At 34.7% G+C, this 72,089-nt stretch overlaps 2 protein-coding genes across 2 annotated transcripts; both read left to right on the forward strand.

Annotated features, from left to right (window-relative positions):
* The first annotated feature begins 8,874 nt into the window (after positions 1–8,874).
* LOC141714964 (uncharacterized) lies at positions 8,875–9,759 on the forward strand. The gene has a single exon (XM_074518456.1). It carries the CDS (start codon positions 8,875–8,877, stop codon positions 9,757–9,759), a length of 885 nt encoding a protein of 294 aa, XP_074374557.1.
* Positions 9,760–14,662: 4,903 nt separating this feature from the next.
* On the forward strand, positions 14,663–32,290 carry LOC141713259 (structural maintenance of chromosomes protein 6A-like). The gene is given in 30 exon segments (XM_074516587.1): positions 14,663–15,035; positions 15,701–15,806; positions 16,640–16,773; positions 18,017–18,072; positions 18,402–18,488; positions 18,581–18,901; positions 19,554–19,673; positions 20,202–20,336; positions 21,672–21,748; positions 21,925–22,000; positions 22,092–22,166; positions 23,361–23,465; positions 24,132–24,301; positions 24,387–24,489; positions 25,002–25,114; positions 26,195–26,399; positions 27,062–27,193; positions 27,291–27,405; positions 27,499–27,584; positions 27,663–27,758; positions 28,127–28,263; positions 28,340–28,442; positions 28,720–28,788; positions 28,790–28,800; positions 28,925–29,003; positions 29,106–29,163; positions 29,298–29,395; positions 29,529–29,623; positions 30,696–30,779; positions 31,933–32,290. Coding segments are annotated over 29 exon segments (3,159 nt in total). The 5' UTR covers positions 14,663–14,896; the 3' UTR covers positions 30,754–30,779; positions 31,933–32,290.
* Positions 32,291–72,089: the final 39,799 nt, after the last annotated feature.

The raw sequence follows: 72,089 nt of genomic DNA on the forward strand, positions 1-72,089 counted from the left end.
GGTGGATATTGTTCATCAGTCGGCCAGTGATTATATCCCGACAGATGTGCCTAACAGCAGTCATCCGTCGGTTATCCTAACTACTACCCCGATGGATGTTCCTTATCCGTCGGTACTCTCTACACAAGCTGATTTTTCAACAATTGTTACAAGTGTAGATGAGTTAGTAGTTGTACAATCACTCTTAGGATTGAGGGAAGGGAGTGAACAGAGTGAGAGGCTGAGTTGCTCTCAGGCAAAAGGAGAGGAAAAGAGAGAAATTATGCAGGCTATTTCCTCCAGCCTGGCAAAAGTGAGTGAGGGGAGTTCCACCTTCGTAGGTGAAGGTGAGGGTGTGAGGGTGGTGAGCCAAGGGGAGCCCTTGATGCAAGAAAATAGAGAAAATGAGAGAATACAAGTACATGAGATATAAGGATGGAAGCCATTGCTAGTGAGTCAATGGATGTCAGTGATGCAGAAAAGGAGAGACTATTTCAGCAAGAATATCAAGTTGTCGTAGATTCTATCTCCTTGGATGCTGAGACATTTGCTCATCCTGTCTCAGCTTATCAAACTCTAGCTAGACAGGGCAATGAGAATGCTGAAAGGATGCTCAATTTGGTGCACACTACTGCCTCTATGCAAAGGGCCAAGGATGCAATCTCAGTCATGCCTCCCACAGTTGGTGATGATGTTGATTATAAAACTGGTGGTTCTGAAGACATATTTGGGGATGAAGATGATGATGAGGAAAATTCCATGCACATAGAGGGAGAAGCAGGCTCTAGCTCAATATCAAACATTTCGTCTTGGGTGTTCTCAAAAGAATGTGATGAGCAATACTTTAAGACTACCCTTTTTCATATCATTCAACAAACTCAGACAGCTCTTCAAGCTACAACCAATGCCAACACCAAGAAGCTACTTTAAGCACATCTCAATTCTCTTCAACTGCACCAAATTTAATCTCTTCAACACAATCTGGATGTCACTGCAATTAAAACAGAGATTGATCAAGTCAAGAAGGATGTCTCTAAAAGATTGGATGTTAAATTTCCTAACACAACCCTACTTGACATCAACAGACAACTAAGGAAAAACTCCAATCTTGTCAGCAAAGTGGACTCCTTGGACACAAGACTCAAGTCATTGGAAGCTTCTATCACTGCAATTCATTTACATTAAACCCAACAAACTCAGTTGCTTCAAAAGTTTTTGATGCTAACAAAAGGGGGGAAATGATTCACTTGTCCCAGTTAGTCAAGGAGAGCCAATCAGTGAGGGGGAGAATGTGCTAAACATACAAGTTAGTTAGGTAATTGTTCCAGAAATTACTTATCCTAAGCCACCAGTTTTGGACAGCATTGATCTGATCCAGATAGCAGCTGCTAAGTTGGATTCAAAGACAAATTTCAAGAAGCTTGATGTTGCAGCAGTTGAGAAGGAATTGGATGACAAATGGAGAAAGAATGATGAAGAAATTCATAAAGAAATTTGGTCCAATTGAGAAACCAAACAAGACCTTTCATCACTTCTATTAAGTCAAACAAATTTATGTGAATGACATGAGTCTAGGTAATCTGGAAAAGGGTCAACCTTCATGCATAAAGTCTCCAAAAGCCAACTTGGTTTTCAAGCCCAAAAGGAATTATCCAAAGTCATCTGACAAAAATCCCTTGGATCTTATGTTTGAGACTCCAAGGCTAGATGAAAAAAAGCTGTTGGCAAGGTCCATTGCATTCTTCAAAGATCCAACTGGCCCGGTGCTAAAAAGAAGAATTGCTAAGATCTACAGGAATGGGAAAGAAATCTATGTGGTGGCTGGACACCCTCAGTTTGCAGAAGCTAAGAAGGAAGAAAAAGAGAGAATCGAGCAAGAAAAGAAACAGGCTGCTTTAGATGCTAAAAAGCTCAAACAGAAGAATAAGCAAGCTGTTATAGTAGCCAAACTTCAAGTTGTGAAAACTACAACTGAGATTTCTAAAAAACCACATGTGGTAGATGAAGATCAAGATCAGAAAATGCACAAGGAACCTCAACTAGAAAAGGAAGTTCAGATACAAGATTCTTCCCAAAAGATTTTTGAATTTTGATGCTGACAAGATGGAAGACTACATTCTCAAACAGTCTACAACTTCAACTCAAACATCCAAACCCTCAGAAGTGCAGGGATGAATTTAAGGTAGATCCTACAAATAACTTTCATGGTGAGCCAATAGTTCCCAAGCATGAGCCTATAGACTGGGATAATTTACCTCTTCCTGAACTTAACTTACCAATCTTTAACAAGCTAAAGAAGACGAAGACAAGAGCAATGAAGAAGGTCAAACCTGTGAAACTCAGAACCAAAACCTTAACCAAAGCTCAACCAACTGTCAACAAGGGAGATCTTCTATACATCTGTGATATCAAGGAATTTTTAGATATCAATCTCTAAATGGATGAATTGGAAGAAGTGAGGGGAATTGATGCTCACAGAAATCTCCCTGAAAGACTGGTGTTCAAATACAAGGGCTGGAAAGAGATCATATGGCCCCTTCACAGAATTCTTCACGAAAGTTGTTCTGTTTTGGTAAAAATCTTCTCATCCTTCAAGAAAATTTTTGGATTCAATGTGACAGCCAAGAAATTGGTTCTAAAGAAGATAGAAGAACTCAGGAGCAGAAAAGCCTCAAATGCACTTCCAAGAACTGTATCCATTCCCTTCACAAGAAATACAGTGCACCTGAGGCCTTTCAGGCTGATGGAATTCATGGATGATAAAGGTGTTAGAAGATTCTTCAGATTGGATGACCAATTGAGCATCTCAAACAATGAGACTCTATTGGAAATGCAAGCAAAGTTGGATCTATCAAATGCTGAAGAATTTGAATTTCACAGACAACTCTAAAATCAAATAGAAGAAAACAACTGGAAGCTTGGGAAGAAATCAAGACAATCAAGTAAATAGAAAACATCTGCTCAGACTAGAGGAGCACCTTGATAATGATTATGAGAACTCTTTGTACACTTTACTTTATTCAATTTTCAAATAAACTGTAGCACTTACTAGTTTTATCTACCATTATTAATCTGTTCATTTAGGGTGTTTTGTTATCATTAAGTCTCTCTTAATTTATGGCTACAATTATAGTAGACATAAATTTGGGGAGATTGTTAGGAATATGTTGTAAACTTGATGATAAGTTGAACAAAACACCTTAGTAGATTTAACTTAGTATTTTTGTAGCTCTCGACAAATATTCTAATATAGTCCCGACGGATGAACTTTATAGTCCCGACGGATGTCAACTGAACATCCATCAAAAGTGTAGCTTATGTAACAATAAGTCTTGTAGCACATTTCTGCAAATAACAATGTACTAGATAATGCTGTAGGATTCTTTACGTCATGTTGACTACTATATTGATATGCGGAATAGGTTGGGTAATTGTAAATATAAGATGTCTTGTAATTCTGTATAAGTGAAATAGAGTCAAGTGATAGAAAGACTACCGATGGATGATCTACAAAGACTCCCGCCAGATTATTAACAAGGCTCCCGATAGGATGACCAACATAGTCCCGACGGATGATGATATTCAAAATAGCAGTTGACAGTGACAACACAGTCACATGCGTCGGGTGTTTTCAAATGGAATGGGGCAGCCTAATTGCAGGATTTAGAGAACAAAAAATCATTACCATTTCCATGCAATTATGAAGATATTTAAAGATGCTGGATAGAGTAATGTAGCAGCATGAAGTTAGACTAGATTTAGTTTATCTTATTGTCTTGTCTTACTATCATGTAACTTGGTAATATATAAACCAAGTAGTAGCAAGTAGAACAATCTAAGTAAGCATAATTTTCAGAGAGATAGAAAAAGCTGTATCTGTTAAGAATCTCTTTGTAATTCTGTAAGTTCTCTTTTAAGCAGCTGTGTGCTATTCAAGCATCACGGAGTTCTCAACTTTATATATATCTCTGATGGATAAGTTCAAATCCACCAGAAAGTTTTAAAGCTTTGTGTTTTATTACTTTGTGTTTTGATTTCTATTCTACTTTCATTGCGCACTTCTTGCAAAATCAAACACTACTATATATTAAGTAAGAACATTCATAAAATCAGAAAAAGAGCCAGAATTACATTCAACCCCCTTTTTGTAATTCTTGTTGTATTGTTTGGGAATAACATAAAAACCAAAGGCAAGTATTACTCATATATTCTACTTTCAAAATAGTTAATATTTTACATATCAAATGATTACTTTTGATTATGTAAGTTTTCCTGCACTATTCTAATTTCTGAAAGTTCAATATTTTATATATCAAACTGCTTAATTATGGTTATGCAAGTATTCCTAACATATTCTACTTCCAGAATAGTAAATGTTTTACATGTCAAAATGTTTAAATATGATTATGCATGTACCCTTTGTTATTCTAAATTGAAAATAGACAGATGTTTAGATATTTGGATATTAAACTGGTTTATAAAGATTTTGGGGAAACATTGTATGCATATAATCATTAAATTATTGAAATCATGATATTCTAGCAATTATTCTGCTAAAATATAGTTCATTTTCATATAGATAATGAATAACTATTCTATCCAGATATACTCTATATAGTGGATCTAGATTAATATATTTAGCAAATAACTAATCATTCTAGTTATCTCGCCATCCATTGTTGTAGTTACTCCGGACCATGTGAAATGGGGAGTTAATTATTTAAGGATATCGATTGGTTCGATTTCTTTATGAAAATATTTTTGATTCGATGAATGTGTAAGAAAATATTTACTCCGGACCAACGAGGGCCGTGTATTATATGAAATATTTATAATATAACTTATGCCACATTCATAAATTGAAATAGATTTTGAAGGCGTGATAACAAGCATCGTAAGAAGTCTAGTAAAATAGATTTTGTTACTTATACCTGTTTTACTACCTAGCTTAACATCTATTTCAGTTACCATCTTATCAACAAAATTGAAATACCTATATGTAACTAGCATAGAGATCATATCAAGCACATCAGTAGTAACAACATCAAAATTACTAATTTTTCCAGAAAACACTTTAATAAAGGCATCACAGAAAAAACTCCATTTTTTTCTCATACCCTTTCTAACAATCCTACCCATGTTAGAAGTTTCACCAACATACTTCATAACCAATAAGCATATTAACAATATCTGCACTAGTAGGGCCATTATCAACCTTATTATCAGGAATTTGAAAACATGCATTCATCACATCATCATTAACAACATAATCATCTCCTTTAGAGTAAAAGGAAGGATTTTATTACCACTGTGTAATATCCCGTAAGAATTCGATTATTGATAGAATAATAGAAAATGGTATTAAAATTAGACAAGGACTAGGATTTAAAATTGAATTAGACGAATGGGCCTAAAATTTGAATCAGATTCTAATATGGATAACTTGTAGGTTAAGATATAGGGTTTTGTTTCGTTATAAATACACCTTATTCGCCTTCTTCGTTTTTGTATAAAATTTGTAGGGCTCTTCTCAGCATAAATCAGCGGTTTTGTAAAATTTGTAGAAAATTCATCGTAAGTCAGAATTCAGTGATCCTAGACTTTTCAGAAAGGTCTTTTCGTTCTGTACAACTTTTGTGTTTCGTATTTTTCAAGATAACGACGTTTAGAGGGTCAAAAAGGCTCTATTCAGATCTGGTCAGGTTTTGAAGTAAGTACTTTTTGACTTACTTTTATTTTCGAAAAGTTTTGATACTCTTATTTTCGAATTTCGTATAAGATATAAGAATTCTGTTTCGAACTGTATAAGAAATAAGATACGAGAATCTTTTCAAACCCAGTCTCTACGTTTTCGAACCCGTTCGTAATTTACGCTATAGTTCTGGAACTAACTTTAGATACCCTTAGTAGGCGCACGAGTGTGCAACTTTAGATCATATTAAAGGCGCGTAATTATTGAATTTTAGATGCTGACCATTGGCAAAGTGTGGTATAAAGAATAAGAATAAGAATTAGATATCGGCTACTGGCAAGTGTGGTCCGTATATCAAGACTGTGGTATTTATAAGAATTATCGTTTCGTTTTACTCTGTTCTGATCTATTATAAAATCTGTTCTGTTTTGTTTTGAATTCTGAATTTTCAAATATAAAACTTTGGGTTGGATTTATTTTAGAAAATATTTTACAAAATTATTATCGTTTTGAGAAAAATCATTTTATTAAAACACCCATTGTTTTCCGGTTAATAGTTAGTCAATTTGTATTTGATGGGCTTTGTAGCTCATCCTTCTAATTTTTGAGGTTTCGTTTAAGTTTTGAGTTGGATAGCATCGAAGTTAGAAGACTTAGAATTGGAGTATATTAACTTTTGGACTTCCGTTAGCTGCGCTTTTGTAATAGACACCTTTATAATAGAATTTCGGTTTAATAATTTGTTTTGTATTAGTTTTGGTTTAGATATAAAAGTCCGGAAGTGCGGGCTGTTACACACTATCATATACAGCGAGGTCCATATTTCTTCAACCACTTCACAATAATTAGTTAGAGATAAAAACATAACTTGAGATATTTTGCACTTTTTGATGACACTCATAATTTCATGGTACTCATCATACTTGGTATCGTGTCCACATAGGCGACAAAATTGTTTTACTCATAGATGAATCATGTGCTTGACATAATATTGACATTGGGAGCCATTGTTAAGTAGTTGAGATTGAAAAAGAAAATTTTCAATTGTAGAGAGATAAATAGTGAACTGAAGTGGTAAGATGGGTTTTATACTTGCTTGCAAATTTAATATAAATGTCAAATAGTAATTGAGATAATTTACCCGATTGATGTAAAAATGTAAATGTTGGACTAAACGTGTATAAAGTGCTTTAAAACATTATCACATGTCAATTCGAAAAAGTTAACAATTTAGTATACATTAGTAATTAATTGACGTGTATCTATAAAGACCCAAACACTGTTATTCTTATTAACGTGAGATGTTATAACGAAGTGCTACCAATCTAACATTTAATATTTTGTATATTATTATAATATATATCTATACTATACTATAATAACTGGAATGACCTATAATTTGTAGTTTGGTTGACCCTCGTTTTGGTTATCCCTTTCCATCTAGACCGTTGGATCTTCTTCACCAAATAATCAGAGCCGTTAGATTCAAATACTAAAAAATACACTCCACAAGTTCTCAGGCTCGAATCCCGTCAACAACAAACATTTATATTATAATTTAGAAAGATACATATAAGTTCTGGGGTTCAAATCTTACCGACTACAAATATTTACATTATTATTTATGAATAAGATCTCATCAGACATATATTATTTATACTTTTTGAACTTAATTTGAAATTATACACAATAAAATTATAATTATATAATCATTATTTAGTATTTAATTATTTATATAAAATATTTATAAAAATGAAAATGAAAATATATAAATATTAACCAAGACTCGTGCATCGCACGGGCCGTAAGCTAGTATTATATAAGTTAGATATATAGTATAGATTATAGATTTTATTTTGTTTGTATATTTTTTATTTTATATTGAATTTTTATTTTATTCTGGTCTTTAAAATGCCCAAGTTTTAATTCGGGATGAAAAAGACTTTTATCAAAATGTTTTTATATCTAGGCTTTTATTCAGAATTCTTGTTAGAATATGGATGTCTCTAGAATACTCTAGAACAACCTCTTGACTTTCCAAAGTCATAACTCTTGACTTTTGGCTTTTCAAGTTCATGTATTTGGCTTTTGGATTTCTCTACCTATGTTCATGTATTTGGCCTTTGGATTTCTCTACCTATGTTCTAGTGAGCCTATAAATAGGACTCAAGTCTCATCTTGTAAGATACACACTTGAATGAATACAATATTCTCTTCTTAATCTCTCTCTTTTTCACATATCTATTATAGTTATCATAATATATTTCTAACACGTTATCAGCACGATCAAGTTTCTCTGCCAGTTGCGTCTTCCGGTTCTTGAAGTGTGCAAGTTCTTTTGAATATTACAGCTTCATATTTTATCGCAGTGCTCTCTCGTTTTTCATCTTGACTTCTGCTTATACCAGCGGTATGTTTGCATTATAGCACATGCATCTATCAATCATTGTTTATGTATATTAGTATATGCATACAGTTAATTAATTCCGCTTGCACATTTTGTACTTGAAGTCTCATTATTTATTTCTGAATTAAAGTATATAGCAGTTCTTTTTACAAAGATATTGTGATTTTGTAATGTTACTTTGCGATTCTTGTCATCTGGTTTAATTGATTAGTCAAACAAGTATTCAATATTTAGAGCTTTGGTGCTTATAATTGAACAAATACGCTTCTTAACAAGGATGTATCTTAGTTTAAGTTTGAGATAATATTATTTGGTTGTGTAGTCATATCAAGTTTGTATTAGTTACAAATTTCTTAAATTTGTTTTTCAGCTTTCTCGTAATTTGGGATGAGATTATTTATTTTTCTTTCCTTTTCATTTTAGACAATGATTTTTTTTGTGTGTGTGTGAGTTTCCTGGACATGCATTGCTCTAGATTGCCTAAATTTTATATTATATTCTTATGTGAATAATATGTGAATTGTGTTATATTTGCTTTATATTAATTGAATTTGCTTTGCATAAGATGAGATCTTATTATTACTTTATTATTATTTTTTTACTCATATAATGTTAACATGATTTTATAGTTTTCAAATATGTCAAATTTCAGCAAACTTGAATTTGAGGCTCTTGATATCACCGGAAAGAATTATTTATCATGGATTTTAGATATCGAAATCCATTTAGCTGCACAAGGCCTTGGGGACACCATCAAAGATGGAAATCAAGAACCTGAATCAACCGCGCAAAGGCTATGATTTTTCTTCGCCGCCATCTCCATGAAGGGCTTAAAACTGAATACCTTACAGTGAAAAATCCACTTGAATTGTGGAAAAATTTAAAAGATAGGTATGATCATCAAAAGACTGTGATTCTTCCAAAAGCTCGTTATGATTGGATGCATTTGAGGCTACAAGATTTCAAAACCGTCAGTGAATATAACTCTGCACTTTTTAAAATAAGTTCTCAATTAAAACTGTGCGGAGAGAATATTACTAATGCGGATATGTTGGAAAAAACTTACTCAACCTTTCATGCCTCAAATGTACTCCTCCATCAACAATATCGTGAAAAAGGTTTTACAAAATATTCAGATTTGATTTCTTGTCTTCTTGTTGCTGAACAAAATAATAAGCTTTTGATGAAGAATCATGAGTCTTGCCCCACAGGATCTTGCCCATTCCCTGAAGCGAATGCGGCAATATACAATTATGGGCGTGGACAAGGTGGCGGGCGTGGACGAGGTGGTAATCGTGGACGTGGACGTAGTTTTGCTCATGGACAAGGAACTCGTGGTCATGGATCTCAAATCCAAAATTACCCTATTTTCAAGCATGATAAATCTAATCCCAACCAGAAGTTGGAGAAAAACATTGATAAAAGAAAGGGGATTGTTGAAAATGAATGTTACAGATGTGGAATGAAAGGTCATTGGTCACGTACCTGCCGTACGCCAAAACACCTAGCTAATCTTTATCAAGCGTCCTTGAAGGACAAAGACAAGAATGTTGAAGCAAATTTAGTTTTCAAAGATAATGAACATGCAGACAATCTCCTAACAATGACTTATTTGGATACCGCTGATTTTTATGAGACTCCTGATGGCATCACTACCCTAGATGATAAACAAAATGCTTGATGTATTTATTTGCTTTATTTTACATTCGCATGTATATGATTGTATCTCTTTATGATTATCCTTACTAATTATATATTTATCTGTTATTGAAGCAATATGGAAATTTTACATTCTCGCATTGGGCATATAACAAAAGAGGAAGATATTTGTCGTGTAGATAGCGCAATGACCCACACTATACTTAAAAATGAAAAATATTTCACCTCTTTAAATAAATATGAAGGCAATGTATGCACAATTTCCGGGAGTATAAAATTGATCGAAGGCTCCGGAAGAGCTACTATATTACTACCCGAAGGAACAAAATTTATTATAATGATGCGTTGTTCTCCCTCAAAGATATTCGCAGAAATGGATATCACGTTGAAACGGTGAATAAAGGGGATAAAGAATTTCTTTATATTACAAAGTATCACTTCGGGTAGCAAATGTGTTATAGAAGAATTGCCAGCCTTTTCTTCTGGATTATACTATACCAATATTCGAAATATTGAGGTAAATGCCACAGTAAACCAGAAGTTTACTGACAAGAATAATTTTGTTATATGGCATGATCGGCTAGGGCATCCTGGATCAATTATGATGCAAAAAATTATTGAGAATTCACACGGGCATCCATTGAAAAACCAGAAGATTTTTCAATCTAATGAATTCTCTTGTGCTGCTTGTTCTCAAGGAATATTGATTATCAGACCCTCCTTAGCAAAAATTGGAACGAAATCTCCTAAATTTTTAGAAAGAATACAGGGTGATATATGTGGGCCCATTCACCCATCATGTGAACCATTTAAATATTTCATGGTATTAATCAATGCATCAACAAGGTGGTCACATGTGTGCTTATTGTCATCTCGTAACCTGGCGTTTGCGAGACTACTTGTGCAAATAATCCGATTAAGGGCACAATTTCCGGATTATAATATTGGAACAATTCGATTGGATAATGCCGGAAAATTCACATCAAAAGCTTTTAATGAGTTTTGTGCATCAATTGGGATACGTGTTGAACATCCTGTAGCTCATGTTCATACACAAAATGGTCTTGCAGAATCATTTATTAAAAGACTCCAATTGATTGCTAGACCATTAATTATGAAAACAAACCTCCCAGTTACAGTCTGGGGACATGCCATTTTACATGCAGCAGCACTTATACGTATCAGACCTACAAGCTATCACAAATTCTCTCCCTTGCAATTGGCCTCCGGAAGAGAGCCTAATATTTCTCATCTTAGAACATTTGGGGGTGCTGTATATGTCCCAATTGCCCCACCACAACGCACAAAGATGGGTCCTCAAAGAAAATTGGGAATATATGTTGGTTATGAATCTCCCTCAATAATCAAATATCTTGAACCAATGACAGGTGATTTATTTACTGCAAGATTTGCAAACTGTCATTTTGATGAAAATGTTTTTCCAAAATTAGTAGGAGAGATTAAAATTTTCCCTAAATCAGGGGGAGAAAATAAGCAGCTGGAGAAAGAAATTACATGGAATGCACCAACATTGAACATTTTTTATCCTCGTACAAACCAATGTGAACTAGAAGTTCAAAGACTAATCCATTTACAAGGCATAGCAAATCAATTATTTGATGCATTTAATGATATCAATAGAGTGATTAAGTCACACATACCAGCTGCAAATGCTCCTGCAAAAATTGAAGTCCCTGAAGGACAAATTATCAAGGCAAATGAGTTAAGACCTCGCATGAAGCGAGGTAGACCAATCGGTTCCAAAGATAAAAATCCTCGGAAAAGAAAAGGAGCAAAATATGATGATGCCCAAATAAATGAAATAAAATCTCAAGGAGAGACCCTAGAAGAGACCCGTGACATGAATAACCAAACCCCAGAAGAGGACCAGGTACCTGAAATGTTGAAATAGAAGAGATCTCTATAAATTATGTTGTCACGTGAAAGAAATGGAACTGAAATAACATCATCATCGAAGAAAATTTTGCATATACTGTAGCGCTTGATATAATGATGGAAGACGAGAATCTTGAACCAAAATCTGTCGAAGAATGTTGACGTAGGGAATATTGGCCAAAATGGATAGAAGCAATTGAAAAAGAATTGAGCTCACTTAACAAGCATGAAGTTTTTGGACCTGTAGTCCGAACCCCTGAAGGGACTAAACCCGTTGGTTATAAATGGGTATTTGTGCGAAAAAGAAACGATAAAAATGAAATTGTGAGATATAAAGCACGTTTAGTTGCTCAAGGATTTTTACAAAGACCAGGCATAGATTATGAGGAAACATATTCCCCTATAATGGATGCTACAACTTTTCGTTATCTTATTAGCCTGACAGTTATTGAAAAATTAGAAATGCGATTAATGGATGTTGTGACAACATACTTGTATGGTTCCCTTGAGAAAGATATTTATATGAGGATTCCTGAAGGATTTCGAATGCCTGAAGCATCTAAATTATACTCTCGTGATCTTTATTCTATTAAGTTACAAAGATCCATATATGGATTAAAGCAATCTGGTCGAATGTGGTATAAGAGGTTAAGCGAATATTTACTAAGGGAAAATTACAAGAATGACCCTATTTGTCCATGTATTTTTATAAAGAAAACGGAATCTTCATTTTCTATAGTGGCTGTGTATGTTGATGATTTGAATATCATCGGAACTCCTGAAGAGCTCCAGAAAACAGTTGATTACTTAAAAGCAGAATTTGAAATGAAAGATCTTGGGAGAACAAATCTTTGCCTTGGATTACAAATTGAACAACTTCCAAATGGAATTTTTGTGCATCAATCATCATACACAGAAAAGATCTTGAAACGGTTTTACATGGACAAATCACATCCATTTAACTCTCCAATGGTTGTTCAATCACTTGATAAGAAAAAGGACGTGTTCCTACCAAAGGAGGAAAATGAAGAGATACTCGGTCCTGAAGTACCCTATCTCAGTGCTATAGGCGCGCTTATGTATCTTGCTAATAATACACGACCCGATATAGCATTTTTTGTGAATCTATTAGCAAGACACAGTAACGCCCCAACTCGGAGGCATTGGTATGGTGTTAAACATATTTTTCGGTACCTTCGAGACACAACTGATATGGGTTTATTTTATTCTAATAAATCTAAAGCAGTGCTAACGGGTTATGCAGATGCAGGATATTTATCTGATCCAGATAAAGCTCGATCACAGACAGGTTATTTGTTCACTTATGGGGATACAGCCATCTCATGGCGATCTGTAAAACAATCTCTAGTTGCTACATCTTCTAATCATGCAGAGATTCTTGCAATCCATGAAGCTAGTCGAGAATGTGTCTGGTTGAGATCAATATGTCAGCACATTCGGGAGTCATGTGGCATGCATCATGACATGACACCAACAGTAATGTTCGAAGATAATGCAACATGCATCAAGCAGCTAAAGAAAGGTTATATCAAAGGCGATAATACTAAACATATCTCGCCCAAGTTTTTTTTCACACATGACCTTCAAGAAAATGGAGAAATTGAAGTCCAACAGATTCGCTCAAGAGACAACCTTGCAGATCTATTCACGAAGTCGCTACCCCCATCAGTTTTTGAAAGCTTGGTACGTAAGATTGGCATGCGTCGACTTAAGAACTTGAAATAAACTTTTCAAAATCGATGTACTCTTTTTCCTTTACTAGGATTTTTTTCTCAATGGGTTTTTTCCTAGAAAGGTTTTAACGAGGAACGATTATTGAAAATTGGACATCCAAGGGGGAGTGTTAGAATATGAATGTCTCTAGAATACTCTAGAACAACCTCTTGACTTTCCAAAGTTATAACTCTTGACTTTTGACTTTTCAAGTTCATATATCTGGCCTTTGGATTTCTCTACCTATGTTCATGTATTTGGCCTTTGGATTTCTCTACCTATGTTCTAGTGAGCCGTTAAATAGGACTCAAGTCTCATCTTGTAAGATACACACTTGAATGAATACAATATTCTCTTCTTAATATCTCTTTTTCTCACATATCTATTATATAGTTATCATAATATATTTCTAATAATTCTTTGATTTTGGGGCCGATTTTTGAAAAACACAGAGCTTGTGACGGACTGGGCCAAACTGTTTTTTTTTCAAATTTGGATTTTTCAAGTTCTTTTCGGTGATGGGATCGGGTTTCAAATTTTTTCAACCTGCAGTCCGTAAAGTGTACAAACTCTTGTGGTGCAGAAATCAGAGTCAAGTATATTTATAGCTCTCCTTGAATCTTCCCTCTCTCTAGAGATGCACAAAAAAGCCTGTACCCGAAAAATCTGGCCCGGCCCGATCCGGTCAAAACCCGGTCAAGTCCAGCCCGGTCCCGACCTGGGTTTTGGGCTTCGATGGACCCTATATTTTTAGGCAAATCTCAGCCCGACCCGGTTAAAAGCCTGAGCTTCGGTCAGGCCCGGTCTTTGACCCGACCCGATTAAGAAGCCCGAAAAAACCCCGGTTAAAATCTGATTATTCTAATATATTTTTTATATATTTATGAATTTACATTTACTATATATATAAATAATACTTTAAACACATATATATATTTACATAATCGTGAATTATTTATATACTTTATTGCAAGATTAATGAAAGAAGATACAGTAAGTACACAATATATATTTGGATAATATTGTATAAACATGTTTACTTTTTGCCAAATTTAAATATATGTTTTCATAGAATATTTCATGCAAAGTAATATATTTTTACGATAATCCAGTTGCTAACATATGTAGTATTCACAATCGTTAATAAAACTCGATCCGATTGAAATTGGAATAAAGACCAACCTGATCAGATCCGGAAAACCCGGTGAGCTTCCTTGAAAGTCCAAACGGACTCGACATTTTCTAAAAGTGCAACCCGGCCCGCCCTGATAAAAGTGAAAGCCCAAAAAACCCCGTACAAGTCTGTGCTTTTCCAAAGTCCGGTCATTTGTCCATCTCTGCCTCACGCTTTTGTGCATCTCAGCATCACACACATATCCCCCGATCTATACACATATCCCCCGATCTATTTCCCGCCAATCGACATAGCAGCTACAAAACAGACACTCAATTATATTTATTTATTTATATACAATCAATCATATATCTCTACCATCTATTGGGGTTTAAACGACCTATACGATATATAAATGGTAGATTCTAGGGTTAATAGCGGTGCCAATCGCGCCGGCATCGTTTCTAAAATCCGTTTAGAGAATTTTATGTGTCACAGTAATCTCGAAATTCAACTCGGTGATTTTCTCAATTTCGTCACCGGACAGAATGGAAGTATGCCTCTCCCTCTCTCTCTCTCACCCTCCCCCCTCTCTCTCTCTCTCTCTCTCTCTCTCTCTCTCTCTCTCTCTTTTTCTGTCTCCCTCTTCCTCTCCGTCCCTCTCTGTGTGTGTGTCTGTCTTACCTTTCAATGTATATTTTTATGTGTATATGTGTTATAATTTAAACTTCCAAAATTAGGTCTTGTATAATTCTTCACTAATAAGTTTGTTTTTAATATACGTCATTTATAGTCGATTACATTGAACGCATCCTTGATTAATTAGGGCTTATATAATTGTATTTTCTTTTATGTGTTAATATGTAGTTAGCTATTGAACTGAAATTGATAAGCTAGACAGGATAAGAACCTATACATGATAAGAACTAGGGATTTCCTGGAAATTAAACGGAAGTAAAGCTTATTATTAATGAAGTTCAATAAAATGACACGTGTTTGCCTCTTTGCAACACCAGTTTGTTAGGAAGCGGGCACATGATACCAATGAAAATGTTTCCGATTTATGAAATTCTCAATAAGGCATTTTGATATAAATAATCCTCATAATATGGCATTGTTTAGGGTGTAATAGTAGTAATTTAATAATCAAAATGTAGCATCGGAATATTTGATTGCGTTACATCATCTTGCTAATTGCTCACTAATTTAATGTATGTAGGTGGGAAGAGTGCCATACTTACTGCATTATGTGTTGCATTTGGCTGTCGGGCTAGAGGAACACAGAGGGCCTCGAGCCTCAAGGATTTTATAAAGAACGGTTGTAGGTAGGTTTTCAATTATGATGTTAGTCTCTTTTGTAGTAACTGTACATTGTGTTAATATCGATGGTTGATTTACACTATATCTGGATTTGATCTTTTAATACCCAGTAAATTTCTTCTTTTGTTTCCAATTTTGTATTTTATGTTTTAGTTTGTGAAATTTTCAGCTATTTTTGCTAAATTACTACTATATATGAATTTAATATCGTTATATAATGTGAAAGAACAAAAGTTGTGTTTAAGAAGTGAAATTTTTTATCTGCGGTTGAAATAGGGCTCTGTTGGTTTTTACGGAAAATGTTTTCCTGAAAAGAAAAATATTTTCTAGAAGTCAAAGAAACACATGAAAATCAGAAATGTTCTGGAATTCCTGCATTTGTTTGCTATTAGAAAAATATATATTATTCCAAGGAAATTCCTTTAAAAAGTGTTAAATATTCGGCAGTTTAATTGCTGTAAATTTCGGCAGTTTATTTGTCAACATCAGATGGCTTCTATGTTTTTGCATATGTGGTACTTTGTCGTTTACAAACAGAACCTAATTTTTACACTCGAAAGTTTTTAATTACATAATATCATTTTGATAATATATGAACTTATAGTCAATAAGAAGCTATATAGTTAGCTTAAGCACAGTCGTAAAAAATGATGCCACATTAATTAATGTCAATTGAAGTCCATGTCACTTAATTTTTATGTCGTAAAAGGTTGTCTTACGGCTTTCGATATTTAAATGGTTCATTCACTTCCTTTTTTCGCGGAAGTGCCTACTTGGCTTGAGTTTTAATCCTGTTTCTGACCAGCTTTATTTATCTGTATTTGTTTATTTGTGTTAGTTATGCGCTGGTTCATGTGGAATTAAAGAACAAAGGGGATGATGCGTTTAAGCCAGAGACTTATGGTGACAACATTATTATAGAGCGCAGGATTTCTGAATCAACCAGTTCAACTATTTTAAAGGACCACCAAGGTTTTCACTTTGTCCATTTTGTTGCTTTTTCCCTCCTAAAGCTTGTAACACATTTCATTGAGTTTTTTGTTCAACTAAAAAAGTTCTTTCGTACTTTACTTGGAAAAAGTTTTGGTGTTAACGCTAAAAAGGCTTAGGTAAAATGATAATGCTTTCCCTGTTTTTGATATTTTTGTTCACCATCATGAAGTTTCAGATTAACCATCTTCATGATTTTTTTTTATAGTTTCATATGTTAATTTTTTAATTAGTTTGCATGTAAGTTGGTAGTTCTGCTCATTCTCATCAGAACTTGATATGGAGGTGTATTCTACATATTGTCATGAAGATGCTGATATGATCACTTTAGAACAATTAAATTGCTAGACTAGGTACTCAGTATGGAAATATTAACACGCTCTAAGAGTAGCTTTATGTATGGGCGGTATCATCAGACACAACCCAAAACAACTTAAGTTGCACTATCAAATCTATATACCGGACTAACACAGGAATTTTGATGTATTTCCCCCATACGCTCCTAATTCATCTACACCGTGTTCCACAAACTTTTTCTTGAAAGAAAAGAAAAGAAAGGTGAAGAATTTTATCTTCAAATTGTTCCAAAAAAAATTTAGGAAGAAAGGAACAGATTTCTAAAGATTTGGGGAGATTTTTTTTTATATTTGTCTCCAAAATTTTCTTCCACTTTTGGAAAGATTAAAGAGAACAAATGACCCATTTCTATTCTTTTCTTTTCTCTCCCTTTCTAATTATTAACTCCACTTTTCCCTCTTCTTTCTTTTTTTATTTACCTCTCTAATCCTTGAATCGCATTAATGGATAGCATGAATAATAAATAAAGTAAAAACAAATCTAGAACGGTAAAGTAAGAGTTAACGATATTATTTTATTATAATTATATTTTAGTTATTTCTAAGTTCATTAACATGTTAATAAAAAGCGTGTTAAATTTATATATTATATGATTATTATAATTAAGATTTTTTGTTTCTAGCAATACAAAAGTGTTGCATTTGCTGGTATTATCTGGTGTTAAACATATAGAATGCGCAGGGAATAGCTGAATTCTGAAAGTTGAGGTTGCGCTCCTTTTTTTAAGGTAGTTTCAGGTTGAGTAAAAACAAGTAACAACATTGGAACAGTAATACTTTCCTTTGGTAGAAGTAATTTAGGAGACATTATTCTAATACGTAGGCTTTTGCATTTATATCCTCAGATTCTTTTTGCAACTGATTAACAGGAAAAAGGGTGGCCAGTCGAAAAGAAGACCTCGTTGATATTGTTGAACATTTCAATGTGAGTACTTGATTATGATAATAAATTACATTACCAATGTTTCTGTCTTGATGTTCTTGAGTACTTGAAATGAGTTGAAATTTAACACTTCACTATCTGCTTCACGAAAAAAGAGTCAATCTTATTTTGAAAGTCAAATGGCAGTGTATTAACTATTAATCATTAAGTTAATGGGATTCGTTAAAACCAGAAAACAATATAAGTGTGAATATATGTATTTTGAAGCATGCAATACTTTTTGGTGGCAGGAGTGTTGATTTTATATAAGGGTTATATTTATTGGCATTCTGACAAACTTACCGAAAATCTACTGTGCTTGCATCGAGCAGATTGATGTCGAAAATCCATGTGTGATAATGAGTCAGGATAAAAGCAGAGAATTTTTACATTCTGGAAATGCGAAGGATAAATTTAAGGTGAGAAAATTGTACTTTGACTATTAATTTTTGCTATGTCTTTGCTTGTCACTAATGCTTACTTTGGGTTATCTTCCGTCATTTTGACTCAGTTTTTCTTCAAGGCAACATTACTACATCATGTGGATGATCTATTACAAAGTATCGAAAAACAACTAAATGGCGCACATGAGCTAGTTGAAAATTTGGAAAGCTCAATCAGACCCATACTTAAGGAACTAAGTGAGTTGCAAGGAAAGATTAAATGCATGGAACAAGTCGAAGAAATATCCCAAAGGGTGCAGCTGTTAAAGAAGAAACTTGCCTGGGCCCATGTATATGACATAGATGATCAAATCCAGCAAGAAGATGCAAGGATTGAAAAACTGAAAGGCCGGATACCTTATTGTCAAAACCTAATTGAGCGACAAACTGTAAGTAATAAGCTCTGTTACATATTACATTAATGAATTATTATATTTAATGATTATGCAAGTTAGAAGAGATAACATTTCTTTACTTCTCTTTTAAACTTACTTTCATGGCTGCAATGTGTGTCAGGTCATGCGGTTGTTGTCACCTTTAAAACGTGCATAAGAATATCTTCTCTTACTATAATTCAATAGAAAATGTAATTAGGAAAAGAGATTCAGACAATGTGGATCAGAAGTAGAATATGCAAGAGGTGCTATGGCTTCATCAATTTGTAATATAAGAAAGATTTAAATACTTTGCAGCACTGTCATTTCGGATCTGGAAAGTCCCTACAAGATAGCGCATCATGTGTACTGTCAAAGTCTGGAACTTCAGCAATTGTTTTCGTTGTTACCTTTAAATCTTAAAATCAGTCAGAAGAAACTGAAACACTGAAATATATAGCCCGAGTGTCTTAGACTTAAAACTTTGTAGTCTTCTTGCTGCTATATCATGAAGGAACCTGTGGTATTATCATATTTCATTAATCAGATGCTTAAAAATCAGTTTATTATACAGTAGGTAAACAAAAAGAAGCCAGGTATGCTTGCACAAATTATTATTCCTTCTTGTTAACCTATCTGATCACAATGATGGTTCCTTATATGGCAGGTCAAGATTGAGTGTTTGGAAGACCGTTTGGCCAAGAAGAAAGCTCAAATTGCGATTCTGATGGAAAGGACATCAGAGGTCAGAAAGATGAAGGAAGAATTGCAGCAGAAGCGATCTGAGGTATTGATATGTGTGAATGTTAACATATCCATATTCGTGGCATACATTTATTAGCCCAAAGGTGTATGCAGATCTTTTTCCATAATAATATTATAATTGTCATGCCAAGCTCATGAACATCTTAAATGAAGTCTGCCTCATGGTAGTGGGCTTTCATTTGTGAACAAGATTAGGCTTCAGACAGTTTATAGACTTGCCTACTAAGGCATGATTTCATTTTATTTGGATTGATCTATTCATGGACTGCATTAGAGCTATCTGAATTCCTAAGTTTTCTACATATACCACTTAGAAGGCTCTATCTTGAATCTCACAGTTGCTTGTTATAGGTACATGGACTGGTACCACTTATTATCTTGATTACCTTTGATTATATTAAGAATGATTTCAAGCATGACTTTTGATTAAAATTTGCTGGGATTTCTAATGTAACAGTATATCACATAAATGCGGTAGATTTATTTATCGAAAAAACTGCCACTGCTATTACTTCATCTCTTATTATAGTAGTTCTTTTTTTTTTCTTAGGCTACAAAAGAAAGGTCCGAGCTAGAAGAAGATTGTATCCACAGAGTTAACGAGATAAAAAGGATAATGAAGAGGGCACAAATGCTTGAGCAACAAATTCGTGATATAAGTGACCAAGATGATAAACATACACAGGTTTGCTTTTTAATGTATTTCTCTTTTGTTTGTTTGATTATATAGTAAACCTGAAACTATATACCCCTCCGTCCCAATTTATCTGTATTGTTTGACTTTTGATGGTCAAATTGACTCAACTTTGACTATAAATATAAACTCATTATTTCATTATTTTGAAAAACTGAAAAATACATATAGAAGTAGATTGAACATATTTTCTAATGATATAATTTTTATAAATATTTTCGATAATGTACTATGTGCAATTTTCAGTCAAAGTTGGGTCAATTTGACCGCAAAAAGTCAAACAAGACAGATAAATTGGGACGGAGGGAGTATTAAGTAGTACTAGGTACCGTATGAAGACACTGTAACAAATGTTATTCTAGTGCAAGGAGGTAGATGATCAATTTTAGGCTATTGGACCTTATTTTGACATTTTGCATGGAGGAATTAGGCATTTATGAAAAGACTGGGGTACCTGCCAACAATCCGGTGGCCATGAGCATAATAGGCTAAAAAAAATGATGCGCGGAGATAGAAATGGCCTTTCCAAAGCCAATTTATTTATCTTTTTTGATTTAAGTGACAATGCTAATGCCATTTTCCTTTCTGTGTACTATAATTCAGCTCAAAAGGCTGTAAACTAAAATCCTAGGGTTTGCGTTTTTAGAGGGAACATTAGAGTCGTTCCCAACAGAAGTACTAGTGTGCTACTTTAACTTTTTTTCAAGTTAATTGCAAGATCCCAAATGCTGACAAAAAGAATCACATGTTGAGATCCCTGCTTTAACTGTGCATTGGTTGATAAATTTTCGAAAGTAATTACGCTATAGAATATAAAGATAGCCTGAAGGATCATATTTTTATGATTCCATACCCTTTTCCATGCATTATGTAATATCTCATATGTAATTATGTATTCTGAAATCTCATTAGTAATTATGTATGCCTAAATAGAATTTCAAGTATGCAGCATTATTGTCATATCTTGGACAAAATAAAATTTACCAGACCAGTATTTCTGCACATGAAAAATCTATTCTTAGAAGGGGAACAAAGTGTTTTTAAGTAATTGTAGACATGAATCGGTGCCAGAGCTATATGGGGATTAGTGCCAGAGCTAGACTGGGATCATGGATGACTTACTTTAGAATATTTTTGTTGGTTAAATGGTGTCCATATGACCATATATGTTACAAACTTGCAAGGAAGTAAGGTAAGCGATCAGGTGTTGGTGCTTGATCTGTATCTGTGCATATTTGATCACTGCTGAGGAACATAATACTAGTCATTATGTTACATCATTAGGGAGATTTGACCCTTTTGCCCTGTGTCTTTATAAAATTATAGGCGGAAGAACATGAGATGGAGGAAAACCTGAGTGAGCTTAAGAAGGAGGTTGAAGAAGCTGTTTTGCAGTTTGAAAGGTTTTCCTTATATGTTTATTCCAGAATTTTATCTTCGCACAGAATGTGGATTGATAATTAATATTTAATATTTATACAGGGTGAAATTCAACTGTATTTCTTTTGATCTAATGATAGTAGCTTACCCATATATACCCGCGCATGTGTGTATATACATTACGTTTTTTATTTTTTAGATATAAGAAGGATGAGGATTCTTTATCTAATAGCATAGCAAATGCATATGATGATATTCAGAAAGTTCAGTCTGAGGTATCCAAATTCTTTGAGTTGATTTTTTGAGCTATGCATGTGGAAACTTCTCCATCATATATCAGATATAACTAATATGTTGTTTTTTCAGATTGAAAATTTATCAAAAAAGGATCAAAAAATTCGTTCTAGCATTCGTGATCTCCGATTGCATCAAACAAACAAGGTTTGAATTATATTTACTATTAGGATCTGCACCTCTCAGAATGAAGATATGTTCACCGCTACAAGTTAAATGTTCAATCATGATCAGTGGCGGATCCAACTTTGAATATAATGGGGGTTGGAATTTTTTTTAACGAGCTCAAGCCGAGCATTGGCATGTTGTGCTCGAGTTCAGCTCGAAATAAGCTCGAGCTCAGCTCAAAAAAAAATCAAAAATATTATCTTATATATTAGATTATTGAGAATATTTTCGTCTGAAAATGCTCTCTTAATTGTTGCATTTGCAACTGTTAGAATCACTCACAAATTTACCAACATATAAATCCAAGGTTATTAAATATCCTTCTGTAAGGTTGTAATACGATTCGGGCAGCTCGCGAGCTCGCCCTGCTCAAACACGTTTTACTGGGCTGGGCTCGACTCGTTTCGTAAACGAGCTTGAGTCCGGATAGAGGTTTCAGCTCGTTTAGTTAAACGAGTCGGCTCAACTCGACTCATGAAATTAAAGAGCCGAATTCGGGTAGCGTTTAGGCTCAATTTAGTGTAAAATTGAACGAGCCGGCTCGCCCGACTCATTAAAACCGACTCGTTTAGCTAAATGAGCCGACTCGACTCGACTCGTGAAAATTAACGAGTAGGGTTTGGCAGAGGTTTAGACTCGTTTAACTAAATAAGTCGTCTCGACTCGTTTATACTTGTTTAACTAAACGAGGTTTAGACTTGTGTAAACTATATAGTTAAAAAGCTGATCTCCAAGTAATTAGAAGACGTATTTGATCAAATTATGAAGGATAGGATTTTAATCAAAAACTAATAAAGAATTATAACTTCATTGTAATTCTGTCAAACTCAAAATTAATGGTGTTAAAGTGGTTTAACTAGAAATGCTCGTTCAGTATCTAATCCTATCATTTTTTGTCATATATTTCTAACTTCTACTTTCACTTGTAACTCATAATTTTTTTGAAACAAAAAATGTATAATTTTCACTTATAAATGTTGCCCTAATGAAAAGACTTTTGACATAAAAAGGGGGCAATTTTTTTTTTTTTTGCGAAAATTAAGGGAGGTCATTTTTAGTTTTTATATAATTTGCATATACATATTTAACTAAACTAAAAATTTAAGGGGGGTCGGATGACCCCCCTTGCCCCTTAGAGGATCCGCCTCTGATCATGATCTATTTTGTTTGCAGGTGACGGCTTTTGGAGGTGATAGAGTAACCAACCTTTTGAGGGCAATAGAGAGGCATCACTACCGATTTGGAAGACCACCAATCGGTCCTATAGGGGCCCACCTGGTTAGTGACTAAAATATTTTTTTTTGCATCCATACTTTATGCTTGAAGGTTAAAATAAAAAAAATTCGCAAAGGGCCGACCAGAAAGGCGTGGTTGGAATAAATTGAGGATCAGGGATTAACTGTGGACCTAGTGACAGAATACAAAAGCCAATGTAGGAGGGTCTATGAGACTGTCTTATTTGATGTATATGTTTGGTTCATGGTCGGTCCACCGAAATTAATATTTTTCTTTGGCGGATTGGCTTCCTTGTTATTACTATCCATGCATGCAGGTAAAATCATTAGTTTCCGAAGTTTAACTTTATACAATATGAAATCTGTTCTAGAAATTTGTATTGATCATTTTTGACATAATCTGGCATGGTGTTTCTGTTTGAGTGAGAAATTTCTCTATCTTTTTTGCTAGCATTAGTAATTTATCTGGTGATGCTGATTGCATTTCACATTTCTAATTACGGGGGAATAGAAGTTAGATGCTTTTATTTTCATGGGTGATTATAATGATATTTTATTAACTCATATTCACTGCACCATTAATTGTAAAAGGGAAACATGTGATATTCACTTGCTTTGAAGAACCATGCCATCCTATACATGTAAAAATTTATAGTATTTGCAAGAACAATGTGATTGTCACCTGTTAACTTGAGGTGATTAATAGCAGAAATTGGTGGGTGGTGATAAGTGGGCTTTTGCGGTAGAAAATGCAGTAGGAAGGTTGTTTAATGCTTTCATCGTGAATGATCATAAAGACAATCTTGTTTTGAGAGCCTGTGCAAGGGAAGCGAACTACAACCGCCTTCAGATCATCATTTACGATTTTTCCAGACCAAGGTATAGCTTAACTGAAAATATTTATCTTATAGGCTTACTTTTACTTTTGGGTGATTATGTTAACTCTGTACTTTCTTTAATCTAGGCTGAATATTCCAGATCACATGCTTCCGCAGATAAATCATCCAACTACACTATCTGTTATACATTCAGAGAATGCTACAGTGATGAATGTCCTAATTGATGTGGTAATGTGCTGTTTTAACCATTTTCCCCTCAATTTGTTGCTCTAAGTTATTGTAGTTCTGCAATCATTTCGAATAGGTATAACATGACTCTATGTATCTCAATTGAAAGAATCGGTTGCACTTCTTCTCTTTACCTTAGGCTCTGTACCTCGAGTAGATTCATTGTTTGGTTCTTCCATAATCCATTATTTTGTTATCACTTGTACGCCTTTCAAGACGAGAGACTTTTGAGTTTTGAACACAGTAATTATTAACCTGTTTTAGATTCAGAGTGACCATGATTCGTTTGAAAATATAAAATTGAAGATCTTAAAACTGGTGCTATTTTCATACAGAAACAAATTTTTTTGGGCAAACAAGTTGCAATATTTCTGAACATGAGCAGACTTTAAAGTCAAAGTAGGTGATCTTCTTAGAGTGACAAGGATTGGTTAATTTGTGATGACTTTACGACTCACATTTTATAATTCTAGTATCTTCACAGTCCTTGGATAATCTTTTTGTATATGCAGGGTAATGCTGAAAGACAAGTTCTTGTTAGTGATTACACTGTGGGTAAATCTGTTGCTTTCGACAGAAATGTTCAGAATTTGAAGGAAGTTTACACTTTAGAGGGCTATAAAATGTAAGATATCGTGATTATCTTAGTACGTTAAAATTTCCTGTGCATTGGATAGACATCGCAAAATTAGTAATTTTCAGCATATGCATAACAGTGTTTGTAATTTAACATACTTTGGTTATTTTCTTGTAGAATTTAGTGTGCATATGTGAGGTTGGTATGTTTAGATGATAGAGTTGCAAAGAATCAAGTTTAATGGGTAATCATGCGAGCCTCAATGACTCAATTATATAATACTCTGATTAATCAATATACACGCGACACATAATATGATAATTGTAATTACAATAAAAGTTGTCTTTTTGATCACCCCGAGATGGTATATCTAGTGATGCATAGAAGCAGCTTTGCGTATCTGTCAGTTATTAGTTGTAGAGTGCTATCAGATTCACTGTGGACAAGGTGCTAACTTTTACATAAATTATAAGGGATCAATTACCCTCACACACTAGAGAGAGAGTACAGATTTATATGGTATGCAAAGGAGGGTTGTTTGGGGTCTATTTTTTGACATTCGGCACAGTTTTTTACTCTTTAGGTTTTAGGTACGGTATCCGCCGATTGCTTAAGGGTGATTACCTGTTCATCTGTAGAAACTACTTGGATTAGGTCATTAAGTTACTCATGCCATGATCACTTCTTCTAAGCTAGCCAATATAATTGCTGAATTGTTGACTGGACAAAAGATGATGTTTAACGGTATAGGTATAAATATATAAAATGTACACTCATAGTAGGTGGTTAATTTCACACACACACACATATATGTATATATATGTATGTATGTATGTATGCAATTCTCGTTGTATATTTTTATTTTAAGAAAGTAATCACTTAGTTGTAAAGTTATTCTTTTTTCATAACTACAGACACTGTTAAAAGTCTCCCTTTCCTAATCCTGTTTTGTGTTAAATTATTAGTTTTTTGTTCATAGAGCAGTTTTTTGTATGGCTATTAAGAAATCAATCTGAAAGATTTCATGTATTAGTTAAATCGCTAATTTGCATGAGCATTGGCTTTGACTTTTCCATTACTTGTAATATTGGTTTAGTTAAGATCACTCTTAATAATGAATCATTTTAGGTTCTCCCGTCGCTCAGCCCAAACTACTCTCCCACCCAATAGGAATGCACGAACAGGACGTTTATGTAGTTCTTACGATGATCAGATAAAAGGTCTTGAAAACGATGCGTTACGTATACAGGGAGAAGTTCAGCAAGTAAAGGGGAAGAAAAGGTACTTGGAAGAAGCGCATTCTAATCTTCAAGATAACTTTCAACATGCGAAGGTAAATTATATGTCACATTCTAATTTTGTTCCTGCGGGGAGGGATCATTTAGCATATTGATTCCCTTAAAATCTAAATGGAGACGCTAATCTGGAAAGTATGTTTGTTTGATTATTGATTATTTAATGTAATAAATAAAAAGCAGGTTGACTTGTAGAAATTGGACAATATTGGTCACTTAGCTCAGTTTACATGTAGTTTCTATTCAGTTAATCAGTTTACCTTTTTCCTGAGTCTTGTATCTCGAATAAATCTACTACTTTTGAATTTAATGTTCAAAATGATGAGCAATCCTTTTTGGTAACTCGTCAGCATAATGGTCAGATGTGATTTCTTTCCATTGTTAGTTGTAAAATGCAGGCGAGAGGTCAATTATTGGCTAGTACTGACATAATAAAGTAGATATACTTGATGTGAGAATGTTGTATTATATATTTATATGAGAAAATGCTTTGAATCCATTGAAGTTATATGGGTTTGTATTCTATGTGTGAAGTGTAAACATTTCAAGGATTGTTTTAAAAAAAGATGGATCGCTACATATTTCATTTTAAATGAGTAAGTTTAATTCTACGAAGTTTATGATATATAATTTTATTCTATTTTGTGTATACAATTGTGGATATGCTGGTTTGATGATCAGATTTCTTCGTTATGTGTAGAGGAGGCGTACTGATGCCGAAAGCATATTGAGGTCAAAGAAATTTACTTTACAAGACGCAGAGAAGTCATATGCATTAGAATCTGCTTCTAGACCGACATCTACTGTTGATGAGCTTCATAAGGATCTTTCTGTTTGTTCCTATATCTATTAAACTTCCTCTCCATTTGTCTTCAGGTGTTTTGCTAATTTCTATATAAATGTAATTTTTTTTCTTTGATTCTATCCAGCTTGTTAGAAATGAGATTCAAGAAAAAGAAAGAAAGTTGGAAAAAGTTCAAGCTAGTTCTGACGAAGCAAAAATTAAGGCCAGTGAACTAAAAGCATCATTTGAAAATCTATGTGGTATACACATGTTTCCTATATATGCATATACTGTATATACTACGACTCTGTAATATTTATTGGATAACAAATTTTTCTTTGCCCATAAAATAGAATCAGCAAAAGCAGAGATTCTTGCTTTCGAGAAAGAGGAAAAGGAGATGATGCAGATTGAAGAAGATCTTCACTCTGCAAAAGCGGTCTGTCTCATTCTTTACCCATATTACTGTTATTTGTGTTCGCGAATTTCTAAATTCTGCCATCCTACTCTTCTCTAGGAAAGGAATCGTTATGAAGTTGCAAAGACTGAGAGGGTAATTCCAAATATCAAGGAGGCCGAACTAAGAAAAGAAGATCTTGAAAACAAACGCAAGGTACATCATTAGATGTTTTTGATAAGCATCTCATTACATTAACAGCTATTTGTTTATATTAGTTGCAGCAGGCATGAATTGAAGAAAGAAAAAAGAAAATGTCCCTCTCCCCCAATTGAACTTCCTTGTGGGGCATCCTAGGATGCTATTGTGTCATCCATTTATCTGGTGTCGATTACTTTCTTTCCTAGGGTGCCATTGTGTCATTATTTTGTCTTGTGCTAATTTTTTTTCTTTATAGATCCTGTGCATCTGGCGATGCTTCCTTTACAGGCTGAGATAGCTCTTTCTGTAGGCAAATGTTAGTATTTCACATTTGGTTTGATGTATTTACCAGTCCTGACATAATTTATGTGATAAACTCGAAGGTGAATTACAAAAAGGCTTCTATTATTTGTCCCGAGAGTGAGATTCAAGCTCTAGGGGGGCATGATGGGAGCACCCCGGAACAACTCAGTGCACAATTAACTAGGCTTAATCAAAGACTGCAGCATGAGAGCCAAAGGTAGGTACCCAAAGATACGGTTTGTATAAAAAGCAACATGCAAGCATAATATTTATGCAGTAGAGCTACTTTTCAGGTATCCAGAATCTATTGATGATCTCAGAATGATGCATGACAAGAAGGAGCGCAAGATTTTAAGAAAGCAGCAGACTTATAAAATGTTTCGTCAGAAACTACATGTAAGCAAATTATATCTTTATTTACCATTTACCACATTTTAATTTTTTACTTGCAAAATGTTTCTTCCTTTCTTTACTGTACTTTATAAATACTTCCATTAATGTGTTTGCTGTTGCTTAAAAGTGATGACTACAACTGCACCTCACAGAGTCAAATCTCTTTCTATATATGGAATGGACCGATCATCCTCTAGCTTTGTTCTTGTGGAGATACATACAGTCGTACATGCAAAGAATAATTTATCTTGTAAACTGTATCTTGTAAACTGAGTTTCAGGCATGCCAGAAATCTCTAGAGTTGCGATATAGCAAGTTTCAGAGGAACGCAACACTTTTGAAGCGTCAGCTTAACTTGGCAGTATGGTTCTTACAGATAATAAAGATGCTTGTTATTCACATATCTCTTTCCTTTTCTGTCTTGTTTTTTTATGCATTTGGTAAACAATATCCTTTAAGACAGCTATCTCATTGTTGTGCAACAGATTTAATGGTCATTTAAGAAAGAAAGGGATCAGTGGCCATATTAAAATTAGTTATGAAGATGAAACCCTCTCTATTGAGGTATTGGTTGTTGATGGTGTGAATAATGAATTCAGTTATTATCATTTAGGTTACTGGCCTGGAACTATGCTTCCTTGTAACTTCATGTCAATATACTTTCAGGTAAAGATGCCCCAGGATGCATCAAACTATGCTGTTCGAGACACTAGAGGACTTTCAGGTGTACTATTTATGTATTCAATTCGAAGTTCAAACATATGACTTGTGCATGCTTTACAAATTAGGTATTTGAAATTCAATTTCAAGCACTTGTAAATGTTCTTAAAGTTTGTTTTGTTCTTAATATTTGATTAGGTGGTGAACGTTCTTTCTCTACCTTATGCTTTGCACTGGCTCTTCATGAAATGACAGAAGCTCCATTTCGTGCAATGGATGAATTTGATGTGTTTATGGTAGGTTCCATGGCTGTACTGATTTCTGTCTTTTTTTATATAAAAAGAATATGCAGTTTGTTTTTTGTGCATCCTTTCAGTTTTTTAACTAGCTAAATTAGTCCAAATAAGTTTCATTTCTTTTGTTTTTCAGGATGCGGTTAGTAGAAAAATTAGTCTAGACACACTCGTTGATTTTGCATTGTCACAAGGATCACAGTGGATATTTATCACCCCTCATGATATAAGGTAATCAATTATCAGTCTAAACCTTCCTCTGACTTCATTAAAATGGACCGCACAAGTTTTTCCTGTTAATAATCTGCAGTAAATATATACCTACAAGAGCTCCAGTTCACGTGATAAATGCAAACATCCACTTGCATATATTCAGTACTGGCCTCAACTTCCATTGGTTGATGCATTTTTTTTGAAGTTCTATTTACAGATTTTCATACATGATGGTAAATTCTAATTCTTGCACATCAACGCGTCAATGGCTTTTAGGAATTATGATATTTTCTGAAGTGACATCAATGTACGAATAAAATCTAAATACAGTTCTGCATGAATCCTTGTGTGATATTGTCTGAGAATCAAGGCTTTAAGCCTTTACCAAGCACTAATTCCTCCAAATATAGCTAGTAGTCTAGTACTATTTATTAGGTATAAAACTTTGGCGTAGGAATGTGTGATTGATCAGGATCAGGCATTGTCTTCGACGTATTGGAATTTCATAGGTCTCTATTGCCTCCAGGTTCTTCTGTTAGAACAGCACATCTGGTTTGAAGAAACTTGATGCATCATTTTGATAAAAATTTTAGATCAGGATCGTCATGCAATCAAAGAAAGATAGAAAGAATATTAATTGTTTTTCATAAAATAGCCTATAAATATCTGTAACTAAGAAAACGGGGATGCATGTAATTTTGCATTTTTGTGTGAAAACATAATGAAAAGTATGCATTGAAAAATGAATTTTGGTTTATGGAAAATACTGAACACAGTCGAAAGTTGTTTAGTTCCTCTTGAAATCTATATGGGTTGTAGTAGAAAGTAGAGTGGAGCACCTTAAGTTTATTTGATTTGTGAAATTATTATAATTCTTGTTCAAGACTGGTGTTTGCATATTGCACCATTATGTTACCCCTGGGTCACCTCTCCCTGAATGCTTTTATAATCAATTATGAAGACAATATCACATTTAATAAATCTTCTTTAAAGGTCTCTCAAGTTATTCAGGATTAGGAACAAGGAGTCGGTAAAAATGTGTAGGCAATTGATAGACCCTGTGAACCTAATTCTCATAATATTGTTTCAGCATGGTGAAACAAGACGAGAGGATCAAGAAACAGCAAATGGCGGCTCCTCGTTCCTAACTATTCTGTTTCCTGGAGTTTGAAAGGTTGATATAATTAAAAGTTCACTTATTTATGCCTGTGCATGTGGAGTTTTTAAGTTTTGACTAGTGGAATTGTTTGGAAGTAATTAAGATTTTTGCTACCTGGGGGAGTTGTACACTTTTTAGATTTGTTTGAAAACTCCGGCAAAAATCTAGCATGTCAATGTCATGGTATGAAATGATAGTATGCCTGACGCACAGCAAGGCAAAACGTATTTGTATTTTACGATTTCACCTAAGGCTGTATTTTCCGCAGTATCAGTTTTTCATGTACTAGTATTATGGTGTTCTAGTTCATTTTTTCATGAATTAAATATATTTTTAAAATATATCAGAAAAAGTAAATTATTGCAAAATTACTTTCAGTTTTAAAAGTTATTTGCAAATCTACCTTTTTTATTGCAAAAATATGGTGTTTTTGTCGTGCATAATGAATTTAAAGCATTGAACTCCGCTTCTTCAGTTTCGCCCCTATGTTCAATCATCACCAAAATTGGGAATTCGTTGTTTTGTATCAAATTTTGATTTAATTTTGCAAATCGTTGTTAAGTAATTGTAAGCACTAACTTACAATTTTGAATTGATATGAAAATTTAGACCTGCTTCTTTTAGTTGCTTAAATCTTGTTGGTTTTGAATTGCTAATGAATTTTTTGAATTGAGAAAATAATTTTAGGTCTGCATCATCTAGTTCACTAGTTTAAATTTGTTTGATTCAACTGTAAATTGAAGATTGGCATTGAGTTGCTACTATACACGAGTATGTAAGTTTTTTTCAAAGTCGTTCAATATTTTTCTGTCTTTTAAAATCTTTAACGAGTTTCATTTTGATTGCAATAGTTTTTTGTTGCAATTGAAGTATCGAAACACATCATGTATTGCGTTGCTGGTTTCCAGAATATTTCAATTTGTTGTGAATTCATGAAATAGTTTTCAACAATGGAAATGCTCGCCTGACTCTATTTTGATTATAGTAGTTTTTAGTTGCAATTGAGGTGTTAAAAGATGTGGCGATGTTAAAATTTACTATTTTTCAATATATTGTGGAACTTCTGGAATAGTTTTTGATATTCGAAAAGGTCACTTAGCTCTATTTTGATTTTAGTAGGTTTGGTTTCTATTGAGGTGTCCAATCATGTCTTGTATTGTATTGGCAGGTATCATGATTTTCAATTTCGTGTGAAAGTCTTGGAATAATTTCTGGTATTCGAGAATCTCATGTAGCTCTGTTTTAATTGTAGTAATTTGAGGTTGTAATTGAGTTGTAATTGAGGGGTTCAAGCATTTCTTGAATTTAGTTACCAGTTTGAGCGGTTGAAGCATTTCTTAAATGTAGTTGCCAGTTTTTTAGGTTTTTTTTTTCATTTACATGTCAATGTCCTGGAATAGTTTTGCATTTGCGAAAGCCTCAGCTAACTTTGTTTACAATTTATTAATTTTCGGTTGCGAATGACGTGTCCAAGCATATCGTGTATTGAGTTGCTAGTTTTCAATTTTTTTGCTAATTTTCTAAGACATGTTTTGGTTGCAAATAGATAGCATTTTTGTCCAAACTCATTTTTAACTTGGGGGTGAATTGCAGATTTTTCTCAGCCACCACGTAATCAACAACTTTTAGTAAAAAGTGCAAAAGTCTTGCAAAAAAGAGTACGTTGCTTGCATCGACAACAATTATAAGTGGATGTTGATTATAAGTGGATGTTATGGGTATCAAGGAACGGGAAAACAAATCAATTTTATTATCTGAAGGTTAATTCCATTTGATTTATGCAAATTCAATTTTTTTTAAAAACCTTGCGGAGTTGTTTTAGATTTGTTTGGTAAAGGTTATTGTAATACTTTTCATTTGATTTCTGCACAAAATCGCGTTTTATAGAGTGAGTTTTATTGTATACGACCTGTGCAATAATTTTCAGAACTTTCTTGAAAACCTGGAGCTTAGTTATTGAAATGAGGAACACAGGTTGCTACTGATTTGTGTTTAGATGATGTTAGTTCATTATCAAGTTGTCAAGATTTATTTGTGTTGTAGATGTTTGATTGCAATGTAAAAGGTTCATGCACTTGTTTTTACATGATCTTAAAATCAATTGGAGTTGCGCTTAGAATTTTTTAATAATTTCGGTGAAAATAATATGTCATGAAGTTACTCAGTAAATGTAGCCATTAATAGTGAGATAAAGAATGTAGTTGATTGATCTCAGTGCGAGAAGTTGTACGTGCAAATGGTTTGCTGTAACATCTAAATCCAGGATCAGGATTGGGTGTCACTAAATAACTTTAAATAATATAAACCTATATATTAAAACAAATATACAGATAATCCCTTATTAATCCGGATCGCTTACAGGTTATGGTATGAAACAACAATCTAACATTCTAAAATTTATAATAGCTAAATATAATTTTATTACCTCTTTACTAATTTCCTCGTATTATTTACTCTGACATCTCCAAATTCCTTCAACTGGGATCTCTCCACTTTCGTTGTCTATTAAGAGATATTCACTTTTGTCCTCATTTGATACTGAAATTCACATAATAATTATTTATTGATAAAAATAATTACACGATATTTCCCGTATGTTACATCCTTCCCTCCTTAAAATGATTCTGTCCTCAGAATCATACTAAGGATCAAATAACGATATATTCAAGTATTTCACTTCCACTTTCTTAGGTTGATCCCTTAATCTTACAACTTTTCATAACTTTTACTCGCAGCATCACTTATTACTTAACAGCTTATCATCATACCTTAATTTCCTTGAATCACAATCAAGTAGAGAAAATTTACTAACCTAGGGGCATCACCCGCATATTCTAACCCATATTATCATTTATTTTGGTTCCAAGGAGTTTTCATACGAAACTAACTGCAATGTTCTCCCTTGGTGTCCAGTTACAAATAACGCCTATTCTTTTCCCTTATGTCATATTATCAGAAAGTCGTCTTGTATCATATTCTTGGAGTAACTTGAATCCCTTGGGCTTATGATGTTTATCCAAATTCCTATCTTTTAGTTCTGCCTTACTTAATATTCGTTTATCTAGGAGTGGATATATACTATTCTGGTTTGACATAATTCACCGTATTCTAAATATTCCAGTCAAATTTATAATCAATTAGTGTTGATCATTTACAATCAATTCCTGCATCTGATGACGTATCACCATTTTTTTCAAGCAGCAACTAAACCACTTATTGGACAAACTGTTCATTAATAAAAGAGAATGACTAGGTTTGGGATAACCTATTAATAATGATTCAATTGATGCTTTCCCCCATTTTCTTTTCATGTCGGGTCACTAGATATTTCTTTTAGCCCTCGGTACTTAATCCTATTCCTGGGATGCATTCCCTATCTCAATTTATAAATGTTTCATCAAATTCTTCAATTTACTTCTGTCCAAAAATATTAGATTAAGTAATAATATCGATCAATTCCCAATCAATACTTGAATCTGATAACGCACCACAATCTCCTTGTAGCAATTATCAACTTATTCCTCAGGTAAAGTATTCGTTAATAAAAGAATGGTTGGGTTTAGTTAACCTATCCTTAATAATTTATATAACACTTGCTTCATCTCTGGTTTTCAAGTGATTCTCTATATCGCTCCTTAACGAGCTATACTCATTTTGAAAAGGTTACGGTAATAGGTTCACCCTCTGATGCTGGCTTTGACTCTTCAATAATTATGAAATTTACTTACATGTCTTTCTATTTCCATTCTTATGCCATGTCAATCCATACCTTCGTTTAATTTCCATATCTAATCGTAGTCCTAGAATGAATTTTCTATCTCCAAATATAGGCATTTCACTCCATTCCTTACCTTAGCTCTGACATCCTGACATTCATAACTTATTTATATCCTGGATATTCTTATAAAATTCTTTATTATCCTTTTGATTCCACTTCCCTTTCTAGTTAAGTTCTCCATTCTCATGACTCATTGTCTCTTCTTAATATAAGCGATTCCTTCTTTTTAATTGTATTGATTTGGTTATTATTAGATAAGCCATTCTGTGGCTAATACTGGAATAAAAGCTTTCTATAATTATTTGAATTCTTGTCGACCGAACAATCAAAACCCATTATCAGCTACTTCCTTAACCTTACTTACACAATCACTAATCGCACAACATTTTTAATCCACTCTAACTATTCTCTGTCACATCTTTGGCTTCTTCGCACTGAAGATATGTTTCAAATTATTGAGGTCTATGCCCGCTATACATCTTCTCTCCTGCATAATCAAAGAATCTACTTCTTTAGATCACATGCCAACATTGTCAGCTTATATCATACATCAAATACTTGTATTCGCGAGTTCTCCAGTATTTTGAAATAATTCTCGTTACATTATCATTCTATATTGATATACCTCCAAATTTCTTTAATAAAACTTTATTGCAGATGATAGAATTTCTTTAATCATCTAACAACATCTATATTGGCGTAGTTTCCAATTTCTTCTTTATTCAACCTCTCTTCTTCATTCTCTTCCTTCCTTCTCTTGGTTTTTATCTTGATCCTTGAGTTCTTGAAAACATTCTTCTCACTCGCATTTACAAAAAACGTTTTAATTCTCTTATCTATTACAAAGGCACATTTATCTAAATAAAGCCTCGCACCCTTGCAGTAACATCGCGCTAACTCCACTAAACTTTTGAATTCTACTGGATTCCACTGGATTCCTTACTTCCTCCAAATTTCTCATTGCTTTGATTTCGGATCTGGAAATCACATCAGAATTTGACTTAATCTAATTGGAATCGAATTCCATCTAACTGATCATAAGTTGGTAAAATTAACCAATTAACTCTTTTAATTGATCAATCGAACCAAGTGATGGCTAGCTAAATGAAATCAGAGACCAATTATATAAAGTCAGTTTGGCTATATTTGTACTCAAGATGGCAAGTCTTTCATACTATATGGCATACAACACATGATTAGGTGGCGTCCCACCCGACTCTTCGTCATTTCGACAAAACGTCACATCATAACACTGCTTGTCTCGATTAGAAAGCAATATTTTGAAAAAAGAAATAATTTGAAATGGATACAATAAATTTTCTTCCCTTCTTGTCTCATATATTTATCACTGAAAGAAGCTCGCGCGTATTCAAGAATCAAGAAAAGTATATGCAATCGTTGAAAAGAATGACATTGTTGGTCGCCATCTATGCTTCACTTATGCGTACTTTCAGGGCTCATTCAAATAACAGATTACAGATCCACGTGAGATGATAGATTCAGAATATCCTCTGGAAATACCTTTAACATTTTAACAATTTGGGCATAATTATCTTCTCGTTAGATTTGCCGTCATAACTTCTTACTTCATCCCTGCCATGTAAGTCTTGTATTTTTAGAGTCGTGCTTCCATGTTTGATATTTTAATAATTCGACCATAATCACGTTCTTACAGAATTTATAATCATAATTTCTAATTTATTCTATGCCGTGTAGCGTAATCATTGATCATGCAACACCTCGACTCCGTCGATAGGAATATTATTCTTCTTCAATCATTTGGAAGATTCCTCCATTTTCTTCAATCATCCTTGAGCTTATTTTGGGTCAACGAACCCATTTTAAACTTTAATAGTTCCATAAATTGGATAAATAATGTTCCTGCATGTTGATTCGATTGTTGATACTATTAAACAAGGTTTGCACTCTTCTTCCGAGAAAATTTTAAACTTCTCCGTATTAGCGGGTCTGCTTAGCCCTCTGAACTAACAATACTGAGTTCAATCAAGTATTCTTCCGGGTAATCTAATACTTATAACAACAAGAACTCAAGTAGTAATTTGACAACCAAATTTTAAAACTCATTTTGTATAAAGATCTTTTTAGAAACTCTGTTAAGAAAGTCTTTTTATGAAAACTTTGTTTTAGAATTTTAAAAAATCGCACATCTGGTCGTCCTTACTATATGAGTTGGTTGCTGTTCTCTTCAGTCACAACAAGGTACTTAATTGAAGAAATGACCACCTAAGGGTTCATCCACTTCAATATCTCTTCTGCTTTTTATTGACTGCATTTCGCCTTCACTAGTCACTGAGAACTTCATTTACCGTTGTATACTACTTCATTCATAACTCTAACTCCAATGCTAACATCTGGTACTATCTTTGATATTTTTATCATCGTCCTTGATGTCGTAGTTCCAACCGATTGACGCAATTTGACGTCTTGTCCGTACATAAGGTCGTATCTTCTTGTTAACCTTAAATATAACTAATAAGGTCGATATGTTGTTACATATTAAATTCTCAATGATCAGAAGAAGCTCAGGATCTGGCTGTTCAGATGTCATCGGGATCTGATGTACCGTCAGGATTTGGTATGTCATCAGCATTTGTATGACATCAGTATTTGAAGACAGCCAGCATTAGAGAATTTGTTTTGTTCCTTATAATGTGGAGCAGATATCTGTTACGTCTGAGTTATAGGACTTTATCTGTTTAGTTTAAGATATGTATCAGTTTCAGTTAGTTTTTGATAATGCATATCTTAGATTAATCTGTTGTAGCTGTGTAGTATATAAACACAGTTTAGGTCATCATTTAGTGAACAACACTCGAGGATCATTCGACCTAGCAGCTCTCAAGAACATCAGTATTTCTTAAGAGGATTTTGTAACAGTTTTTATCAGATATATAAAAAGTTGTTATATTTTATTACTTGTTTGAAACATTTATACAATTGTATCCAACCCCCCTTAAATAATTGTATCTTTATGGGAAACAATTGGTATCAGAGCACACTGATAAATTTACAATCAGAAACGATCTAAACATATATCTGAACAAGTATGAAAGCATTAAAATTCCCATTCTGAAAAGGACTGAATATCCAACATGGAAGGTGAAGATGCTCATGTACCTGGAAGCTACAAATCTAGATTATCTAGACGTAATCAATGATGGACCCTTCATGCCAACAAAACTGGTGCCTGCAACTCCTACTGTTGCTGAACACTATCAACTAAAGGAGAAGACATAATGGACACCAGAAGAGAAAGTAGCTGTGCTGAAAGATACAAAGGTAAGAAACATTTTGCATAACAGTCTTGATTCTGTGATGTCAAACAGGGTCATAGCATACAAGACTGCCAAAGAAATCTGGGATGCTTTTGAAACTCAATGTCAAGGAACCATGGCCATCAAGAAGAACAGAAGGGCTGTTCTGATTCAAGAATATGAACACTTTGAGGCCAAGCCTGATGAAAGTCTCACTGACATCTATGACAGATTTCTGACTCTGCTAACAATCTGTCTTTGGTGGGAAAGGTGTATGATCGAGAGGATTCAAACACCAAGTTTTTGAGAGCTTTGAGTGAAGAATGGGAGACTCAGACTTCAATCATACGACATCAGTATGATCTGGACATAATTACTCTGGATGAAGTCTATGACATGCTGAGAACTCATGATTTGGAGGTTCGGCAAATGAGAGAGAGGAAAAACAACAAAGGGAAATCTGTTGATTTGAAAGTAAATGATAAAGCTTGAAAAGAAAAGTCTGTTGGAGCTGTACGAAAGAAGAACAATTTACCAGAATCAGATACTGATGATTCATCATCAAATCCTGATGATGATACTGATTCTGAAACTGATGAGAACATGACAGATTATGATGTCATGCAAATGGCCGCATTGCTGGTTAAGGGCTTCAGGAGAATGCAATTCAGGAAGTCTAGGAATAACAGAAGCTTCAGGAAGAAGTTCACTGGAGGTGAAAAGAAGTCAACTGGGAGAAAAGATGGAAAGGACTCTAAAGCTGGGAAGCTAGACAGGACAAAGATCAAGTGCTATAACTGTGATGAACCCGGTCACTTTGTCCTCAGAGTGCAAGAAAACAAAGCATGATAAAGGGAAGAGAAAAGCCCTGATCACTTCAAGCAAGAATTGGATGGACTCCTCTGACTTTGAAGATGAAAACACATGCTATGCATTAATGGCCAGTCTTGATGATCCTGCTGCTTCTGAGCCTAAGGTACAAACTCTTTTTCTTCTCTTTTGATACTGAAAATATATCTGAATTGAAATCTATTCTTAAATCTTTGCATGGTAGTTATAAGAATAAGTCTTTAGAAAATGATAGACTTATAACTGAAATTAAGACGTTGAAATCTAGTGATTAGTTAGAGTCTGACTTAATTCATCAGATATATTTGAAGAAAGAATGTGAGAGAGCTAAACATACAGTTAATATTCTTGAGTCTAGATACAGTATGTTAGAAAAGGATCTAGAAAATGAGAGAAAAACCCTTAAAGCCTGGACTGATTCAGGTAAAAAGGTTCATGAGATGATCTCAAAGAAAATCTGGAAAGAATGCCTAGGCTATAAAGATGGAATTAAGGATGTTGACACTGAAAATAAAATTTCTCTTAAAACTTCTGTTAAGTTTATTTCATCAGAAGCTGATGAACCCAAATCCACTTTTGAAAATGGTTCAACATCAGTATCACAAGAAAAACCGGTAAATGATAAAACTCAAAGAAAGAAAAGCAAGGAAACCATTAAGTCTATTAAGAAAGAAAAGAACATAGGACTTTTGTCAGCAAGACAATTGAAAAAGAAAATATCCTGAGGTTACTGACAAACCTCAAGTAAAGAGTCCTAAAAGAAACAAGAATGGTAAGCAAGGTATTTCTAAGGATTCAAATTACAAGGTTTTTCCCAATGCTCCTAGGAAAACTTGTTTTAACTGTGGAAATACTAATCATCTTGCTATTGATTGCAGGAGGAATAAGAAAAGGAAAACTGTTATTCCTGAGTCTGATGATAGGGGTAGATCAGTATTTTATAAACCACAAAATCCTTGTTTTCATTGTGGTAGTAGTTGGCATTCGATTTATACTTGTAGTTCTTATCACAAGTTGTATCACAATTACTATGAACCTTTGCCTAAGTTTAATAAAGTTGCTTGCGTGATTAATTCTGCTGGTTTTACTAAACTTGCTTCTGACAAGACAAATCCTGACAAAAGAAAGAATGTCAAAAGTACTCCTGACACACAAAGGCTTAAGTTGTTCAAAAAGAGGGCCCAACAAGTGTGGGTCCTTAAAAATCCTTCTAATTAATTATTCTTCTGATTGCAGGGTAACAAGAAAAATACACTTGTCTTGGATAGTGGATGTTCAGGACACATGAATGGAAATAAATCCCTGCTGTCAGAATTTGAGAAAAAGGCTGGCCCAGATGTATCTTTTGGAGATGGAAATGTAGGACATACTCTGGGATATGGCAACTTGATAATTTGAAAGGTAGAAATAGAGAATGTAGCTTTGGTGGAAGGACTGAAGCATAATCTTCTGAGTATCAGTCAAATCACTGACATAAGTTATCATGTTGTATTCTATGACTCACACTGCGAAGTTGTTCATAACAAGTCAAAGAAAATTGTCTTGATAGGATACAGAAATGGTAAAATTTATGAAGCAAGGCTACATGAAAGTCTTGAAAAGGAAGCTACTTGCCTTATCTCTAAGGCATCAGTAGATGAGAGCTGGAACTGGCATAAGAAGCTCTAACATCTCAATTTCAACTCAATCAATGAACTTGCCAAGAAGGAGCTTGTAAGAGGATTTCCAAACATGCTATACTCAAGTGATGGTCTTTGTGATGCTTGCCAAAAGTCTAAACAAAGAAGAGTGTCTTTCAAAAGAAAAACAGAATTCTCTATCTCTGAGCCATATCACATGCTGCACCCGGACCTTTTTGGACCAGTGAACATAATGTCCATCAACAAGAAAAGGTACACACTTGTAATTGTTGATGATTTCACTAGATATACATGGGTCTATTTTCTACACAGGAAAGATGAAGCTCCAGAAATTCTTCTGGACCACATAAGGCAAATTGAAAATGGATCTACTCACAAAGTGAAAGTCCTGAGAAGTGATAATGGCACTGAATTCAAGAACTCAAAGATGGAGAAATTCTGCAAGTACAAAGGTATAGAGCAACAATTTTAAGTACCTGGTACACCTCAGTAAAATGGTGTTGTTGAGAGGAAAAACAGAACCTTAATTGAAGCTGGCAGAACTCTGCTAGAAGAAGCAAAACTACCCACTTACTTCTGGGCTGAAGCAGTAAATACAACATGTTATACTCAGAATGTCACTCTGATAAATAGACATGGTGTTACTCCTTATCAAATGCTAAAAGAAAAGAAGCCCAATCTCAAACATCTTCATGTATTTGGATGTAAATGCTTTGTTTTGAGAACTCATACTGATCAGCTTGGAAAGTTTGAATCAAAGGCTGATGAAGGAATATTTGTTGGATACTCACCATCAAAAGCTAACAGAGTGTTCAATCTAAGAACACACACTGTAGTAGTCTCCATCAATGTATCTTTTGATGATAAGAAGATTCCTGGTTTTAAAGAAGACACTCATGAAAGTTTAATCTTTGCAAATGAAAAGGCATTGCTGGAATCTGGATCAAACTCTAATGAACTGTCAAATCCTGATGATCCAAATCCTGACACTCCTTCAGATTCTGAAGATAATCATTGTGCTAATGAGCCTGAACGAGTTGAGGGGGAACAACAACAAAGATCAGCTGATGATACCAACACTGAAGAATCATCTCAAAGTTCTTCTCAATCCTAATGCTGATTCAACATCAGAAGAACATGAGTCAAGTCCCAATAATTCATTAGGAAATAACCTAACAGATTCAGGGGGAGCCTCAAATGCATTTGATGAGGCATACAATTCAGGGGGAGCATCTAGTTCCAGAAGAATACTTCCCAGTGCCAGAAAATAGACTAAGGATCATACTCCTAATCTGATCATTGGAAATCCTGATGATGGTGTAAAGACAAGAAGTGCAACTCAGAATGAACGTTTATATCATAATCTACTTTTAAAAGAAGAGCCAAAGAAAGTAGAAGATGCACTCAAGGATGCAGATTGGGTCATGGCTATGCAAGAAGAACTGAATAAGTTCGAAAGAAATGAAGTATGGAAGCTGGTGCCTAGACCTAAGAACAGGTCAATTGTGGGCATAAAGTGGGTCTTTAGAAATAAGCCTGATTCTGATGGAACAATCATCAGAAACAAGGCAAGATTGGTAGCAAAAGGATATTCCCAACAGGAAGGTATTGACTATGATGAGACATTTGCTCTTAGATTGGAAGCAATCAGAATCTTCTTAGCATATGCTGCTCACAAGAAGTTCAAAGTCTTCCAGATGGATGTCAAGAGTACATTTCTCAATGGAGAACTTGAAGAAGAAGTCTATGTTGAACAACCACCAGGATTTGTGGATCCTAAACATCTTGACTATATTTACAGACTTGATAAAGCACTCTATGGACTAAAGCAAGCACCTAGAGAATGGTATGAAACCCTTGCTCAGTTTCTACTTGAAAGTGGATTCAAAAGAGGTACAATAGATAAAACCCTGTTTTATCTGAATAAAGGTAAATATTTGCTTTTAGTTCAAATTTATGTTGATGATATCATTTTTGGATCAACTAATCAAACACTATGTAATAAGTTTTCAAAGTTGATGCAATCAAGATATCAAATGAGTATGATGGGAGAGATGGGTTACTTCTTAGGCTTGAAGATTAAACATACTGATAATGGCATCTATATTAACCAGTCCAAGTACACAAGAAATCTACTAAAGAGGTTTAATATGCAAGAAAGTACAACTGCAAGTACTCCTATGACAACTGCTACAAAACTTGATCCAAATGAAGGTACAATAGTTGATGTGACAACTTACAGAGGTATGATTGGATCTCTGTTATACCTAATTGCTCGTAGGCCAGACATTATATTTGCCACTTATTTGTGTGCAAGATTTTAGGCAAATCCAAGGGAGCCACATCTAATTACAGTAAAAAGAATTTTCAGATAGCTCAAGGGTAATGTTTCTCTTGGAGTTTGGTATGCAAGAGAAGCTGATTTTGCATTATATGGTTATTCATATGCTGATTTTGCTGGATGCAAAATAGACAGGAAAAGTACATCAGGAAGCTGTTAGTTCTTGGGAGGCAGATTAGTCTCATGGTTCATCAAGAAGCAGAAATCTATTTCTACTTCAACTGATGAGGCTAAATATATTGCAGCTGGGAGTTGCTGTGCTCAGTTGTTATGGATGAGAAATCAGCTCATGCACTATGGATTATCATTCTCAAAAATTCCTATTTATTGTGATAATCAAAGTGCTATTGCTATGACAGGAAATCCGGTGCAACACTCTCTTACAAAGCACATCAGTATCAGATATCACTTTATAAGAGAGCATGTCATGGAGGGAACCATAGAGCTTCATTTTGTTTCCTACTGAACAACAGTTGGCTGATATCTTCACAAAGCCATTACCTGAAGCAACATTTACAAAGCTTGTGAATGAACTTGGTATGGTTAATTGGGACAAGTAAATTTTCATTTTATCTATTTGATCAAATCCTAATGTATATTGATCAAATCCTGATATGTCCTAAATGCTGTGATTTTCGGATATTAGGCCAGAAATATTTGATGTATTATATTTTATATGCATGATAAATTAAGTGAATTTATTTGATAATTGTGCATATCCGAATAAATATATCACTGTCATCATTACACATTGGTTTACGGAGACGTGCCTTAAAAAGAAATCTTTTGGTTAAAGTCTTAAGTTAACTCTAGAGTTAATTTTTTTTACCGAACCCTAGAGTCCCTCTCTATTACCAACTCTTTGGTTATTTAAACCAACACTCATCAGACTTCTCATTATTCTGAAACATAAACTCTCTAAATCTCTATCCCTTATCATATTTTTCTATTAAAAACATGAGCTTCTTCAACATGTTCTTTGATTATCTGACATTTATAGTCGAGTTTTGTTGCGATGAGTGGGAACAGGAGTGGCACATCTCTGCCATTCCTTATGAGATTTGGAGCTGGGTTCCACAAGATATCTATACTGATCTCTTGATTTTCCGGAGGGACTACTATCGCCATCTGGTTCGTATGGAAGAAGATCGTTTGGAAGCCATCTATTAGCAAGAACAAATTATTCGTCTTGCTGTGCTCTTTGTTGAAGACAGGAAGAAAAGGCTCTGAACATCCATCCCTCCTTTGGACTTCCTGACTTATCTCTCTTTCCCCCCTTCTCATTATCATCAGCTTTGTCAGGCTTCTTAGACCAAGGCTGTTGATGTTCACCATCTTAGACTAGGATTATCTTGTAATCTTTTGCATGTAATCTAAAAATTTCATGAAATGTACTCTTTTGATATATTAATGAAATTTCCTTTTGCAAGATTTAGTCTTTGCTTATCTCGAATTATATGCATGTGAATGTTTTCATTGAAGCCTGCTAATCCTTACTTCATCTACTTGAACTGTATTTCTTGATGAATGTTTTGATTAAAATTGTGGTTGCTAATAATTTATGATGCTTGGACAAACAATTGTTGAATTTGAATCGACATATCCTGAGTTAGTCAAATCCTGACAGAAGAAAGGTCTCAAATGCTGATGATAGGTCAGCACGTTCTAATTCAGATTATTAGTGGTAATCAATCTCTGAGTAAGATTTATTGTTACAATTAAGTGTCTCACTTAATTAGTGATTAATGGTAGATTATTAGATAAATAAATTTCTATGGTTGTGTCTTGATATAACTATATGTATTTTGTATTTACTTCCGCAATTCCCTCCACCAGTTAAACTCAATTACTCAGTAATTGTTTCCTGCTCGAAGTCAAATTTGCTAAGTTTCCTCATTCATGCGAGTGTGTTAAACCTATCTCTGACTAGTGAAGCTATAAAACCAGAAGAAATTCTGTGACACAATTCCTCATACACTTAGTTTCACTGAGAAAATCTCACGCTTACTCTCTCTCACAAGCTATTCACATCATGACAACGTCTGAAGTTTCACCAATCTTCAGTCAAACCACAATCATTCATGGAAACACATTTGGCACTGACAATTACTTAGCTCTACTTACACATCAACAACTACCATCATCTTTTCATGATATTCAGGATTTTCTCCTTCTATGTCCAATTGGGTATGCTCTCACAAATCCTGTTAAGGTGTCATACATGGATGTAATGCAGGTCTGGAACACAGCTGTGGTAAATCCAACACATACTGGCTTTTTTTTTGAGTATAAGGACCAGAGATATGAAGTCGATGCTGACATTCTGCTTCAAGCCCTGAGATTGCCTACTCTTGATGGTGCTCCTAATACTCATACCAATGAGCAGCTGTTTGATATGCTAAGGACTTTAGGCTATCAAGGAGAAATCACAACAATTGGAAAACTGGTTAGGACTAAACTGAAAAGAGATTGGAATTTTTTCTTTGACTGCATCAGTAGATGTTTCTTGAATAAGACAACTAACTTTGATGCTCTTCCATCCACTTCCCTGAGAATTGATTACTCTCTTCTTAACTCTGGTAATTTTGATTATGGTAATACTATATTACAGTTCGTAATTGCTAGGATAGCAGATGCTTCAGGAGTAATAGGGTAAACTAGATTTTTACAACTGATTTTCACTTATCTATGCCCTAATGATATTTTTGATAATGATGAATTACTCCCTGTTTTTCAAATTTCCGAGAAAGCAATCACTGATCATATCAAAAGGGATGAAAAGAATAAAATTTCAGGACCACCCTTTCTTCCTAGAGAGGTCAGATAATTTCTGTTGAGAAATAGACCTACTCCTACACAAGTGCCTGCAAATCCTGATGCTGGCACCTCTGTCACAGTTCCTGATGCTAAGACTCAAGAAATCACCCATCTTATTTCTAACCCAAGCATTTCTTCTTCCAAACAACATACACAAAAAGCCTCTAAATTAGCCTCCTCTGCTGTCTCTCAAAAGACATCAGTTGTAACAAAGAAAAGGCTGTTTAAGAAATCTGTCACATCTGGACAGAAAGCTAAACAAGTCTCTCTGAGTGAGAGTGAGAAGAAAGAAGACTGTTTTCCATTCAGGAAAAGAAGACTGATCATTCAAGAAGATTCTGAATCAGATGATCAGATGCCAATAAGGTCCCTGTCAAAAATCAAGAAGTCCATTGATCAAAATCCTGATGACTTGACTGACACTACTGGAATCAAGGAGCCAACTACTGATGCTAGTGCTCTGCTTGACAAGCTTCCAGTAATTGAAGCAACTGCTGAAAACAAGAAAACTGTAAAGAGCCAGTTGAAAAGAAGAAGTGAAGAAGTAGTTGGATATATCAGAAAGAAGAAGAAGACTCAGCCTCTTGATAAGGATGTTAGTACACAAGAACCTAGGTCTCAAAGGGATTTAACAACTGCAATACATCCAGTCACACAAGAACCATCTTATCAAAGGGAAGATGCAGAAACTGAGGCTACACAAATCATTGTTAATATTGCTCAGAGTGATCTTCTTGCAGACTCTATTCAACTACTTCAGGAAAAGCAAACTCATCAGGAGATACTGTCACGAGTGGATGCAATCATTGATGATCCTATTTTTGAGAAGAGCACACAAGAACCTTCACCAAGCATTGCTGAAGCAGCTCACCTGTCTCAGACTCCACAAGAACCATCAATTTAAAGTACTGATGCTGGTCTTTCAACTTCTCCTGATAGATCAAATCCTGATGATACATCAGCTCCTACTGAGAATCATCCTTCAACTGCACTAGCTACAATTGATGATCCATTACTAGTTGCTAGTTTAAAAAAGCATCCTGATGTGCTATTCGTTACTCCGCTTTCATCACTTCCACTTGAGGAATCACCTTCAGGTATTGCTAACTTCTCATATATTCTCATGTTTGTATGATTATAAATAGTCTTTTTGGAGGTTACCTCTATTTATATGACAAGCATACAACTCTTCTCAGCCATCTCTTATTTCTTTGCTATATGTGTGATTGAGCCTTTCTGTGAGACTGTGTGAAAATAATAAAAAAAGGAGAGAAAAATATTTTAAGTGGCAGTCTCCTGTACTGGCAAAAGGAGAGGTAGTTTTGAGACAAAAATCTTATAAGTTTTTCTTTACTTATAAAGTTTCTTTTGTGAGAATAATATTACTCTTAAAAGTAATATATTGTGTGAGAAGTGATGAGATCACATGAAAAGAACAGAGAGATTTAGGTGTTACTATGTTTCTGTTTTAGGATCACATCAGCCACATGCATCTCTAGCAAAGAATCTGGATAAAAGCAAGGCAATTCTGCCTGATTCTGCACATTCTTCTGATGGCTTGTCTGACTCTGACAATGATAGTGATGACAATGATCCTGATACCGCTCAGCTTAAGTCTGCAATTAATGCATCTAAGAAGTCCAATATTGGTTCTTCTTCGCACTTCACTGAACATCCTTCTTATTACAATTCTGATGCTGAGTATTTCAGACAGATATAATGGGATTATAAATGGAGACTTATAAATACTTCTATCTGATCTGCTGTTGGCCTGCAACACATTCATCGGTCCTATGATGAAATTCAAACTCCTGATCTGAAGTTGCATCTTAAGGCCTCAACCATTTCTGTTAAAGGAATTCACTCTGAACTTGATGAAATGAAGAAGTCCCATGCTAGTGTCAAAGAGAAAATTGATAAATTTTTGCTTCACACACCTAACTCAGCTGAAATCAAAAGTGTGAAAAATACCATCAAAGATGTTGTTAAATCTTAAGACAACATGGCCTCTAGACTTTTCTCCTTGGAAGACAAGGTTTCTTATATAGGTGACAAACTGGATGCTCTGTTTTCTCTTCTTTCAAATACTGATGCCAAAAAGGGGGAGAAGATAATTGCTACAAAATATACACAATATTCTATTCAGACAAAGGATAAAGATATTGATGATGATGGTGATAAGAATAATCCAGTTACAGATGTTCAAATTGCTTCTACTGCTCAACAACTTCAACATTCCAAGAAGAATGATTCTTCAGGACAAAGGAAGTTTACTGGTGCTTATAAAGCCAAGCACAAGACTACTGCTGGTGCTCCTGAGGATGATGACATCACAATCTCAAATTTAGCAGAAGCTAAAGGGATGTTCTTTCCTTACATACATAAGGAAACATGTGAATAGATTGTCTTGTACTATGTTAGATATATTTGTGATGTCATGTATAATCTGATTTGTTTAGTTTCAGAACTTATTATCAGAATATCATAACTTAACTGGAAAGCAGAACTTACTGAAGACATGAAGTTATCAGAACTTAAGGCGTTAGAACTTATATAAGAACTTAAGTGGGGATACACTTCAGGGATGAAAAGCGGCTGATTTACAGGAGATGATCTGGATTAAACAAATAAAGATATGCATGGAGAGTTGGACAACTAAAGGACTACAGAAGATAATATCTGATTGATATATTTTAGGAAGATATATATTTCATATCAATTAGAAGATATCTTGTAACTGTGTACTATATAAACACAGCTTAGGGTTTACACTATATGTGTTATCATTCACGAGAATATTATTCATTGTAACCCTAGCAGCTCTTAGTGATATCATACATCACTGAGAGAGTAGACCAGACCTACTATAACGGAGTTTGATATATTGAATAAAATTGTTTTCTGTTACATACTTGTGTTTATAATCGAATTGATTGTAGATACTATATTCAACCCCCTTCTATAGTATCATTGAGGCCTAACAAGTGGTATCATAGCCAATCTGTTAAGCTTACAAACAGTTAAGATCCAAACAAATAATCAATCATGTCTGATCAAGAAAAAATACCAGACCCTCAAGAACCTGCAAAGATTCAACCCATTCAAAACACCAGTAGATATGAAACCATCAGGGTTCCTTTGCTCAGGGTGTCTGAGTACCCTGTATTGAGTGTGAAGATGGCCATATTTATGGAAGCTACAGATCCAAAATATTTAGATACAATTTATGATGGTCCACACAAGCCCACAAAGCTTTCCGTTGCAGTTGGGAATGAGCCATAAAGGATGATTTCCAAAGAAAAGAGAGAATACACCACTGAAGACATCTCTTCACTAGGCAAGGATGCAAAAGTAAGACACTTGCTTCATAGTGAACTTGACAATGTCATGTCAAACAGGGTGATTGCATGCAAGAGTGCAAAAAAATCTGGGATGCATTGGAAGTGAGATGTCAAGGAACCAATGCCATAAAAAAGAACAGGAAGACAATACTCACACAGGAGTTTGAGCACTTTGACTCAAAATCTGATGAGTCACTAACTGATACATATGACAGATTCACAAATCTGTTGAATGATCTGTCACTAGTGGATAAGGAATATGATACAGAAGATTCAAATCTGAAATTCCTACTAGCTCTTCCTGAAAAGTGGGATTTGAAAGCTACTACAATAAGAGACAACTATGAACTTGCTGATATGTCTCTTGATGAAATCTATGGGATGCTCAAGACTCATGAACTTAAGATAGAGCAAAGAAAGAAGAGGCATGGAGGGAAGTCTAAGACAGTTGCTTTAAAGGCTGAAGAAAAGCCAATTGTCTCTAGGAAGGCAAAAGGAAAGGCTCTCATCATACAGTCTGATTCAGAGTCATCAGATTCTGATGATGATGATTCAGAACCTGAAAATTTATCTGAAGTGGATGTTGATGCAGAGATGATGCAACTGTGTGCTCTTATGGTGAAGGGCATCACAAAGATAGCCTACAAAAAATTCAAAATGGGTAAGAAGTTTTCCAGGAAAGGTGAAAGTTTTGACAAGAAAGGGTTCCGAAAGTCTGAAGGCAAAGGAGGAAAGTCTGATAGAGGAGACAATTCAAATGTCAAATGCTACAATTGTGGTGAAAGAGGCCACATCTCTCCTGATTGCAAGAAAGGAAAAGGTGATAAAGGCCAGGCACTTATCACAAAAAAGAAAAACTGGGCAGACACTTCAGAATCTGAAGAAGAGGTGAACTATGCCTTAATGGCAAATGCTGATAGCAGTTTTGATGCGGCTAAACTTGAGGTACCTCTATAACCTCTTGCTTTTGATACAGATGATATTATTGAGTTTAGATTATTTTTGAAAAACATCTATATTAGCTATAGAGATCAGAGTTTAGAGAATGAAGATTAAAATCTGAAAATCTAAAGTATAAAAACAAAAATAGCTATCTTGAAGAAGAGTTAGTCCACCAGAACACTGTTCATATATAGAGAGATAATGCTGTGTATATTAAGAATGAATTGCTTAAACAGAATGATTATCTAAAAACTGAATTAGAAAAAGAAATAGAAATCATCAGGATTTGGACTAACTCAGGCAAAACAACTCAGAATATTCTAAGTAGTGGAAACTGGAAAGAGGGGTTAGGTTATAAAGATGATAAAAGTGAGAAAGGGACTTTGCCAACTAAGCCAATTGCTATCAAACAGATTGTAAAGCCAAAGGTAAATCCTGTTAAATTTGTTGCAAAAACTGTTATGTCTGATTCTGAAAAGATGAAAGACTCTAAAACAGAAGTCAAAGAAAAGTCAACTTCTGACAAATCAAAAAAGGATAAACCAGCTTTGGTGAACATTGGCTTAATGACAAAGAAGCAGCTTAAGTATAAGCTGAAAGAGATTAAAAATGTGAACAAGGTCAAGGAAGCTAGGAAAAATAGGAATGGAAATGAAGGTGTGAATAAAAGTAACAATTATATGCCTGTTCCTAATGCTCCTAGAAAGAAATGCTATAAATGTGGAAACTCTAACCATCTTGCTTCTTTTTGCAGGAAAATAAAGATATAAACTCTTTACCTCCTAGATCAGGATTTAAGAGTCAGTCTGTTAGGTTTAAACCACAAAAATCTTGTTTTCATTGTGGTAGTTTATGGCATTCTATTTATACTTGTAAGGAATATCATAGTTTGTACTATGATTATTATGAAATAAAACCTTCTTTAAAGAAAGTTAGTGTAATTCCTTCTAGTGTAAATTCTGATGCAAAGTCTGATATAAAGTCTGATAAAAAGCATGTTAGCATAAACTAAGCATGTTAGCATAAACTATAAAACTAAATCCGCTGCAAATGCTAACAAACTTAACAAGGCCAAATGAGCCAAGCAAGTCGGGGTCCTTAAAACTAATCAATAGTGGTCTTTGTGATTGCAGGGCAACATGAAAAACATCCTAGTTCTGAAAAGTGGATGTTCAGGACATATGACTGGAAACAAAGCCCTGCTATCAGACTTTATGGAGAAAGCTGGCCCAGGAGTTTCTTATGGAGATGTCAACATGGGAAAGACTATGGGATATGGCAATATCAATCTTGGGAATGTCAGAATTGAAATAGTAGCTCTTGTCTCAGGACTTAAACACAATCTGCTAAGTGTAAGTCAAATCTGTGACAGTGGTTATCATGTGGATTTCTTTGAAGAACACTGTGAAGTTGTAAGTAATTCTACAGGAAAAGTGGTTCTGAAAGGTTACAGACATGGTAACATATATGAAGCCAAACTTTCAACAAATTCTGATGGTTCTGCAATCTGTCTGTAAAGCAGAGCAATAATTGAAGAAAGCTGGAATCGGCACAAGAGACTCTCTCATTTAAACTTTAACAACATAAATGAGCTAGTAAAGAAAGATCTTGTGAGAGAATTGCCAAAATTAATATTTGCTCATGATGGTCTTTGTGACTCATGTCAAAAGGCATAACAAAGAAAATCTTCATTCAAGAGCAAAAATGAATCCTCAATTCTTGAGCCTTATCACTTACTGCATGTTGATCTATTTGGTCCAGTCAATGTCATGTCTATTGCAAAGAAAAAATATGCTATAGTTATAGTGGATGAGTTCACAAGTACACTTGGGTGTATTTCTTGCACAAGAAAAATGAAACTGCATACTCTAACTGATCATGTCAGACAGTTGGATAAGTTAGTCAAAGTTTCTGTTAAAATAATAAGAAGTGATAATGACACTGAGTTCAAGAATTCAATCATGGAAGAGTTCTGCAAAGAGCAAGGAATAAAGCAGGAATTTTCTGCACCTGGAACTCCACAGCAGAATGGAGTTGTAGAAATAAAGAACAAGACTCTTATTGAAGCTGCACGAACTATGCTTGATGAAGCAAAGCTACCAACCTATTTTTGGGCTGAGGCTGTGCAGACTGCTTGTTTTACACAGAATGCTACACTCATAAACAAGCATGGAAAAACACCATATGAGATGGTGAATGTAACACCTCCAGATCCGGGGTCGGGGATCCGGGTTGTCACGGTCTTTCTTTCCACAATATCACTTCACTTAATTAATAATAAATAACCTCATGCTGTGACCCCATACTAACACACACCACAACCCGTTATAGTCTCAGAGATGAAATTGAAATAAGTACAAGTCTTTGAATCCACCATTTAAAAGTTATTATAACCCAAAATGATTACTTGATAAATTTACAGTTAATTGCCATTATCTGCCACAAGTTATAATTATACATAATTGATTCTCAAAAGTAGATGGTCTGATCTACAATAGATCTACCTCTGCAGCTATAGCAGCTACAACATCAACGGGAAGACGCGGGACGCTTCCCACGCGCTTGCGCTGGGTCTGCTGGAGTCTGGCCATCTTTCCTAACTGTTGTTGTGTGATGAAAGAAGAAAGCAAGGGTGAGCAGCAAGCCCACCAAAATAATATGTATAATGATTTACAATATATGAGCCTACTCATAATACTCATGAAAGTCTTGGTCAAAAGAAATGAACCAAGTTGATATCTTAATGCGATGAAGTCGGAAAATATTCAGTATATATATCTATATACATATATACCTTTCAAAATATTGGAAGTCCTCTTCCATGCATAATATACACAAAGTCCCAGTGTATAACTATATATAAAAAAATATCGTTGCAAGGTGATCTCATATATCTAACCTTGTCTCAACGTTTTTCTGAAAATCTTAGTCATTCATAAGACAATTATTAATTAGATATAAGTTTAAAAGATGAAGTTACAAGATACCCCAATATACTTATATCTTTCCCAAATACTACTTGAACTACCACCGTTCAAGTTCTAATTAGTTTCAAAAGTTCATCCCACTGATGAGACCACAAGATAAGACTTGAATAGATTCAATCTTTGAAATATTATTGAATGAAAAAGTTATGAGATACTTTATTTAGTCCCGATATATATATATATCCACATATATATATATATCTCTAAAACATTTCCTGGAACCTCTGTTATGTAAAGTATGAACAGAGTTTGAAACATCCAATGAATTTTGGAAAGGAAAAGAATTTTGGCATAAACCAGATATCTTGCTGATCAGGCAAAGATACCCATTAGTAACCTTTTCTACTAGTAGATGGACGAATTCCCCACTGGTCATCACCCTGGCCGCATTAGGACCTATGCTGGACTGCCACTCAGCCACTTATGCATTTGATGGACTCCCACTGAGCCACTTACACTATCATGGACGCCCACTGAGCCCATGTTGCTTATGCCGACTCAATAGATGGACTTACTTCCCGAACGTTGGGTAAGTAATCAATTCATTTACCAAAACTGCAACCTTGTTGCGAATATAAAATACACCACAGAGCCGGATCCCTCAGGTTTTAAGCGAGTATTTAAATCCCCTTAAAAAGGAAGATCTTAAATATAAAAATGAGTTTTGGGATCCGCTCTAACTTTTAAAAATCATTTTGAAGACTCGAAAACACTTTATAGAGTGTTTGGAGTAAAGCTGATTTAATGAAGTAAATCAGTCCCCAGAATATTTAGAAAATGACTGAATATTATTAATTAAATAATATTCCCATAAAGAATAATCTTTATAAAATAATTGAAGTAGAAGTATTAAAATTTATACTTGAAACGAGTATTAAATAACCAAAGATATACTTATATGAAAGTATTATCTTCATTTGAATAATCGAAAATAAGTTTGATTATCGAAACATTATTCTTTAATAAAATACAGAATATATCTCAGCAAATAATCGGAGTCATAGATCCTCAAATGAATATTCAAATAATATTCATTAAATAATATAAACTGAGTCATAAGCCCTCGAATGAATATTCAAATAATATTCAATAAATAATATAAAAGAGTCACAAGCCCTCGAATGAATATTCAAATAATATTCAAATAATAAAATAAAAGGAGTCATAAATCCTCGAATGAATATTCAAAATAATATTCATTAAATAAAATAAAGGAGTCATAAGTCCTCGAATAATATTCGAAATAATATTCAATAATAAAATAAAGTTAAAGTAATCGAATAACCCTTATTCGATTAATAGTTTTGAAAACTATGACCATATATATATATATAAGTATATATATATATATATATATATATCCACATATACAAAATCTACTCGGGATCCTCGACTCCCGGTTTTAGAAAATATTTCCACCTTTGGGTCCCTATACTAAGGGTATACGCAAATACCGCTTATCTCTAGCATAGGTATTATGCAACGAATAAGCATTTGAACCAACAGATATATAAATCAAGAATACGAAACAGGCATGCATATATATACCATATCAGCATGCTTCAATATATCGCAACATTTGCTAATTAACCAACATGCATCTATCGCAAGATAATGCATATACATATATTCATCACAACAACAGTATAACGGGTAGAAAACTTGCCTGAGCGACTTGGGGGTGAGAAAGGCTCGGGACGAGTCTGATATCCTATAAACAACAAGTAAGTTGGAATTAAACCAAAGTCACTTGTAAATCTATACTTTAACTAACTTAGACTCTAACGCTTGTTTTGCGCTCACTGATTCGCTTAAGTCACTCGGGTACCCTCGGCTCCACCATTTTTAATAATTTAACCTTTACGAGTTTTAAAGCGATTCCTTCGCGAGTGTCTTACCAACTGCCTAACACACTTACCATAAATGTTTCATACATTAATTAACCCTTTTCGGTCTTTAACCTATGTTTCAAAGTAAGGCGAGGGGAAAAGTTTCGTTCGCGAAACGCCGTTACTTGAAACGGTCGTTTCTCCTAAACCGTGCATCGGAATCGAACGAACTACATATCAAAACGAAGCTCGTAACATGAGCTATCTAAACATGGCAGTGGTCATATTCTAGCAGGGGGTTCTCGGGTCCTAATGCTATGCACAAAAACAGTCCAAAGAAAATCGGACGTTACGACAGCTATGTTTACGCGATTTTCCAATTTTATACCATTCAATTCCATCACCAAACAACCCCAATCCCTTCATACAATCAAAGTCCATCCATATCACATCCTAACAGCCCCAAAACTCAATATTATGAACTTTATACTACCCTCAAACATGAACTAAAAGCTATACTTAAGTTCATTAACCAATAATCAAGATTTCCAACTTCAAACTCATTACAAATCCAACCACACTCTAAGTATACAAGGATCATGCTCCTCATGAATTATAACAATCAAAACCATTCCTAATACTCAAAAGTAAAGCTAGGGTTTGAAGTTTTATACCTTCTTGAAGCTTTTAATCAATGAAAGATCCTTGGAAAGCCCATGGAAGCCTTGATCTATGCTTAAGCTACCTTGTCCTTACAAATAAAATCAAGAATCAAAAATTTGTTCTTGAAAGTTACTATTCACCCTAAACTTTTAGGAATTGATTAACTAGGTAAACCTTGGATTCTTGGATCCAAACTTATAGCATAACTAAGTTATGAATTATGGAAGCTAAAGAAACAAACCTTATAATTTTTGAAGGTGTGTAGCTTGAGTTTTTGAAAAACTCCTCCTTGTTTTTCTTCAAAAGGCCGAGAGCAAGATGAAGAAGAAAGAGAGATTTTTGTGGTTTTGCTTTGATTTGATTTTTGGTTGGTTGTTTTTGTTGTTTGCTTTAGTGAATTACCTAGTTGCCCTTGGTTTTGTGTGGTTAAAAAGTCACCACATCTCCTTCCTTCCCATGTCATGCTTGTGTCATCCTCATGATGTCATCCTCCCTTCCTTGTCCTCTTTCTATTGGTTGGATGACATCATTCCCACTAATCCCTTTGATTAACTTCCTAATCGTTTGCCTAATGACCGCTGATCTGTTATACGGTTCGCTTAACTTTCATTTTCGTTTATCGTTTGAGGGATCATACCCGGGATCTTATTACTTAGGTTCCCTTAACCTTTCTCAATATATTATATTCCTTTTATGATCCTCTCCTATAATCCTTTAATTTAAATCCTTTTTATCCTGTTACCTTTTTCTCAAATCTTTCCGTATCTAGTGTATTTCCGGGAAAAATCAAAGTGTTCGGATTTGGATTCTGACGATCTTTACATACACTTATATCCCATATAAAGTACTAATAAAATCTCAGAATATCCATATCAGAACCCCTACATAGTGTGGCATGAAAAGTTTTCTCATTCAGCAAAAACACTATTCATAAGGGTTTCAAAAATTTCCCAAAAATTGGGGTTATTACAGTCTCCCCTCCTTAAAAGGATTCCGTCCCGGAATCAGATAGAAAACAAATGGGGATACTTTCTTAGCATTACACTTTCTAACTCTCGAGTCAATTTTCCCACATTGTGGTTCTACCACCAAACTCTGCCTAGTTTGATAATCCTTCTCCTAAGCACTTGTTCCTTTTCACTCTATAACCTTTCCTGGTTGCTCCATATAGGTTACGTCGGGTTGCATATCTATGCGCTCATATGCCTCTATTTATCTGGCATCTGAATTACTTTTCCTTAACATTGATACGTGAAACACGTTACGACCTGCTACATGTTCGGGGTTAGGGCTAGCTCATATGCTAACTTCCCAAACGTCTTAATATATCCAAGGGTCCAACAAATTGTAGACTTAGCTTTCCTTTCTTTCCGAACCTCATCAATCCTTTCCAAGGGATACCTATAACATTACTAGGTCCCCTATTTCATACTCTTTATCCTTTCGTGTCAAATCAACATACTTATCATGTCCATCTTGGGCTACTACCAGCCGTCCTCTGATTATATCTATCATATCCTTGGTCCTTTGGACTACTGCGGGTCCGAGCATCTTGCGCTCTACAACTTCATCCTAACATAAGGGAGATCGACATTGTCTTCCCTCAAGGATCTCATAAGGCGATACCTCAATACTGACATATGATCTATTGTCGTAAGAAAACTCAATCCGTGTTAAGTGATCATTCCAATTTCTTTCAAGTCTATTGCACAGACTCTCATTATAGCTTTTAGCATTAGAGCTTCTGCTTCTCAATACCCATTCTTTTCCAGTTCGTAATCGCTACTACCTCCCGTTCCTAATATTATACTGGTTATACTTTTGCTCATTAGCGTTCTATAACCTTTTAATAACCACGTCAACCTTAGTATCACGAATGTGTTCCCATTCCGCATACTACCACCACTTTATTACTCCTTTTTCAGTTGTTTCTATTTTCCAAAGTTTGATCAATCAAATAGAAGTAAAGGAATTTGTTGAGAGATCACTATGATCATGAACACTTGTTATATCGCATAGTTAGTACAGAAGGTGGCCAGCCTTTAGTACTTAACAAGCAATTAAACAATAGCTGGTATCCTACTCGGCTTCTATCACACAGATAGATAGTCATTCTGCAATACCTCCCCTTCTGGAAGGGTTGTTCTTCTCAGCTTACATGAAATGAAAAGAAGAGAAAAGAACAAACTGAAGAGAATTGTATATTCATAAAAAAAATTTATTGCCATATAATATCTGGCTTGGAATCTACCTCTGAACTATAGAGGTTTGTCATAGAAGAACAAAACATATATGTATTTATATCAACATCAAGTATTATAGCATCGCATTTCCCATGCCTAAATATTTCTATTCCGTCCATCATTCTATGGACCCATGCTCTTCCTCGAGCTTATACACAATCACCTTTGAAACTCCCTCGATATCGAAAATCGAATCTGGGATCTCATTCTAGACCTCATCATTACTAGAATCCATTTCTATACCGCAACCTTCTTCGTATAATAATATGACTCTCTATTGATAAGAACGAATAATTATTCACCAGGTAGATACTCTACTTAATTAGTCTATCAATGATAACTTATACACTACCACGACCCGATTAGTGGTACTCAATCTCAACACCCATTCCAATACAACTCTCATGGTTGTAATCAGCTCACTACTCGCAGAATCATTGCTACCTTACTATGGTCCATCACTGACCTACTGTAGTCATTCATTTTCCATGAAGTCTTAATAGCTAACCATACGGAGTCCATACATGTCGTATCAAATCCTTCTAAGGAGATAACATAATCACCATTCATGATTCATGGAGTACACTCCTGATTCTGACATACATACATGACATGAAGCAGATAAAATTTGCAGAAGAGTTTTGCTCAAAGCAACGATAGCAGGTTAATACCATTCTTAATCATATACCTTCAATAGAAGACTTAACTCAAAGGTTTGTTTAGTCCTTTTTGAAATATAGTCCTGGCTCATTCTCAAGATGGTACCTTCTAAGATAGATAGCCCGCTCCTGGCGATTAGACGAATTAAACCTTTACCGAACTACTATTACGGTTGGGTATTGCACAGTCATCAGAAGGAATGTCAATCTTCCAAACCACAATACAACCTTCACAGTTTTAACCATCATTACTGTATTCCTTTGGCACAAGCGCCTATAATTATCCTCTTACCTTTAAAGTGTTGGCCACCTCTTTGGCCTTCCCTGATAGTAATAGTTCCTTATAATCAATGTCTTTTAACCACCTTCAACTAAATTTTCTACCTCATTTCAATCACAGCTTATGTGAAGATGTTTTCCTTAACATCTGATAAGTAAAAAAAAAATCACCATTTTTCCATAAGTTGTTGCCTCAGTCTTTAGAGGCTAATCACTGTCAAGACTGACTCTCAATCATACTTAGAACATCTTTTATCTTAAGTCCTAATTGCCCTGAACAATTTCGACCATTATTGGTTCGATCCATACCTTCTCGTGGTTTATCACGTGCCTCCCTTGGCATCATTATAATTATGTCATATTTCCTTTATCAACATTTCTGTTCTTGAGAATTTTGAATATTTCCTTTCTCCTTGTAAAACCGCTAAGGTTATCTTTCAATCGTTCCTCCTGTATTCCCTATATACAGGGCATATCAAAATACCATTTACTAATACTAGAACCATTGTCTATATACTTCTGAAAAATTTCTCCACTGATTCTTAAAGGTTGTTATTACCTTAATCCTTTCCAATTCATATTGTCAAAACTCACACTATCCCTATTAAGGGTGAAATGCCAACCTTTATGCATTCCCCTAGGATCCATTTTAAGATACCGATGTTCTATCCTTAATTCCACCTTTAAAAGGTACCTGCATCCTTCCATGGATAAATCAAGTCATATATCCCTGATAAGGGTATCTTGTTCAATCATTTCCACCTCGATAGTCTATACCTAACTTCATAATAGCATCCTTATTCAAATTGAGGTCAATCCATATGGCCTCCAAAAGATAACAACGGTTATCCGCTTTTCTTGTCTAATTTGGTAACGATAACAAGGATGTTCTGGAAGATATTGGTCGTGTTCAACGTGAACTTCTTCTTAATAATTTCTTATTTACTTTTGTTGTTTATCTCAACAGTTGCCTCAATGTTGGGATATCTTTCATACCTGGCGTCTCCCTTTCTGGGTATCAAGTCACCGGTCTTACATTTCACCTTCTTGAAGGTCACTTCCTTCATCCAATTTTTCATTATTTATCCTTCGAATTACCTCAAGGTTTCCTCGAATCCTCCCAACTTAAAGGGGGTACAATATATGTATCTCTTATGCCTTCAACCATAAATTTTAACTCATGGTGGATCATCATCATCTTGACGATTACATACTTTCCTATTTCTATTTCTACGAGTCTTTAGGGTTTCCTCATACCCAACTCCCTTATCATTCCTCAAACTCTATTGCCGTTATATTCCTTTCCTCTTCAATTTCTTTTTTTTTTCCTTTCTCTTATCATTATTTCATGAACCAACACCACATAAGCATTGATTTCAAACATCCCGTCATTCTGGATTCGTGTCCTCAGAACGAATCTTGATAACTTTTACAACTTAGATTCATAATTCATCATACTCGTCCGCCTTTGTTCTGGCTCTAAAGCTTTTACACTATCTCCATAACCTTGGGAATTACTTTCCCGAAAACAATTGACTAAACTTTAATCAGTTTATTATAATCTCTGGCTCCATGCCTTTCTTGGTCTTTCACCAGCGGGTGGTCTCTCCCTTAGGAGGGTAAGTGACAAAAACAGTCTTTTGTGATTCGTCAATCATTTAGAATCTCCAATAATTCCTATATTTCCTTTAGCCAGGCTCTTGCCTCGGCTGGGTCAGCTTGTTCCATGGAACTCTGAGAGCTTAGCGACTTAAAGGTCCTGAAAGAATTTCTCACCGCACTGTCTCCTCAGGGTGGTGGTTGTTGATAATAGTCTAAGTTCTTTTTAGACAGATCCATGAATTTCCGTATAGGAGTACCGTCTCGGGTCTCCTTTCCTTACTCGACTTTCTGTTTCCTTAGTATGAAATGTTTCATCCTACTCCCCATAATTGGGGTCATCTTTTAATTTAAAATCCTTATTTTCCACTCCATTATGTCATGGGTTCCTTCTATCTTGATGGTGACCTCCCTGACTATCACGTTCAGGGTTTACTCTAAATCTTATTCCTCAAATTATGGCTCTCATCTAAGTTCTCATCCTTACGCTCTTGAACTTTCGGAACCCAAATTCTATAGGAATACCTCATTATTCCCTTATCATCTTTCTCGATATTAATCTTTTATCTAATTGTTGGCTCCCTGCCTTCATTCATAACTTTTTCTGGCACAATATGATCTTTTCCAATAATTCGGGCTGTATTGCAATCTCAAACAGCTTTTCGGTACCGGCTCCGGTTACCTTCACTACTATTTCCATTTTCTCAAAATCTCTTATAAACTCTCCAAAAGACATCATCATCTTGAGTCTCTCCTTTTTACTAAGGGCATCAGCCACCATATTGGCTTTCCCCGCATGATAAAGAATCTCCCAATCATTATTCTTGATTAGCTCTAACTGCCTCCTCTGGCATATGTTGAGCTCTTTCTACGTGAAAATGTACTAGAGCACTTATGGCTTAGGTAATTCTCGCACTTCTCTCCATGCAAGTAGTGCCTCCAATCTTTAGGGTAAAACTATTGCCACGAGCCTAAGCTCATGGGCGGGGATATTGAATTTCATATTACCTTAATTGTCTTGACGCAGACGCGATTATCTTGCTGTGCTAAGAAGCACCCTAATTCCTTATGCGAAGCGTCACTTACAAATCACAAAATCTCCTTTTTCCATCCGGCAATGCCAGCATAGGGGCCATCACCAACCTCTGCTTCAGTTCTTGAAAGCTGTTCTCGCATTTCTCTGTCCATTCGAACTTCTCAGTCTTACGAGTAAGCCGCGTTAAAGGGGCTACTATCTTTACAACTTGAATGAACCTCCGGTAGTGACCGGCCAATCCTACCTCTGGTAGTCGACCAAACCATGGTCATCAATTCATCAGTGGTCCTTTATCCAATCCTGTCAGGATCCTCCATGGGATCCTCCTCAACAACTATCCCTTCTAGGACAACATCCTCAACCGCTAAATCCTCAATATCAACATCATCCGGTCCTGCATTAGGACACTCTATCGGATCCAAAATCCGATCTCCAATTAGTAATAAAATATCCTCGCGATGTTGCTCCTCAACCTCAGGGTTCGGAGTCCCGCTACCATATACGATAACGAACTACGCTCCTATCACGATATTTATAAGGGTTCCCATAAGGGTTTTAACTGTCAGTGCTACGTTAGGTAGCCCGACTATGAACTTGGCAAGAGTTCTTATTATCTTAGTTAACTTATTATCTTAACGCCCCATCATCTCTGAGGTTTATAACGCTTAGCTCTGATACCATTTCTGTAACACCCCCAGATCCGGGGTCGGGGATCCGGGTTGTCACGGTCTTTCTTTCCACAATATCACTTCACTTAATTAATAATAAATAACCTCATGCTGTGACCCCATACTAACACACACCACAACCCGTTATAGTCTCAGAGATGAAATTGAAATAAGTACAAGTCTTTGAATCCACCATTTAAAAGTTATTACAACCCAAAATGATTACTTGATAAATTTACAGTTAATTGCCATTATCTGCCACAAGTTATAATTATACATAATTGATTCTCAAAAGTAGATGGTCTGATCTACAATAGATCTACCTCTGCAGCTATAGCAGCTACAACATCAACGGGAAGACGCGGGACGCTTCCCACGCGCTTGCGCTGGGTCTGCTGGAGTCTGGCCATCTTTCCTAACTGTTGTTGTATGATGAAAGAAGAAAGCAAGGGTGAGCAGCAAGCCCACCAAAATAATATGTATAATGATTTACAATATATGAGCCTACTCATAATACTCATGAAAGTCTTGGTCAAAAGAAATGAACCAAGTTGATATCTTAATGCGATGAAGTCGGAAAATATTCAGTATATATATCTATATACATATATACCTTTCAAAATATTGGAAGTCCTCTTCCATGCATAATATACACAAAGTCCCAGTGTATAACTGTATATAAAAAAATATCGTTGCAAGGTGATCTCATATATCTAACCTTGTCTCAACGTTTTTCTGAAAATCTTAGTCATTCATAAGACAATTATTAATTAGATATAAGTTTAAAAGATGAAGTTACAAGATACCCCAATATACTTATATCTTTCCCAAATACTACTTGAACTACCACCGTTCAAGTTCTAATTAGTTTCAAAAGTTCATCCCACTGATGAGACCACAAGATAAGACTTGAATAGATTCAATCTTTGAAATATTATTGAATGAAAAAGTTATGAGATACTTTATTTAGTCCCGATATATATATATCCACATATATATATCTCTAAAACATTTCCTGGAACCTCTGTTATGTAAAGTATGAACAGAGTTTGAAACATCCAATGAATTTTGGAAAGGAAAAGAATTTTGGCATAAACCAGATATCTTGCTGATCAGGCAAAGATACCCATTAGTAACCTTTTCTACTAGTAGATGGACGAATTCCCCACTGGTCATCACCCTGGCCGCATTAGGACCTATGCTGGACTGCCACTCAGCCACTTATGAATTTGATGGACTCCCACTGAGTCACTTACACTATCATGGACGCCCACTGAGCCCATGTTGCTTATGCCGACTCAATAGATGGACTTACTTCCCGAACGTTGGGTAAGTAATCAATTCATTTACCAAAACTGCAACCTTGTTGCGAATATAAAATACACCACAGAGCCGGATCCCTCAGGTTTTAAGCGAGTATTTAAATCCCCTTAAAAAGGAAGATCTTAAATATAAAAATGAGTTTTGGGATCCGCTCTAACTTTTAAAAATCATTTTGAAGACTCGAAAACACTTTATAGAGTGTTTGGAGTAAAGCTGATTTAATGATGTAAATCAGTCCCCAGAATATTTAGAAAATGACTGAATATTATTAATTAAATAATATTCCCATAAAGAATAATCTTTATAAAATAATTGAAGTAGAAGTATTAAAATTTATACTTGAAACGAGTATTAAATAACCAAAGATATACTTATATGAAAGTATTATCTTCATTTGAATAATCGAAAATAAGTTTGATTATCGAAACATTATTCTTTAATAAAATACAGAATATATCTCAGCAAATAATCGGAGTCATAGATCCTCAAATGAATATTCAAATAATATTCATTAAATAATATAAACTGAGTCATAAGCCCTCGAATGAATATTCAAATAATATTCAATAAATAATATAAAAGAGTCACAAGCCCTCGAATGAATATTCAAATAATATTCAAATAAAAAAATAAAAGGAGTCATAAGTCCTCGAATGAATATTCAAAATAATATTCATTAAATAAAATAAAGGAGTCATAAGTCCTCGAATAATATTCGAAATAATATTCAATAATAAAATAAAGTTAAAGTAATCGAATAACCCTTATTCGATTAATAGTTTTGAAAACTATGACCATATATATATATATAAGTATATATATATATATATATCCACATATACAAAATCTACTCGGGATCCTCGACTCCCGGTTTTAGAAAATATTTCCACCTTTGGGTCCCTATACTAAGGGTATACGCAAATACCGCTTATCTCTAGCATAGGTATTATGCAACGAATAAGCATTTGAACCAACAGATATATAAATCAAGAATACGAAACAGGCATGCATATATATACCATATCAGCATGCTTCAATATATCGCAACATTTGCTAATTAACCAACATGCATCTATCGCAAGATAATGCATATACATATATTCATCACAACAACAGTATAACGGGTAGAAAACTTGCCTGAGCGACTTGGGGGTGAGAAAGGCTCGGGACGAGTCTGATATCCTATAAACAACAAGTAAGTTGGAATTAAACCAAAGTCACTTGTAAATCTATACTTTAACTAACTTAGACTCTAACGCTTGTTTTGTGCTCACTGATTCGCTTAAGTCACTCGGGTACCCTCGGCTCCACCATTTTTAATAATTTAACCTTTACGAGTTTTAAAGCGATTCCTTCGCGAGTGTCTTACCAACTGCCTAACACACTTACCATAAATGTTTCATACATTAATTAACCCTTTTCGGTCTTTAACCTATGTTTCAAAGTAAGGCGAGGGGAAAAGTTTCGTTCGCGAAACGCCGTTACTTGAAACGGCCGTTTCTCCTAAACCGTGCATCGGAATCGAACGAACTACATATCAAAACGAAGCTCGTAACATGAGATATCTAAACATGGCAGTGGTCATATTCTAGCAGGGGGTTCTCGGGTCCTAATGCTATGCACAAAAACAGTCCAAAGAAAATCGGACGTTACGACGGCTATGTTTACGCGATTTCCCAATTTTATACCATTCAATTCCATCACCAAACAACCCCAATCCCTTCATACAATCAAAGTCCATCCATATCACATCCTAACAGCCCCAAAACTCAATATTATGAACTTTATACTACCCTCAAACATGAACTAAAAGCTATACTTAAGTTCATTAACCAATAATCAAGATTTCCAACTTCAAACTCATTACAAATCCAACCACACTCTAAGTATACAAGGATCATGCTCCTCATGAATTATAACAATCAAAACCATTCCTAATACTCAAAAGTAAAGCTAGGGTTTGAAGTTTTATACCTTCTTGAAGCTTTTAATCAATGAAAGATCCTTGGAAAGTCCATGGAAGCCTTGATCTATGCTTAAGCAACCTTGTCCTTACAAATAAAATCAAGAATCAAAAATTTGTTCTTGAAAGTTACTATTCACCCTAAACTTTTAGGAATTGATTAACTAGGTAAACCTTGGATTCTTGGATCCAAACTTATAGCATAACTAAGTTATGAATTATGGAAGCTAAAGAAACAAACCTTATAATTTTTGAAGGTGTGTAGCTTGAGTTTTTGAAAAACTCCTCCTTGTTTTTCTTCAAAAGGCCGAGAGCAAGATGAAGAAGAAAGAGAGATTTTTGTGGTTTTGCTTTGATTTGATTTTTGGTTGGTTGTTTTTGTTGTTTGCTTTAGTGAATTACCTAGTTGCCCTTGGTTTTGTGTGGTTAAAAAGTCACCACATCTCCTTCCTTCCCATGTCATGCTTGTGTCATCCTCATGATGTCATCCTCCCTTTCTTGTCCTCTTTCTATTGGTTGGATGACATCATTCCCACTAATCCCTTTGATTAACTTCCTAATGGTTTGCCTAATGACCGCTGATCTGTTATACGGTTCGCTTAACTTTCATTTTCGTTTATCGTTTGAGGGATCATACCCGGGATCTTATTACTTAGGTTCCCTTAACCTTTCTCAATATATTATATTCCTTTTATGATCCTCTCCTATAATCCTTTAATTTAAATCCTTTTTATCCTGTTACCTTTTTCTCAAATCTTTCCGTATCTAGTGTATTTCCGGGAAAAATCAAAGTGTTCGGATTTGGATTCTGACGATCTTTACATACACTTATATCCCATATAAAGTACTAATAAAATCTCAGAATATCCATATCAGAACCCCTACATAGTGTGGCATGAAAAGTTTTCTCATTCAGCAAAAACACTATTCATAAGGGTTTCAAAAATTTCCCAAAAATTGGGGTTATTACAGTGAAGAAAAAGAAGCCAAATATGAAATAATTTCTTGTATTTGGATGCAAGTGTTTTGTTCTTAAGACTCATCCTGAACAACTGTCAAAATTTGATCTAAAAGCTGATGAAGAATTTTTGTTGGATATCCACTTTCCACAAAAGCCTTCAGAGTCTACAATTTAAGAACAAGGGTTGTCATGGAATCTATCAAGCTATCTTTTGATGATAAGAAGATTATTGGACTTGAAGATTTCAATGATCATGATCAGCTGAGATTTGAAAATGAAGATATAAATTATGATTCTGTAAATTCTGATGACCTAATCCTGATCCTGTAAGTTCTGACGGGTTAAATTCTGATGTCATTGAAACTGTGGTAACTGCTCCAAAGGAAAATGCACCTGTTCAGGGGGAGCAAGCTGATGATCATACCACACCTCAAGACTCTCAAGAAGCATCAGAACCAGTCACTGGCTCTTCAAGTTCTGATTCATCAAGTTCTGATGAGCCAAATTCTGACAATTCTGGAAACTCTAATTCTTCAATTCCTGAAGGATCCAACTCAAATTCTGGAATCTCAGAGAGCATAACTTCAGGGGGAGTATTAGAAAATGCTGATGGAGACAACATGGATCATGGGGGAGGATCCAGTTCTAGAGATCAACTTCCATCTGCAAGGAAGTGGACTAAATCATACACACCTGACTTAATAATTGGAGATCCTGAAGCAGGTGTTAAAACTAGAACAACGACAACTAATGAATGTCTCTATCATTCCTTTCTATCTAACACTGAACCAAAGAAAGTGGAAGAAGCTCTTCAAGATGCTGATTGGGTGCAAGCAATGCAGGAAGACTTAAATGAATTTGAAAGAAATAAAGTTTGGACCCTAGTGCCAAGACCAAAGGACAGATCCATTGTTGGCACAAAATGGGTGTTCAGAAATAAAACTGACAGTGATGGCATAATTACAAGAAACAAAGCAAGGCTGGTTGCTAAAGGTTACTCTCAACAAGAGGGTATTGACTATGATGAAACATTTGCCCCAGTTACTAGATCATAAGAACCTTTTTGGCTTATGCTGCTCACAAGAAGTTTAAAGTCTTTCAAATGGATGTGAAAAGTGCTTTTCTCAACGAAAAATTGGAAAAAGAGGTATATGTTGAACAACCTCCAGGCTTTGTAGATCCAAAATTTCCAAATCATGTCTACATGCTTGACAAAGCACTTTATGGCCTTAAACAAGCTCCTATAGCATGGTATGAGACTCTGACTCAATTCCTTCTGGAAAGTGGATTTCACAGAGGTACAATTGAGAAGACTTTATTCTACCTCACCCATGGAAATGACTTACTTTTGGTACAAATATATGTTGATGATATCATCTTTGGCTCTACAAATACAAAACTTTGTGAAAGATTTTCAATGCTAATGCAGTCAAGATAGCAAATGAGTATGATGGGAGAACTTAGCTATTCAAGCAAACTGAAGAAACTTTCATAAATTAATCCAAGTACACCAGAAATTTACTCAAGAAATTTGGAATGCAAGACAGTTCAACTGCATCCACTCCCATGGCCACTGCCACCAAGTTAGATAAAGATACTGGAGCATTAGTAGATATTACTCACTACTGAGGTATGATTGGCTCTTTACTCTATTTAACTGCAAGTAGACCTGATATCATGTATGCTACCTGTCTTTGTGCAATATTTCAGGCTGATCCAAGAGAACCTCATCTAATAGCTGTGAATAGAATTTTCAAGTACCTGAAGGGTACAACAGAAAATAAAGATTCCTCAAATTCTGATGGATCCTGTGTGTAAGATGGTTCAAGTCTTTGATGATACAGCTGCTGAAGATGAAACAGTTGAAACTCTGAAAAAAAGAAAGATGACAGAAATGTCTAAGACAACCTCTGACATAGCTCAAGTTGTTCAGAGTGAAGATATTTCAGAACAGCAAGATACAGAAGAATCTGCAAATCCTGAACAAGTCATCAAGACATCAACCTCTGACAGAGCTCAAGTTGATTTGGGAAAGATGACAATTACTGATAAGAAGAAACTCCTATGGAAAAATGTTAAACCATCAGACCTAAGAAAAGTCAACTGCTATATGATTTCATGACTGTTGAATTGAATGCCAGAAAAGCAAGAGACAGATCTGGGTTAGGATCAATTGAAGCTAAGATCAAAATAGGAGTTGAAGTAACTATCAAAGATCCATTTTTATTAACTGACAAACCACTTGAGGAAGTTACACAGAAATACCTTGACAAGGTTATATCTGCTCAAGTGGTACTGGATACTCATGATAAGAGTAAAGTCAAGGAAAAGCTGATTCTATTTCCTAAAGATGGAAGAACATACAGAATGTCAGAATCAGACGTGTTGAACAAATCTCTTAAAGAACTTCAATTTATTCATTATCTTTTGGAGATAAAGTCTAAAGTTACTAGAAGATGGTCAAATTTCATGATGAAGACCATAAGGGATAAAGCCAGAATCTCTGGATCAAGGGTTGCAGAATTTATTCCAAAGATAGCTGAAGATGATGGAAGATAAATTCTAATGAAGAAGAATTCTGCCAAGATTAAAGTAATTCTGAAGGGAAAGTGTCTATGCTACAATAAAGACTCTTCACATCCCAGAGTTATCATACTTGAAGATGGACTTGAAAGAACATCAATTCCAGCACTCAGAGCAGCCATTTATCAGATTGGTAATAATGAAGATAAAGAACTGATGCAAGTCAAATCACAGTTAGTTGAAGTTCTGAGAAATGCTGACGACAAGCTGGTAACAGACTTTACAAGGAATCACTTTGGATTCAGATTGATCCATTGATATTGGTAAAGCTACATGTAATGTAAGTTGTATTTAGCTATTTTAAATAATATCTCATTGCATTTGTACTTAAATATTTTTGACATCATCAAATCTATTAACTTGTATATTTTTCATAATTTACAAGCTAGGGGATATTGTTAGATATATTTGTGATGTCATGTCTAATCTGATTTGTTTAGTTTCAAAACTTATTATCAGAATATCAGAACTTAACTGGAAATCAGAACTTACTGAAGATATGAAGTTATCAGAACTTAAGGCGTCAGAACTTATATCAGAACTTAAGTGCGGATACACTTCAGGGATGAAAAAGCGGCTGATTTACAGGAGAGGATCTAGATTAAACAAATAAAGATATGCAGGGAGAATTGGACAGCTAAAGGACTACAGAAGATAATATCTGATTGATATATTTTAGGAAGAGATATATTTCATATCAATTAGAAGATATCTTATAACTGTGTACTATATAAACACATCTTAGGGTTTATACTATATGTGTTATCATTCACGAGAATATTATTCATTGTAACCCTAACAGCTCTTAGTGATATCATACATCACTGAGAGAGTAGATCAGACCTATTGTAACAGAGTTTGATATATTGAATAAACTTGTTTTCTGTTATATACTTGTGTTTATAATCGAATTGATTGTAGATACTATATTCAACCCCCTTCTATAGTACCATTGAGGCCTAACATACTACAAAGACAAAAAGTTTGATCAAAAGAATGCTAGGAGTGCTCTTGGGTATATAACTGAAGAATTTCCTGATCTAACACCTGAAGAAGTAGTTATGCAACAAAAGGAGCTTTTGGCTCAAATTGAAGCTGAAGCTAACACTTCTAAAGGAAGAGGAAAAAGAGTTGGTAGATCTGCAAGATCAAGAGGAAGAGGAAGAGAAAGAGGTGGAAGAACTTCTGGATGAAGGCAAGTGACTGCATTCAACTCTACTTTTCTGAATTTTCTATCCAGAGAAGGTTATGTTCTAGTACAAGATAATGAAGAAGATAAAGAAGTTCAGAAGCCAGAAGAGTTGATTATACCAAGGAAGAAAAGATCAACCTCTGACATTGATCAAGCTGATACAAGCAAATCAGAATGTAACTCCTGATGCAGACACAAATCCTGAGGTAAAAGCAGATCCTGATGCTGTGAACCTGATAACTGATTTTAACTCTGATGAAAAGGTGATCAAATCATTAAATAAGTCAGCTCCTTCTCTAGTAACCACTCATCATATTTCAGAGGCTGATAAAAAAGAAAAGATTAATAGAAGGGAAGCTGATCAAGCATGCAAAGAATATTTGCAGAGAGTTTTAAAATCAAAGAGGGAGCTATGGCATAAAGCAGAAGGGAAGACTGATGATTTGTCTTTAAACTATACTCCGTTCGACAAGAAGAGTAGAAGATGGAAAAACATCCATGTATTTAATTATTCTAAAGGGTTCAAGCATGTTGATTTTATGTCAGTTGGGTTAAGAGATTCTATCTCAGAATAGGAAGATGTTGATAAGTCCATCAAGAAGCCTTCTTGGGTGGTATACAATGAAAAACTGAAACTTATCAAATCTCGAACTAGAGGAGGCATTGGTCATTCCAGCATGGAGATCTTAGAATCCGATCTTCTTGATACAGATACTCTGATAGAAAATCTTGGTGAAAGAATTTCTCCTTCACATCTTGAGAAAGTTGAAGCTGTGAAGATTGTTCATAGAAAGATAAATGATAATGATGTCAAAGAAGAGATTCTGTACTTTTTCAGAGATGGTAAAGTAAAAAGCTTTACATTGCAGCAACTCTTAATGAAGATTGTGACATAATTGAAATAAATTCACTATCTTCTTAGAGTTGAGAACAAAGTTACCAGTAACCTGGTCTTCTATGATACTTGAAATGATCAGAAGAAGAGTCATGACAAAAGATGATAAATACAATGGTGATTATGTTCCTAAGTACAGAACTTATACTGGTCAAGAATTGCAGATGAAAAAGGGAGCTGCAGTACTACAAGTTTTTCTCAACAATCCTCAGTTATCCTTCAGTCCTGATGATGAAGATGTCAGTTTAATCTTCATGTTGATTGGTGATCTTGAGATAAGCGAAAGCTCAATTTCTAAGTTAAGATCATCTATCTATCAGCTTGGAGAAGACACTGAAGAGAAGAGAGAGTTGAAGAAAAAGCTTGTTAAAGTCCTACGAGACACGGAGGAAGAAAGATTTAATTAATTAATTAATTCATTTAATTAATTAATTTTACCTATAATTAGTTAAATAAAATATAATTATTTATAATTAAGCTAAATAATGATTTAAAAATAATTTCGAGCTTTCAAAATTTATATAAAGGTATTTAAAATTCAATTAGTATTATTAATTGGATTATTCTTATTTAATTCGTAATAAATAGACCGTTCGTCCGTTTAATACGAAACGAACGTGTCTAGACTCAGAAAAATAGCCTGCTTCCATTAAAAATACTTTCGAGGCCTAAATAGTTTTGTATCGATAGGTCATTTGTTTATGAATTATTTTAAGTTGACTATTAACCAATAAATACTATTTTTGACCCGGTTTCAGTTCTAGAAATCTCGAGTCCAACCTTTTAACGATTGGACTTATGTGTTATATGAATTATATGTGACTACGTGTTATATGAGTAACATGATTACATGTCTTATATGTACGTGTTATGTGAATTATAAGTCAACATGTCTTTTAGACGTTATTTGATTAAAGATGGTCCTTACCTGTTATTATCGAGCGGGTAGATGATAAGGATAAACGTATAGACTAGAAAATTATATATTGTCTGTAACGCCCCCAAATCCGGGGTCAGAGGATTTGGTCGTCACTATGAAATCTCAATCTAAAATAACTTGTTTAATCGATAATTAAATGCTAGTAACTGAAATATAGCATCTGTGACCCCAAACTACACCAAAGATCTTTTTAGGTTACAGTTCTAGAAACAAGATATCCAAATTCCATAAATAAATTTTCCCTTTCTTTTAAAACTCTTTTCAATAATTCAAAACCTTAAAACTTGACCCGCTAGTATAACTTCGAAAAGGAGTATACTAGGCCCAAATACGATACACAACTATAATATAATATAATATAATATAAACAACTTTGCACAATAGAACTTACACTAGTTCGCAAATCCTGGACTAACCACCTTCCAAAAGCTTCTTCTTTACTTCCTTGAATTACGCGGTTAAACAGCGCAAGCTAATCCTCACTGGAGGTTAAATTTGAAAACAGGCAAGTATGAGCGAAAG

The sequence above is a fragment of the Apium graveolens genome, chromosome 3 (assembly GCF_009905375.1).
Source record: "Apium graveolens cultivar Ventura chromosome 3, ASM990537v1, whole genome shotgun sequence".
Lineage (NCBI taxonomy): Eukaryota > Viridiplantae > Streptophyta > Magnoliopsida > Apiales > Apiaceae > Apium > Apium graveolens.

What these genes read in the sequence shown, in the direction of transcription:
- LOC141714964 (XM_074518456.1), top strand. Translation starts at nt 8,875, where the DNA reads ATGATTTTTCTTCGCCGCCATCTCCATGAAGGGCTTAAAACTGAATAC.